At 44.6% G+C, this 72,089-nt stretch overlaps 2 protein-coding genes and 1 pseudogene across 2 annotated transcripts; 1 reads left to right on the top strand and 2 right to left on the bottom strand.

The window, feature by feature from the left end:
• Positions 1-656: 656 nt before the first annotated feature.
• Serpina3j (serine (or cysteine) peptidase inhibitor, clade A (alpha-1 antiproteinase, antitrypsin), member 3J) lies at positions 657-16,372 on the bottom strand. Its single transcript, XM_008764902.3, has 4 exons — positions 15,123-16,372; positions 13,076-13,349; positions 11,985-12,135; positions 657-1,597 (listed from the first exon to the last, which is right to left on the bottom strand). The coding sequence occupies exons 1-4, from the start codon at positions 15,757-15,759 to the stop codon at positions 1,397-1,399; spliced, it is 1,263 nt and encodes a 420-aa protein (XP_008763124.2). The 5' UTR covers positions 15,760-16,372; the 3' UTR covers positions 657-1,396.
• Positions 16,373-28,522: 12,150 nt separating this feature from the next.
• Serpina3bl-ps1 (serine (or cysteine) peptidase inhibitor, clade A, member 3B like, pseudogene 1) lies at positions 28,523-34,335 on the bottom strand (annotated as a pseudogene).
• A 22,801-nt stretch (positions 34,336-57,136) lies between these two features.
• On the top strand, positions 57,137-63,615 carry Serpina3a (serine (or cysteine) peptidase inhibitor, clade A, member 3A). Its single transcript, XM_006240519.5, has 5 exons — positions 57,137-57,287; positions 59,131-59,749; positions 60,414-60,687; positions 61,618-61,768; positions 62,671-63,615. Exons 2-5 carry the CDS (start codon positions 59,143-59,145, stop codon positions 62,869-62,871), a joined length of 1,233 nt encoding a protein of 410 aa, XP_006240581.2. The 5' UTR covers positions 57,137-57,287; positions 59,131-59,142; the 3' UTR covers positions 62,872-63,615.
• Positions 63,616-72,089: the final 8,474 nt, after the last annotated feature.

Below are 72,089 nucleotides of genomic sequence, written 5' to 3' on the forward strand. Positions count from 1 at the left end.
CACTGCCCTCAATGGCAATTACCAACCCCCAGCCCTGCCCCCCTTTCTGCCCTGTAGCTACCTGTGTCTACATTGCCAAGACAGGAGCAGTGATTGACCTTTGACCCCTGCCAAGGTCCCTGTAGCTGTGAGTGACTGGGAGAACACACGGAGCGAGGCTCTTTGCCATCTAGTTTCTGTGATGATCTTTTGCAAAACCAATGTCATCAAGGTTTCAGAGAAATGGGTCCATTTTAATTTGCCTTGAACAAAATTTTCTGCCAGTTCATCAGTCTACCTCTTCCTCTTCTTCCTCCTTCTCCTCTTCCTCCTTCTCCTCCTCTTCCTCCTCATCTGACCTCACCACATAACTCCTCACCTGTTCCTATGTCTCTGTGGGTCCTCTCTGTGAAGCATTCAGAGTCTTGATTCATCATCCACCTTCCAACCACAAGTTTAATACCCAAGGATCAGATACCTTGCTTGGTGTAGTTTGTCTTAGTGTCATCAGAGAACTTAGAAACCACAGTGTCTAGCTGTGTATCATGGGGAAAAGATGAAGCTTCTGTGTTCATCTGTTTCTGCATTTATTAAAGGGAGTAACAATAGCATATAGGTCACATCGTCTGAGAGATTATATGACTATCTTTATTCCCTGTTGTCACCAGAGCCCACTCCCTGCCAACAGGAGATGAATGAACAATGTCTGGACACATTCTGTGCAGGTAGACATTTATTGATCCTTTACTCCTACCCTTCCTTTGCTTTCAAACCGTCCTCTGAGTTTGGTCGGCTGGGAACTTAAGAAAAGTTGACTACTCTGCTGTGATTAGGAATGCTAGCAGGAAAGGAGCTCGTGTGAGCATCAGGCCACTGAGAAGTGAGGGATCCAGTAGTGTGGAGAGGGTCTGCAGGCCCTGCAAGGCTCAGTGGGTAGAACAGGAGTGTAGTAGTGCAAGAATGAGGCAGAAACTGGGCACATGGTTCCAGATGCTGCAAATTGACTCAGGGAAGCAAGTTCCCAACTTGTGCCTTGGCCTGTTGTGCATACGGAATGACCAGTGAGCTTGCATATTCCACCAACATTGCAGAAGCAGAAGAGAGACATGAGCAGATTATATCTGGGCAATGGACCTAATGTTGGGCCCAGGTTTTTGGTAGAGGCAGACAAAGGGGAGCAATCATGGGGAGAGGAAGAAAGGAAGAGTTCAGGCTCAGGAATAGGACCTAGTGTGGCCAAGAGGACTAGGAGCCTGACACAGACCATCCACCAGCTCCTGTGCTGTGAGACTAGTGAAGACAGTCAAAGTCACTGTTTAATTGCAAACATGCCACAGCCTATCAGAGGATGGAAGCCAAAAAGCACATAGAGACTCAATCTGTTAACTTGGAAAGAAGCCCCACATCTTGGGAAGTTCTAGTTTTCTAAAGGGTTGATTACCTTGCGCATAAAAGAGATAAGCTCAGAATTTGGTTCTAAAACCATGTAGAGGAATTTCCTGACAAAGTTAACAAACGTATCATTAAGTTTTGCAGGCCTGAAGTTATATTCGACTCTCGTAGTGGCCTCTGCTTCTGTGCCTGTCTCAGCCATGCCCAGCACAGTGTTGTGGATCATCTGTAGGGAGAGAAAGACATCACTCAATGGAGACCGGGAGGGAGGGAAAGAGGCTTGGAGCAAGCAGTGACAAATGGTTTTATCTGCTAGTGAAATTCTTTGTTCCTTCCACGAGCTGGATTACTCAAGTCTCTGCTCAGGGTGTGAGATGAGGCATGCCCTTGGTCTTCTCAGTGTCTGAACCTGTACTACCATCGAACCACTACAACAGGAGGACAGGAGTAGGCAATGCCAGGCATTTTCCCATAGGCAGCCTCCCAACAGCTATACATTAAACAGCGAGTGCACTGGCAGCCATGCAGGTTTCTGTTGAGTATTGTTATCTATTGTAATGCTAACTGTGGAGGCCACTAGGACCTGGTTGTTTCAGAAGAAGACAGGGTCTGCACTTAGATGGTAAGTGACACTGTCCCCAAGTTATTTCTGGTTGATGAATAAAGCAATCATGATGCCAACAGCCAATGGCTAAGCAAAATAGAGATAATTAGGGTTTAGGTTCCTGGGCTTGGGGTTCAAGAAGAACCACCAGGAAGAAGCAGTGCAGGAAGAGGAAAGAGAAACCACCACCATGGGTTCAGAATCAAGAGAAATATAATGTTTTTACTTTTATATATAGAGGGATATAAGTATATTTATTCACAGAAATATTACTCTCCAAAGAATGGAGAAATACAAAAATTGATATACACGCTCTAGGTAAAGAAGGGAGATATCAGTTGAAATTGATGAATAAATAAATCCAGGCTTTGAGATCAATATATAGTAGACTAAGTCATGAACACAGATAAAAAGAAAACGTGCTGAACAAGCTAATTAGAAAGCGCTTGGTAGGAGACACCGCCGGAACCTGAAAGAAACAGACCTGATAAACAGTTCTCTGCACCCAAATCCCGTGAGAGGGAGAGCTAAACCTTCAGAGAGGCAGACAAGCCTGGGAAACCAGAAGTGACTGCTCCCTGCACACACATCTCGGACGCCAGAGGAAAAAGCCAAAGACCATCTGGAACCCTGGTGCACTGAAGCTCCCGGAAGGGGCGGCACAGGTCTTCCTGGTTGCTGCTGCTGCAGAGAGCCCGTGGGGAGCACCCCACGAGCGAACCTGAGCCTCGGGACCACAGGTAAGACCAAATTTCCTGCTGCAAGAAAGCTGCCTGGTGAGCTTGGGACACAGGAAAGCAGAATTTCTCTAGAACCGGGCACGTTCTGTGTTTACCGGAAGTCCCACACCCGCGGATCCCGGCCCGCAGCAGCTCTCTGCTCCCAGACCCGGTGAGAGAGAGACCCAACCGCCTGGTCAGGTGGGCACTCCTGAGGCTGCAGAGCGGAAGAGACCACCAACACTGCTCACCCCTGCCCACATCCCTGGCCCAAGAGGAAACTGTATAAGGCCTCTGGGCTCCCGTGGGGTAGGGCCCAGGAGCGGCAGGACCCCTGTGCCTGAGACACCGCCGGAACCTGAAAGAAACAGACCTGATAAACAGTTCTCTGCACCCAAATCCCGTGGGAGGGAGAGCTAAACCTTCAGAGAGGCAGACAAGCCTGGGAAACCAGAAGTGACTGCTCCCTGCACACACATCTCGGACGCCAGAGGAAAAAGCCAAAGACCATCTGGAACCCTGGTGCACTGAAGCTCCCGGAAGGGGCGGCACAGGTCTTCCTGGTTGCTGCTGCTGCAGAGAGCCCGTGGGGAGCACCCCACGAGCGAACCTGAGCCTCGGGACCACAGGTAAGACCAAATTTTCTGCTGCAAGAAAGCTGCCTGGTGAACTCAAGACACAGGCCCACAGGAACAGCTGAAGACCTGTAGAGAGGAAAAACTACACACCAGAAAGCAGAACACTCTGTCCCCATAACTGACTGAAAGAGAGGAAAACAGGTCTACAGCACTCCTGTCACACAGGCTTATAGGACAGTCTAGCCACTGTCAGAAATAGCAGAACAAAGTAACACTAGAGATAATCTGATGGCGAGAGGCAAGCGCAGGAACCCAAGCAACAGAAACCAAGACTACATGCCATCATCGGAGCCCAATTCTCCCACCCAAACAAACATGGAATATCCAAACACACCAGAAAAGCAAGATCTAGTTACAAAATCATATTTGATCATGATGCTGGAGGACTTCAAGAAAGACATGAACACACTTAGGGAAGCACAGGAAAACATTAATAAACAAGTAAAAGCCTACAGAGAGGAATCGCAAAAATCCCTGAAAGAATTCCAGGAAAACACAATCAAACAGTTGAAGGAATTAAAAATGGAAATAGAAGCAATCAAGAAAGAACACATGGAAACAACCCTGGATATAGAAAACCAAAAGAAGAGACAAGGAGCTGTAGATACAAGCCTCACCAACAGAATTCAAGAGATGGAAGAGAGAATCTCAGGAGCAGAAGATTCCATAGAAATCATTGACTCAACTGTCAAAGATAATGTAAAGCGGAAAAAGCTACTGGTCCAAAACATACAGGAAATCCAGGACTCAATGAGAAGATCAAACCTAAGGATAATAGGTATAGAAGAGAGTGAAGACTCCCAGCTCAAAGGACCAGTAAATATCTTCAACAAAATCATAGAAGAAAACTTCCCTAACCTAAAAAAAGAGATACCCATAGACATACAAGAAGCCTACAGAACTCCAAATAGATTGGACCAGAAAAGAAACACCTCCCGTCACATAATTGTCAAAACACCAAACGCACAAAATAAAGAAAGAATATTAAAAGCAGTAAGGGAAAAAGGTCAAGTAACATATAAAGGGAGACCTATCAGAATCACACCAGACTTCTCGCCAGAAACTATGAAGGCCAGAAGATCCTGGACTGATGTCATACAGACCCTAAGAGAACACAAATGCCAGCCCAGGTTACTGTATCCAGCAAAACTCTCAATTAACATTGATGGAGAAACCAAGATATTCCGTGACAAAACCAAATTTACACAATATCTTTCTACAAATCCAGCACTACAAAGGATAATAAATGGTAAAGCCCAACATAAGGAGGCAAGCTATACCCTAGAAGAAGCAAGAAACTAATCGTCTTGGCAACAAAACAAAGAGAATGAAAGCACACAAACATAACCTCACATCCAAATATGAATATAAAGGGAAGCAATAATCACTATTCCTTAATATCTCTCAATATCAATGGCCTCAACTCCCCAATAAAAAGACATAGATTAACAAACTGGATACGCAATGAGGACCCTGCATTCTGCTGCCTACAGGAAACACACCTCAGAGACAAAGACAGACACTACCTCAGAGTGAAAGGCTGGAAAACAACTTTCCAAGCAAATGGTCAGAAGAAGCAAGCTGGAGTAGCCATTCTAATATCAAATAAAATCAATTTCCAACTAAAAGTCATCAAAAAAGATAAGGAAGGACACTTCATATTCATCAAAGGAAAAATCCACCAAGATGAACTCTCAATCCTAAATATCTATGCCCCAAATACAAGGGCACCTACATACGTAAAAGAAACCTTACTAAAGCTCAAAACACACATTGCACCTCACACAATAATAGTGGGAGACTTCAACACCCCACTCTCATCAATGGACAGATCATGGAAACAGAAATTAAACAGTGATGTCGACAGACTAAGAGAAGTCATGAGCCAAATGGACTTAACGGATATTTATAGAACATTCTATCCTAAAGCAAAAGGATATACCTTCTTCTCAGCTCCTCATGGTACTTTCTCCAAAATTGACCATATAATTGGTCAAAAAACGGGCCTCAACAGGTACAGAAAGATAGAGATAATCCCATGCATGCTATCGGACCACCACGGCCTAAAACTGGTCTTCAATAACAATAAGGGAAGAATGCCCACATATACGTGGAAATTGAACAATGCTCTACTCAATGATAACCTGGTCAAGGAAGAAATAAAGAAAGAAATTAAAAACTTTTTAGAATTTAATGAAAATGAAGATACAACATACCCAAACTTATGGGACACAATGAAAGCTGTGCTAAGAGGAAAACTCATAGCGCTGAGTGCCTGCAGAAAGAAACAGGAAAGAGCATATGTCAGCAGCTTGACAGCACACCTAAAAGCTCTAGAACAAAAAGAAGCAAATACACCCAGGAGGAGTAGAAGGCAGGAAATAATCAAACTCAGAGCTGAAATCAACCAAGTAGAAACAAAAAGGACCATAGAAAGAATCAACAGAACCAAAAGTTCGTTCTTTGAGAAAATCAACAAGATAGATAAACCCTTAGCCAGACTAACGAGAGGACACAGAGAGTGCGTCCAAATTAACAAAATTAGAAATGAAAAGGGAGACATAACTACAAATTCAGAGGAAATTCAAAAAATCATCAGATCTTACTATAAAAACCTATATTCAACAAAATTTGAAAATCTTCAGGAAATGGACAATTTCCTAGACAGATACCAGGTATCGAAGTTAAATCAGGAACAGATAAACCAGTTAAACAACCCCATAACTCCTAAGGAAATAGAAGCAGTCATTAAAGGTCTTCCAACCAAAAAGAGCCCAGGTCCAGACGGGTTTAGTGCAGAATTCTATCAAACCTTCATAGAAGACCTCATACCAATATTATCCAAACTATTCCACAAAATTGAAACAGATGGAGCACTACCGAATTCCTTCTACGAAGCCACAATTACTCTTATACCTAAACCACACAAAGACACAACAAAGAAAGAGAACTTCAGACCAATTTCCCTTATGAATATCGACGCAAAAATACTCAATAAAATTCTGGCAAACCGAATTCAAGAGCACATCAAAACAATCATCCACCATGATCAAGTAGGCTTCATCCCAGGCATGCAGGGATGGTTTAATATACGGAAAACCATCAACGTGATCCATCATATAAACAAACTGAAAGAACAAAACCACATGATCATTTCATTAGATGCTGAGAAAGCATTTGACAAAATTCAACACCCCTTCATGATAAAAGTCCTGGAAAGAATAGGAATTCAAGGCCCATACCTAAACATAGTAAAAGCCATATACAGCAAACCAGTTGCTAACATTAAACTAAATGGAGAGAAACTCGAAGCAATCCCACTAAAATCAGGGACTAGACAAGGCTGCCCACTCTCTCCCTACTTATTCAATATAGTTCTTGAAGTTCTAGCCAGAGCAATCAGACAACAAAAGGAGATCAAGGGGATACAGATCGGAAAAGAAGAAGTCAAAATATCACTATTTGCAGATGACATGATAGTATATTTAAGTGATCCCAAAAGTTCCACCAGAGAACTACTAAAGCTGATAAACAACTTCAGCAAAGTGGCTGGGTATAAAATTAACTCAAATAAATCAGTTGCCTTCCTCTATACAAAAGAGAAACAAGCCGAGAAAGAAATTAGGGAAACGACACCCTTCATAATAGACCCAAATAATATAAAGTACCTCGGTGTGACTTTAACCAAGCAAGTAAAAGATCTGTACAATAAGAACTTCAAGACACTGAGGAAAGAAATTGAAGAAGACCTCAGAAGATGGAAAGATCTCCCATGCTCATGGATTGGCAGGATTAATATAGTAAAAATGGCCATTTTACCAAAAGCAATCTACAGATTCAATGCAATCCCCATCAAAATTCCAATCCAATTCTTCAAAGAGTTAGACAGAACAATTTGCAAATTCATCTGGAATAACAAAAAACCCAGGATAGCTAAAGCTATCCTCAACAATAAAAGGACTTCAGGGGGAATCACTATCCCTGAACTCAAGCAGTATTACAGAGCAATAGTGATAAAAACTGCATGGTATTGGTACAGAGACAGACAGATAGACCAATGGAATAGAATTGAAGACCCAGAAATGAACCCACACACCTATGGTCACTTGATTTTTGACAAAGGAGCCAAAACCATCCAATGGAAAAAAGATAGCATTTTCAGCAAATGGTGCTGGTTCAACTGGAGGGCAACATGTAGAAGAATGCAGATCGATCCATGCTTATCACCCTGTACAAAGCTTAAGTCCAAGTGGATCAAGGACCTCCACATCAAACCAGACACACTCAAACTAATAGAAGAAAAACTAGGGAAGCATCTGGAACACATGGGCACTGGAAAAAATTTCCTGAACAAAACACCAATGGCTTATGCTCTAAGATCAAGAATCGACAAATGGGATCTCATAAAACTGCAAAGCTTCTGTAAGGCAAAGGACACGGTGGTTAGGACAAAACGGCAACCAACAGATTGGGAAAAGATCTTTACCAATCCTACAACAGATAGAGGCCTTATATCCAAAATATACAAAGAACTCAAGAAGTTAGACCGCAGGGAAACAAATAACCCTATTAAAAAATGGGGTTCAGAGCTAAACAAAGAATTCACAGCTGAGGAATGCCGAATGGCTGAGAAACACCTAAAGAAATGTTCAACATCTTTAGTCATAAGGGAAATGCAAATCAAAACAACCCTGAGATTTCACCTCACACCAGTGAGAATGGCTAAGATCAAAAACTCAGGTGACAGCAGATGCTGGCGAGGATGTGGAGAAAGAGGAACACTCCTCCATTGTTGGTGGGATTGCAGACTGGTAAAACCATTCTGGAAATCAGTCTGGAGGTTCCTCAGAAAATTGGACATTGAACTGCCTGAGGATCCAGCTATACCTCGCTTGGGCATATACCCAAAAGATGCCTCAACATATAAAAGAGACACGTGCTCCACTATGTTCATCGCAGCCTTATTTATAATAGCCAGAAAATGGAAAGAACCCAGATGCCCTTCAACAGAGGAATGGATACAGAAAATGTGGTACATCTACACAATGGAATATTACTCAGCTATCAAAAACAACGAGTCTATGAAATTCGTAGGCAAATGGTTGGAACTGGAAAATATCATCCTGAGTGAGCTAACCCAATCACAGAAAGACATACATGGTATGCACTCATTGATAAGTGGCTATTAGCCCAAATGCTTGAATTACCCTAGATCCCTAGAACAAACGAAACTCAAGACGGATGATCAAAATGTGAATGCTTCACTCCTTCTTTAAATGAGGAAAAAGAATACCCTTGGCTGGGAAGGGAGAGGCAAAGATTAAAACAGAGACTGAAGGAACACCCATTCAGAGCCTGCCCCACAGGTGGCCCATACATATACAGCCACCCAATTGGACAAGATGGATGAAGCAAAGAAGTGCAGACCGACAGGAGCCGGATGTAGATCGCTCCTGAGAGACACAGCCAGAATACAGCAAATACAGAGGCGAATGCCAGCAGCAAACCACTGAGCTGAGAATAGGTCCCCCGTTGAAGGAATCAGAGAAAGAACTGGAAGAGCTTGAAGGGGCTCGAGACCCCAAAAGTACAACAATGCCAAGCAACCAGAGCTTCCAGGGACTAAGCCACTACCTAAAGACTATACATGGACTGACCCTGGACTCTGACCCCATAGGTAGCAATGAATATCCTAGTAAGAGCACCAGTGGAAGGGGAAGCCCTGGGTCCTGCTAAGACTGAACCCCCAGTGAACTAGACTATGGGGGGAGGGCGGCAATGGGGGGAGGGTTGGGAGGGGAACACCCATAAGGAAGGGGAGGGGGGAGGGGGATTTGCCCGGAAACCGGGAAAGGGAACAACACTTGAAATGTATATAAGAAATACTCAAGTTAATAAAAAAAAAAAAGAAAACGTAAGGTAATAATTAGTAATAATTGCTTTAATTATCAAAATTTAGGGTTTTTTATCAGTTCAGTGGTTTTAATGGTATTAAAAATACTCTGTGTGAGAGGTCAAAGTAGATCAGGACTAAATAAAAATGAGCCTGCTAAATTGAGTCAGTTTAACACTTTTGATGATGGTGGGTTGGGGGACTAAGCAGATAGACTGTGTATTTGTTTTAACAGGAAAGAAAAAAGGCTTTGGACTCCTTACAAAATAACAAGGATAAGATTTCATAGAGGAAGAGTCCCTGAATGTCTTGGCTACAGCCTGGAAGCAAAAAAAAAAAAAAAAAAATCAAAAAGACCAAACAGGACAGGTGACACGATTGCTAATCCCTCTACTTGGGAACAGCCCTGAAACTGGCTGAGACTTAAAAATACCTCTAGCCAGAACTTCAGCTATACATAGATGATAAATCCTGTTGGCTATAGAATCCTCAAATTCGTCATGTCATCCTTTCATATGGCATGAATGAAGATTCATTTTGACTTGGTTATTAATCAAACTAATTTATAAGGGGTCATTATTCTTTCTCCTGCTCAAACAATGAGCAAAATTTCATCCTTTTTTTTTTTTTTTTTTTTTGGTTCTTTTTTTCGGAGCTGGGGACCGAAGCAAAATTTCATCCTTAACTCATCTGTTTACCTTGCCCATTCTATCAAATGTCTTCATTGAACGAAATACCAAGAGAGCAGACCTGATCAGCCTCAGGGATGCGGAAGTGACTCTCTGTTCCAGCTCCCTGCCTGATCATGCCTAAGCAGATGCTGTTTCCAGAGACTTCACTAAAGAAAAGCTTCAGAAAGGGCTGCTTATACCGATGACCTCGGTTCATCCAGTCTTTCAGATGGTTTCAGTCAGGACTTCAATTAAGCTCTGAACTTTCTCAACACATAAAGACAACAAATAATGCCAGCTAAATTTATTTTGATTTAATTATTTGCCTCAATTCAGCATGAAGCAGATATAAACTGGCTGTCTTCCAAATCCCATAAGGAATATCGGAGACTGACCACACAGTCACTAACAATTTTTCAAATTTTTGAAGCCACATCTATACATATTCAAATATATATTCCTTCTGAAATCTCTGATGGAATTGGACTAGTAACAGTCTCACAATTGAACTTAAGTTCTTTAGCATTAAAGAAGGTGTTCTAGATTTAAAAGGATAGTTTTCATATGATAATACAAGTTAAAATAAAAAGTGGTTGGCATACAGAATTATAAATTCATTAAGTTAGGATAGTTGGCAAAATAATTAATGTAAATAATGTAATGGACTAGATGGTGTAAGTGTATATCATACCTTATAATTTTCATAATGGCTCTATTGTATCAATTTACACCTGAGTGAAAATAGCTTTTTATTGGATTAAAATGGGAATAGTTGGAGATTGGTGTTTTGCTATCCATTGTAATGCTGTGGAGTAGGGTCCAAAGACCTGGCTGTCCCAGAGACAAGGTACTTAGATGCTACATGCCCCTGTCCCCAAATTGTTTCTGATTGGTAAATAAAGATGCCAATAACCAATAGATGGGCAGCAGAGACATAGGTGGGTTTTAGGCTTCACAGGCATGGATTGTGAGGAGAACCATGAGGAGGAAAAAGTGAAGGAAGAGGAAGGAGAAGTCACTATGTGTTAGGAGTCAAGACAACTTGGCATGGAGGGCTGGCCAATTGTAGTTAAGAGCACCCCAGAAGATACATAGTGAGTAATAACTCAGGGTTTCCATAGGAAAGTAGAAACTAATAGTGTAGAGGCTAGGCCACTGCCCAGTTATTGTTTAAGTTTTATTATAAATATAAATCTTGTGTATGTCTTTCATCCAGGAACTTAAATAGCTAAGGTGGGGTAGAAAACTTTGCTGGGAATAAATAATTTCTACAACAAATTTCAACATTTCTTATGCTCCAACATCGTTGTGATATACACCAGCATTGCACGGGGCATGGCTTCACATTTCCAGACTACCATGGGCTGGTGGTACAAATCTTAGTCCAGGGCTCTGAATGGGCCCTGGACAGCACAATAGACACCAATAGTTTGCACACCTAAGAAATGTGGTATAAGGGTCTAAGGGGATCTTTCCTCCTATTCTCAAGTTTTTCATTAGAATTGCCAGTTGCCAGTGATCCCTCCTTATTACCTTACTGCTACTATTGTGTGTTCTAGTCAGGTCGTAATGGCTGAGCACTGCATCAAAGAATCTCAGGGCCTTCAGTTGATTGTGGGTGGCCATGTAGTGAGTTATGGATGATTCTGCAGTGGATTTTGGGTGGCTCTGCAGTGGACTGTGAGAAGCCCTGCAGCATAGCACAGGATGGTTGATACCCATGTGATCTAAATCCAAGCATAAACACTTGCCCTACATTGTCAACTGCATGAGTTCAACACCTTGGTGTACAGAGTGACTGGTTGCACACTCTTAGAAAAAGTATCTGGGCTATGATTTATCTCTCTTAGGCATGAGGGATCACAGGCATGCAGGTTTTCTCACACATTGAGCATCCTTTTTTTTTTTTTTTTTTTTTTTTTTTTTTTGGAGCTGGGAACCGAACCCAGGGCATTGTGCTTGCTAGGCAAGCGCTCTACCACTGAGCTAAATCCCCAACCCCCACATTGAGCATCCTTACACACCCACATGGTCTTCACTGTCTACATTCAGAATCCAAAGTGAAAGATCCTCTGTTTCATTTCTTACCTGAGAGACTCTTACGTCCTTGGCTCCTGCGATCCCTGAAAGATCAGCCTGTGTGTTGAACACGTCCATGATGCCCAGCTCTGGAAGGATGTTTTCTAGTTTGTAGGTTTTGGACAGGGAAAACTTGGGTAGGTGGAGCTCATCTATTATCCTGATAATAAAAATATTTAAATTAAAGAGCCACAAGAACCTGTGTCCAATCAACACAACATATGTCTGAAGGGTAATCTTTTATAAGAGCCCTGTTGCTGGAGAAGAGTCCTCTATCCACCCATGCTTAGACCTCATGATTTTGGTTTTCCTAAAGCATTAATTATTCATCAGGGCCTGAGAGAATTTGAACTCCTGGCTTGATACTAACTTCCTTGAATGGGAAGATTTTACTTCTAGATCTGTAAAATGCAGCCCTTCCCTGTCATTTTGACCCTAGATATCACCTAATGACCCTTCTATTCACAATAGGAGACTGCATCAGACTCCAGCATTCCTTACCCTTAATTGTCCATCTCAAACTCACCACTGCATCCAACTTCACTTTTAACTTATTAAATAATGAATAGTTCTGTTTTCATTCCCCCAAACCCTGTCATCTTTCTCAATTAGTAGATAGCCCAGAAGGATGAGAGTTTTGTGTCCATTCTTCTTGATACTCTCTCAGAGTCTAAGTCAAGGCTTGGCACATAGTAGGTCTTCAATTTACCATTCCATGAATGTGAAAGAGTGAGTAATAAGGTGTTTTGCAGGTTACAAGTAGCGCAGCTAATTTTCAATGGTGATATCCCAACCACAATTAGTTCTGTCTTCCAAAGACCCACTCAACATTCATTGTCATTTATAGCCTGTTAGAGACAGAGAAAACCTCCCCTCCTGGTTTGAGGTGCTCTCATTTAGTCAACAGCAAAAGCCACAGGAAAATCAGACAATAAATAATAGACAGAGGAAGGAAATTAAATTCAACTCACACATGACTCCTGTTGGCACCTTAACCACTACACTGGATATAAGGGAGACTCTGAGGTACATGGACACTGGGTATCATAAGAAGAGCAGTACAGGGATCAATTATGGTTCTGGGTCCTGAGGATATGCACCTGGGTTTCAGAGAGTCCGTCCACTTCCTGAGGGTCCCTGGATGTAAGCTGGCTTCCACCTGCTCCATCTTGCCCTGGTCAGGGAGGATGAACATGGCCTTGCCATGGCCTTTGTAATTCAGCTCCACCACAGTACATTTCAGTTCCTCATCCCAGAAGTAGGGTGTGGTCAAGTCCTCAGTTTTCATCATGAGCACTTTCACGGGCCTCCTGCTGTCCAATATGAATTTTCCCATGAATGTGTCATCAGGGTCAAAGGGCACACTCCACTGGCCTAAAGGTGAAGCAAATCATCACATTGTAATAGCTTAAAAACACTCCAACTCCTTCCTATCTGTGCTCTGCTTCTGAGTTGTGAGAGCAATTCACCCTTTTTCAGTCACCCAGATTTACCCTCAGGATGGCATATGCTCAACTGGAAAAAAATCTTGGTAGGTAAACAATATGGTAGCAATGAAAATCCAGGCTTAGTTTGAAAAGGGTACCTCAAGACCACAGCTTAACTACATGAGCTCCTCACACAGTCAGGCGTGTGTGGTGGAGTGTGTAATAGAGGCCAGAGTGAACGTTGTGAGACTGGAGACAGGGGAGATGTGAGGGTCCTTTCTTCCTCAGTGGAACCATGTTTAGAAGGCAATAGCTTGTGGGATATGTTTTAGTAGAAATAAACTCCACAGATGGAGTTCTCCCACATCGTGAGCAGTATACAATTTCTTAGACTGTAGGGAAAATATGAGTAATTAGTCCTCCTTGCCCACATGGGAATTGACCACATTGACAATGAGAGATATCAGCTCAAGCTTATTTCAGATTGCTAATCCCTGTACCCAGTAACAACACACATTGTGGGTCTTGATGGTAAAACAATTCCTTGTTCTCAGCATCTCATAGCATGAACATACATCCTACCTCAAATCAAGGAGCACTTGAGACTGTGTCCTGTGTAAGTGAGACAGCCATTCCTACAGTCTAACCCTTCAGGCGGTCACACTGCCTTGACCATCCCCAGCCCACAGCAGCTCTGTCATCTGTCCTCTGCCTTCTATCCTCCTGAGCTCTGACCTCCTGTTTTATATTTCTCTCTACTGTCACCTTGATTTTCCGCCTAGAGCTGAGTCTTTCCCTCCCTATATCCCAGACTAACTTTAATTAGCCCAGATCCACCCAACGTCTGGTCACATCATTACTTCTTTCAGGCAGTGATTTCTGGGATGCCACACTGCTCCCTGGTCTCTATCGGGCAGGGAGTTATGGTTGTGGGTTCCCTGGACTTTCCCCCAACTAATCTTACCTATACTGTCTCCAACTGAGTCTCTGAACATCATGGTGACAAGTCCCAGCAGATTCTTTTCCCCAGGAATATGTCTTAGGAATTCAGATCTTTCATATATTAATTTTATAAAAGTAAAATTCTAAGAAGCAACCAGGCATTAACACAGAACACTGCCTGGTTCACAGTCCCCTTTTCTAATGACTTTTCCCAGTCCCTGATTCTCCATGCTCCTATTCAGCTCATTACACATTAGGGTCAGGGGAGAAGTCCTATGTAGGAACTGCCCTCGGGGCTCTTCACTAGTTTTTAGTTATGATGTTTTTCCATTTAGATTAGGGTAGCTAGCCTCCTTCAGATCAAGAATTCCCAGCCCACCAGGACCCTGCTGGAGACCAACACATGGGCTACCTCATGTGGAAACGTATTAGAAATGACTGATATGGTCAGACTGAGGGATCTGATTTGTTTATGGTAGCCATGGCTTCAGCCTACTCTGGAGGGCAGGCATGTGAAGACAGGGTATTCTGTTAGTAAGTTTAAGTCACGGCCCAATTCAACACTCTTGGATTAACAGTTCACTGCTTCTGTTAGGCATGTTCTAGGAATTACATCAATATCTGAAAAAATCTTACAGGAGAAGTAGGCTTTGTGTAATAAAGAGAGACACACATGACTCTGAGGACCTGGGCACCTTCTTTCCAGTGGTTAGTATAAGGATACAGGTTCCCAGGCAACATCCTCTCCCTTAATTCACCAAACAATGATCATTCTTACCTGTAAAGAGGAGGAAATTCAACATCACTATCGATGTTCTTTCCTCTAGTTCTGTGACCATTTCCTTGATTTTCCCCTGGCTCTGTATCATCACATAGTCATTGATGAACTTTCTTGCCTCACAAGTCTGCTGGAAGTCAGTTGCGAAGACCTCAGTCTGGTACAGAGCCTTTGCCTTCTCCTTAAAACCATTCAGGATCTGCAGGTGCTTTTCAACAAACAGGAGATTAGCTCTGCTTATCTGTCCCTGGCCCCCTGGCTGGCTAAGCCTTTGTAGGAGGTCCCTATAGTTCTGGTGGATGTCTATCTCAGTGGTCTCTGTGAGATTGAACTTGAGACCTTCTAGAATCTCCTGTAAGGTGTTGCCCTTTGCGCCCAGAGACAAAGAGGCCAAGGCAGCTGAGATGCTAAGTGGGGAGAAGGCAATATTTTTATTTGGATTCTTCAAAGCCAACTCTTTGTAGAGACTGAAGGCAAAGTCAGTGTTGATGGAGGCCAGTGTCCCACTGTCCAATTGTTTTTTAGTATCTTGGTCCTTCTGGACTTCAGGGTGCCTTCCTAGTGTGCCATCTCTGCAGCAGAGAGCAGCAGGACAGATCACGGCCGTGATGATCCCCAAAACTACAATGAAGGCCATCTTCTCCGTTCTTTGGGATGAAAAATAAACATCCTTTGAGTCAGGGAGCACCAGCTGATGCTCTGCCCATCTCCTATTTCTCCCACCTGGCAGACATTATGCTCTGCTCTGCTGTGCTACCTGTCTCTTTGACTGCCCATGGGAAGTGTTTTGGAAACTCAATGGCATTGCTATATAATTTGCTCCCGCCTACCACAGAGGAACTGCTGTTGCAGAAGCCTATTTCTCCATTTAAAAGAATAGCATTCAGAAGGGGAGGGTCTTTTCAGCCCCACAAATGAAAAGAGAGAAGAACCTGGAGCTTGACACAATCATTGTGCAGTCTTAATGTATAATACATTCTCCCTTTTGGGATTGGCATAAGGTCACATTAGAGGTCAGGAAACCCTCTTCCTTTGCAAGTGTGCCCTCACCTATCAAGAATCTCTAATCCACACTGAAGAAAGGAACCTTGGATAAACTTTGTATCCCTTAATCTAGTGCATGTTTCTGGGAGTCAGGAGATTAATTGAGAGAAAACATTGGATATATCTGGCTCAGTGCCAAATCCCTGTCATCCCTGAGAATACCTAATAGAAGGACCAATAGGGAGAGGTTTTTACAACCTTACCAGGGTACCACCTGGCCTCAGGCTTGGGAGGCATCCAGACTAGAAAAAACCAAAATGGTTTTCAAGTGTCTGATACCTGTACCAGATTTTAATTTGTCCGACAGTGTGGCTGTGTGGTGGCAAGCAAATATCTAGTTCTCTGTAGGCAGCCTGTTGTGTGCCCCATTGACATGATTGGGAAAAGTGACTGGCTCATTACGGATTTTGGAGAGGATGTGGAGCATGTCTAGAAGGCTAAGTCTTCTATACTCCCCTTCAGTAAAGAACACACTTAACTTTTTGATAATGATAAACGTAGCCTCCCATTCGCAACTTTTGTCCACACTGTACAAGAGTTGAGATGGGAAAGTAGATGAGAGAGAGGAATGGAAAGGCAAGGAAGGATAGAGAAGAAAGGGGACAAAATGAGTTGTGGGAGAAAGAGGAGTGGAAAAGTGCAAGGAAGAGGGGGTAGGGCAATAAAAGAGGGAAGAAGGAGTAGGATGAGAGAGCCAAAAGGAAAATGGAGGGGAGAGGAGACTGAAAAGGTGTAGAATGGCTGAGCTGTTGACTTCGTTTTCTTGCTAGGTGAGAATGTCGACCTTCTTAGCCATGGATTTCCCAGGGAATATTGTGGTCCATGACCCCAAGGTATCTCCTGTCTTAAGTGAGTGTGGCAGTGAGGCCACCTCTCCTAGATGAATTCTCTAATTATCCTGTTCACTCCTGGCCATTATATCAACATCTGAGCTAGGCCTGGTCTCAGTACTTCCTCTGTGGAAGGCCAGAAGGAACAGGCTCCTCTCACTTTCCAGTAGCATAGCCCATGGCACCTGCAACTTCTATAGCCTTGATGATCTAGACGAGAGTGAAGTTTCTATACATTACAGACATGTCCCCTGACTCAACCCCCATTGTCTAAGAATAACTTCTCACCACCCAAACCAAGACTGCAAGTCACAGCCAGTAACACAACCTTGAGAAGACTTCTGTCTCTGTCCCCAGATAGAAGGTTTTCTGAAGATTACCTGCAGACACGATGCCAGCTGCCAGTATCCTTGTTAGGTGAGTCCAGTGCAGCGTTGCTGTCTTTCTGGTGTGCTTTTTCCTCTACCACACCAATGTGCATTCATCTCCAGGGACTCCTCCCTGCTGTTACAAAATGCTAATCAAGACATCCTGGGTTCTGTGCTCATATTTGAGATGGACAGACAGGATGATTTATGGTGAGAGTGACTACAGGCTTTATATTGCAGAACACGACCTGGTGGGAAATCCACTAATAGCATTCTAAACTAGAGGCCAACTTCTGTTTCTGTAATAGCTTAAAGGTCAGTCTGGAACTGGTGAGTAGTCAAAGCCAAAGACAGGGCATCAGCCCTGACCCACTTGTCACAAGGAAGAGAAGAGACGAATCTTCCCAAGTTACTTCACAAAGGATACAACTCTATGTCTGTGCTCCTTGGTCTCATTATGGAAACTCACAGAATAATAAACACATGTCTCAATGTTTACAGGCCTTTGCCTGCATCTATATTACCTTCCTTTCTGCCAGAAAGGCTATTTCTTAAGGGAGGCCGCCTGTGCTTGGCAGTGGAGGAAATCGAAAAGAGCCTGTGTCTGCAGAGAGTACCTGCCTCGTTAGAATTTCTGTTCAATGGAGAGAATGGAGTCTGGAGGATATATCCTGAGGCCTAAGACCTAAGACCTATCTTGCTTGAAGTTCCCTGTAAAGAGAATCTCTTGCCTACTCTATGTACAGAACCATCCCTTTTCAACCAAAACCTGAGGGACTATTAGCTGAGGCAGGAAATAGGAGGTGAGACATTTGGTAGAGAGAGGAACTCTCTGATTGAGTCAGGTTCAGGAAGAGAGTCTGCCTGGACTTTGAGGAGACAGATCAGGAAAAGGAGAGGTAAGCAGCTTCATGGCAGAATTTAGACTAGTTCAAATGAGATAATTGGGTTACAAGGTAGGAGAAGTGATACAAAGCTTGTGACTCAGGCATTTTATTCATAAATAATGTCTCAGAATCATTATTTTGGGAACTGTGGTATATTGGACAGTTCACAGTTACAGTTTTGGTTTGATGTTTTGCTTTCTGTATGTCAGAACCAAAGCCTGTGACAACAGAAACGATTACCTCAGCAGACAACTAGGTGCACCCCAAATGCTAAGAATGGCAGCTCATGATGGTTTGAGCCTTGATGAGCTTCCCCCATCTTGTCGAGGCTGCCTCTCAGGCATCCACCCATGCCCTTTCAACTTGCCTTCATCTGTGACTTTCTTTTTTAAAACTGTAAAGTATCGATGAGACTGCTTCCACATAGGAACAGGGAATTCATGTAATGGAAATCTGTGTTCTCTGACTGCTGTCACCCAAAATGGCTCAGGAATGAAGGTTCTTTTTCCCTTTTGGATGAGAGTTGTAAATTTTGTGTCAACAGTGCTGTTAGATACTCAGTAACACCTTTTTATTCCCAAAGTTGCTGTCCCATATTAGAAGTGCACGTTCTAAGAAGAAGCAATATGGTGGGGAAAATAAGATTTATAGTGGGTCACTTCATGCCAAAAATGTAGATCACCTATGACCATTCCTGTTTTCCAGGAAGCACCCTAACATCCCCACAATTCTGCTACTTCAGGAAGGGACACCTAAGTCTGCTTCAATTTAGATAACCTGAATCGGCTCACACCTGCCTACCTGCTGTCAAAGAAATATCTGTTTGTTCCTCTGATACTTTGCTTGTTCTCCTGCACACTGACACAGACACAGATACAGACACACATACATACACATACACACACACACATACAGCTACACACAGACACATACACTCATACACACACATGCATACACACACAGAGGTGTGTTGGGGAGAGTGGGAGAGAGAGAGAGAGAGAGAGAGAGAGAGAGAGAGAGAGAGAGAGAGGGGTACATTGGCAAATTTCATCTCTAATAAATTTTTTTACCAGGTTATTGTCCATTTTGATGCATCACTGCTTCCTGGCTAATGTTTGACTCTAACTAAAACGAAGTGCCATTTTTATACACTTCCCAGGGAAGATGACTTTGTTTGGCTGCATGCTGTTGCCCACCATATTCGCCCTCCCTGTTTAGAGTTGGCCTTTCTAGCTGGTTTTCTCCTCCTCTGTGCTTACTAGATTTATTTCAAATCAACACAACTAGCCTGAGTTGAGAAAATGTAATCTTAAACGACAAATGCCTATGTAAGGTCTGGTTCCAGGCAAGCACATAGGATATATTTTTAATTATGTTAAATTAGAGAGCTCAGCCAATGAGGGTGCTATCATCTCTGGCTCATGGTCCTGGGCTTTTATAAATAAGGAGGCAGAGCAAGCCATGTGAAGTAAGCCAGTAAGCAGCACCCCTCCATAACTGCTGTAACAGCTTCTGCCTACTGCTTTCTGACCTGTTTGGCTTTCTGTCCTGATTCTCCTTAATGGTAAACACTGTTTAATATACAGAAACCCCTTCCTCCCCAACTTGCTTACTGGTCATGGTGTTTCATGACAGCAATAGAAACTATAACTGAGGCATTCCCTTACTTTGTCCTCTCTTCTCTAGACACCTACATGCTTAAGTGGCATTTTGTAGCTGACTCATCACTGCCTATCTTTCATTGGATTACTGGAGCCTGCTGTCTCTCTGTTTTTCTGGACTCCTGGATCCTATGGAATAAATGCCCGTCAATGCTTCAGACAGCTCCTCGTTGCACTCCTATATTCCCCATCTGAAGTAAAGGGATGCTTGTCCCCTGTGACGCTGAGCTTCTTTCTGACAAGTCTTTCTCTTTGGAACACCCTCAGACTGAGACTCTGTCCCTACAGCACTCAGAGCTTCTTCCCTAGCTGTCTCTCAATTTCTATGCTAATGGACTCCTCTTCATGGTGGCATTCCTTTACACACTTTCTCATGTCTCTCCACCTTCCTTTTTCCTCTTAAGTTCTCTGCTGCCACCTTTTCAAGGTTGCCATTCTTCTGTTTTCTCTGTCTCTGTGACATGCTGAACCCTGAACTCTTCCCATTCCAAACTTAAGTCTTCTACTCCACTTGCTTGTCACCTTAAGTCACTTTCCATCCCCAGAACTGGAACTGTCATTAAGACTCACCACCTTCTCTTTACTCCAATATGCTTCTGCCCCTATACAAGCTTGACATTATCAACAGGCAGGAAATGCCATGTGTGATTATCAGGTTCTCATTTACCTGCACATATTCTGTCAATGTGCCTGTGAGTGGTCTGAGAGGCTAGCTTCAGTCTTCCTTTGCCCTTCATTCCTGGCCTCCAACTCTTCCCCATGCATTTACAAGATTGACCTGACAACAACCTAACATCCTCCCGAAGATGATCAGAACTTAGAGCTTCTGTCTCCCTCTCCCTTCAGCTTTGATCTACAGGACACAGCCCTTCCATGGGTCCTGATGGAGTCTTTAACCTTTCTTCTGAATCATCCCAAAACAATTGCATTGGAGCATGGAGTGTGTTTTATTAAGATCCTCAACTTACCTTTTGCTCCACTCACTGAGCCCTTAGACTCCTTTATAAAGATCCTTGTGGCTCTTCTCTCACTGAGACATATCACAGACCTATCCTGTGCAGGAGAAACATTACACTCTGCACTGCATGATCTGCTCCTGTTCACCTTCTGGAAACATCTGTCCTCTCCTTTCCATTGCTCTAACTTACAAATGTATTCCATCTCAAGACATCGGCCTGGGCACTCAGATCCTGAGCGCCCCAGTACTGTGCCCCATTTCACAGCTCAGTTTCTCATTCCCTTAAATTCTGGCTCATGTGGATCTACCTGATTTCTGCTCTTGCTGTCTCCAGGGTTCATTTTCCTACACCCTTCTGGAATGCTGTGTTATGTTGGTCAAGCTTTCCTAGCAAGAAGGCTAGTTCACAGGGAGGTACTCTCCTGTCTCCTACACTGCTTACATCTTATGGTTGTCATTGACTGGACATACATGCCACAACTGGTTCATGTACCCAACTTTGGGCATAACAACCTAGGGATCCATGATGTTACCACAGATAAGAGTCATTTCCCTGACCTATCTCCATCTCCAAATATTCTAAACTAATTCCCCTGCCTTAGCTCACTCAGTTTGGATCACTTATTTCCAGATCTTATTGTCGTGCCAAGATATTCCCTGATGCCATTCTTCTATTTGACCTTGGGAAGTCTGGACTTTCTGGACTTCAGTTCATATCTGTGTAGGAACAGGCAAAGGAGCTTTCTTTTTTTTTTTCTTTTCAGACCTGGGGACCAAACCCAGGGCCTTGTGTTTGCTAGGCAAGCGCTCTACCACTGAGCTAAATCCCCAACATGCAAAGGAGCTTTCTTTTCAGGTCCCAGGCACTGTGGGATCCACAGTTTACCATGCAGACATGGCCAAGTCCAATAATCACACCACACACAACCAGTCCTGGAAATGATACAGAAATTGCATCAAGAAACCCCATCACGAAGCTTTACATCTCTTAAGGGTGTTGACTCCAAGTTCCTGAGGAACGTGTGCTTTGCCAATAATCACAAGTAAGGCCTGAATAAAATGCAGACCAACAATTCAAAGGCAGTGAATGCATGCACAGAGGCCATCAAGGCCCTTGTGAAGCCTCAGGCCAACAAGTCCAAGATGCCAAAGGGCCCCAGCTATAAACTTAGCCATCTGACTTTATCGCTCACCCCATCCTTTGGAGGAGGATTCGAAGCTACATGGCCAAGGGTCATAGGCTCTGCCAAGCCAAGCCCAAGGTTCACACAAAAGCAGAGGCCAAAGCTCTAGCTAAGGCCTAGGCATCAGGTCCAGCTCAGGCTCCCAAAGGTGCCCAGGCCCCTGTCAAGGCCCCATAGATAAGGTTCCTGTGAAGACAGACAGACTGCTGTCACACACCTACCTACACACTATTTGCAGATGACCTGTATCCTACAGTGTTTTACTAATCAAGTTGAGACAAGAAACAAAAAGGAAGAAGCAAGAGACTCCCAGCCCACCCAGAAGCTTAGCTTCCTGGAAGCCTCTTGTCTTCAGAGCCTCCTCCATGCTGAGGCTCTGTTTTCTTCATTCCTTGGCCATCTGCCTTGGTGAATATCTTGCTTTCATTGTAAGACTGGGGCTTAATTTTTTTATTATATTAGCATTCATAAACTCCCCAAACACCATTCTGAATTCATTCACACATTCTCGCATTCATTCATTCACTGCTGCTCTGCATCAGGATCTGACATTTATGCATGAGATAGGTGAAGGGCCACAGCAGCCGGCCTTGAGGCTTGGGTCTAGGGGTTGGGAGCAGACACCTGGAGATTGTGGTGCTGTGGTACCTGCTGTGTAGTCTGAGTGATGTCAGACCATCTGTAGTTGAGATTCCTATCCAGTTCTTTTTCTCTTTGTGATTTCTTGGTAAGAGTTCATTGTGGACAATGCATTCTCCAAGGTCCACAAATCTCTGAACTTGAGCTGAACCTGTCCTGTCCTGTGATGACTAGTGAAAAGCTGCTCAGTTCTGCAATGAGCCCCTCCTTAAAGGGACCATCCACAGTCAGCCATGTTAGCCTGAATCCTCCTGGCAGCATTTTGACAGACAGTTGCCCTACATCTTGTTCTAGGATTGTAGGTATTACAATCCTATGATGTCAGAAGTTAATGCAAATGCAGGTAACTGGAGGGAAAAGAGCAGAGGCAGAGAGTGAGGAGCTCCAGCAGGCTGCCCTGAGGAGAATCCTCCCTGAAGGGAAGCGAAGAGAAAGGAGAGCAGAGGATGTGGGCTCATTCTGGGTGTTCACAGCAAGGGTGAGCCTGCATCACTCTTCCCTCTTTCCACTCCCTTGGTGTGCTGCTGGGTAGTTTTAGAACAGCATTTTTATGTCTCGTGTGTGTGTGTGTGTGTGTGTGTGTGTGTGTGTGTGTGTGTGTGTGTACATAGGACAATTAGTTGTGGTAGACTGTGTCCTTTTTAGCTGGCTGGGCATCCAAGGATCACATTCTCTTGAAGTGAATATTTTCTATGAACCTTCCAAGGAACTAAAAAGTCTCAAGGGTCAGCATGGACAGGGGTCTGTCCACAGGGAGACAATGGGATGCTGAACTGCTGCATGTACAGAGAGGGTGTGGAGGCTGCACCTGACTCAAGGTCCACAGCACAAATATCCACCCGACAGTAGTCCTACCCTGCCCTTTCAGATGACAACTGGAGAGCAGGGTACTTTTGGAACAGGGTGTGTCAAAACAAACTCCTGTGTGTGTGTGTGTGTGTGTGTGTGTGTGTGTGTGTGTGTGTGTGTGTGTTGTGTGTTTGTGTGTGTGTGTTTATATTTTTTATTTGATATATTTATTTACATTTCAAATGTTATCCTCTTTTCCAGATTCCCATCTGGAAACACCCTATCCCATTGGCCCCTGCCTGCTTTAATGAGGGTGACCCAATCAACTACCTACTCCAACCATATGGCCCTAGCACTCCCCTGCACTGGGCCATCGAGCTTTCACAGGACCAATGTCCTCCCTTCCCATTGATGTCAGATAAGTGCATCTCCTGATACATATGCAGCTGGAGCCATGGGTGCCCCCATGTGTATTCTAGGTATATACCCAAAATATCCTCCAACATGTAACAAGGACACATGTTCCACTATGTTCAGAGCAGCCTTATTTATAATAGCCAGGATCTGGAAAGAACCCAGATGTCCTTCAACAGAGGAAAGGATACAGAAAATATGGTACATTTACACTATGGAATACTAATTAGCTATTAAAACAATGACTTTACGAAATTCTTTGGCAGATGGACGGAATTAAGAATATCATCCTGAGTGAGGCAACCCAGCCACAAAAGAACACACGTGGAATGCACTCACTGATAACTGAGTATAAGCCCACAAGCTTGGAATACCCAAGATATAATTCACAGACCACATGAATTTTAAAAGGAAAGAAGACCAAAATGTGCATGCATCAGTCCTTCTTAGAAGAGGGAACAAAATGCCCATGTGAGGAAAGACAGGGACAATGAGTGGAGCAGAGCCTGAAGAAAGGCCATCCAGAGACGACCCACCTGGGGATCCATCCCATATGGAGCCACCAAACCTAGTCACTATTGCTGATGCCAAGAAGTGCTTGCCTGATATAGCTGTCCCCTGAGAAGCTCTGCCAGAGCCTCAGTGATACAGATGAGGATGCTTGCAGCTAACCAATGGGCTGAGCATGAAGACGTCAATGCAGGAGTTAGAGAAAGGACTTAAGGAGCTGAAGGGATTTGCATTCCCACAGGAAGAACAACAATATCAACCAACCAGACAGTCTAGAGCTCTAGGGCCTAGACTACCAACCAAAACAAACTCTTATTTGCTGATCAATATACTCTTGAGCCTCAGTTTCGACTCCTGCCTCTTCTCTGTTGCTGGATGACATGAAGGTCACATTTAGTGACACATACATCCTCAGTCACTAGAAAATGCAGGAAGCCAACCTCTTCTGATTTCCCTTTCTGCCCAGCACATTGTGGACAAATGCTGCTCATTCCTGAGACTGACAAGACTTATCTCTAGAGAGTTCATGGTTGTTAAACATGTCCTGCCTGCCCATCCCTCTGGTCTTGGGTGCTTTTAACACTGTGATGGCAGGGTGCATATCAATCTAATGATGGAGGATGACAATTGGCAGGACCTGACACTCGGATGCTGAACACTTAGTTTGAACTTTAAGGAAGAGGATGAACCTTAGCAACTGCATCCCTCCTCCTTCCTCAGCTGTCCAGGGGACCAGGGAAGGAGTGACAGTGACCTGGCTGACTAAGGGCAGAGAGGAGTGTGTGAGCCAGGTGTCCTGTTCTTCCTGCTCCTCCTGCCAGCAGCCCTAGGCAGTCTACCTGATCCCCAGCAGCCTCAGCCATTTCTCTGGGAAACATGTGGGTTTGCTACGACAGGCCTATATATGTCTTCTTTTATTTTCTGCTTGTAACACCTCAAATTGTTCAAGTTCAAGGCCAAGTGTTCCTTGTTTGAGTCAAAACTGTGCAAGACTCTAATAATGGATCAACCTGACATCCAACAGCAGATTCGTCCATTTTCAATTTATTAGCAATATATAAATGTGTGTGTATATATATATATATGTGTGTGTGTGTGTGTGTGTGTGTGTGTGTGTGTGTGTGTGTGTGTGTGTAGCCTGAACAAGCTCTACTTGTCCATTCACCTGTTGGTGTACACTGGTGTCACAGCCCTTTTCCAACTATGAAGAAGCATGGGGGATGCTGGCTGCACTGCCTGACACATCCTTGCTGTCCCTGCTTCCTGATGCTCTGAGTACCTGTCTACGGTGTGATTTCTACATCAACCTCTCCAAAGATGCTTCACCATTCTCCATTTCTACTGCAGTACAGGAAGGCTGTTTATTCTGGCCCTGCAACTACACATCACTTGGAAGAACAAGTTCAGGACATATGCCTGCATTTTCAGTCAGTTCCTATGATGTAGCCTTGGGGGTTGCAGTAGTGTGAGGGTGAAAGTGGCAGCCAGGATGCTGATGGTTATTATAGCTCTTTCTCTCTATCCCACATTGTGCACGAGAGACATTCTCTGATCATTGATGTGTAGATATGTGATCTTGGCAATGACCTGTCAGATAGTTGGGGTAAAGCCTCAAGGTGACTATATGTCAGAGTTTCATTAGTCCTGGTGGGTCACGAGACTGAAGCAATTAAAGCAAGGCATATGGTGAGCTTGAGACTCCACCCCTCAGCGGCTTCCCTTTGTTACATTTTAAGAAATGGATGATCAGTGTGTAGAAACCACTGAGCGATGGAGGAAGTTCCCAGGCATTGAACCTCACTGAACAGCACTCTTTGCAGGCACCTATCTTTCCCCTCCATAGTCTGTCACCTCTGTTGCACTCTGGGTCTCTCCACTTCTTCACCAAGACAATATTTGATTGTCATTATGCATGCAAAACATTAGCCCCCAAGGAATGAGAAGTAAACCCTGATATCTGGATTCCAGACTTGGTTAAGAGATGGACTAACACTTTGGCTACAACTTTCAGACCCATTGCATGGGCATCATGAGATTTATTCAACCATAGGCTCCTTAGGTACCTCATTAAAGAGTCAAATGGATGGAAGGATATAGATGGGCCAGGTCAATGCCCATGGAGTACATGTGGTATCCAGTTCAGGGCCTTGACTGACAGTTAGGCACATTGTCATTGTGGTGACACTTGTGTGCTTACAATAGATTTCTCCCTTCTCTTATCCCATGGTCCTGTTTGTGGCCCCTCAGTGATCACTGGGAAGTAATACTGTGTGTGTGATCCTCTGTTCACCACTGTGAGTTTTCAGGAGCCTTGAGGATCAGCTCTCTCAACCTGGAGAGATCCCTTTCCCTCTGCCTACAGGCCTGTGGCTGTGTTTGCAGGCTCACAGGATTCTCCATGGACACCCAGCACTCCACAGGAATGCACTTTGCCCTCTTCTCCTCCTCTATCTAGTTACATGGCTTACCCCTTGAGCTTAATCACCCACTCTTCTCTCCAAATCTATCCTGATGTTTCCTAAGACTTGCCTCAGTAACAATCCTCACTACCATTTCTCTGCACTGTAGCCTTTCATGTTTACATGTTCAAGACAAGAGCAGTGATTGACCCTTTCAACACTCTCATGTCTTTGAGTCACCAGAAGTTATCACAGGGCCAGGGTCTTTGCCCTGTGAGTGATGGTGATGCCCTCTTCCTAAACTGACCTCGCAGATTCTTAGAAATGCCTCCAGTGTCCTTTGCTCTACACAAAATACCCTTCCTGGTCTTTTGACCTCCTTTTCTTCTTCCTCTGACCTCATGACATAACTCCCCTCCTCATTCCAGGTCTTTTTTTTGTTCTCTGTGACATATCAGGAGTCTCCTTTTTTCATCCGCCTGCCTACCACCAGCTCATGATAGCTCATGAGCAGACTCAGGGTTTGGCGAAGTTTGCCTCTGTAGCATCAGGAAACTTGTAGTGTCATAAATTCTAGCTGTGTGTCATAGGGAAATGACTAAGTTCTGTGCCACAGTTACCTCTTCCATAGAAGATACCGATGATATCATGTAGCACAGAGAACCATCACAGGAATCACAGAATGTGAGTGACAATCTCTACTGCCCTGTTGTCACCAGAGGCTACTCTCTGCCAACAGGACTTGAATAAATACTGTCACACTCAGTGCAGTCACATGTTTATTGATCCTTTGCTAGTGCCCTTTTCCTTTTGGGTAATGAAGTTGGAGGTGTCTATCTCTCCTGTGCAGTTGTTTAGCTGGGAACATAGGGAAAGGCTACCACTCTTCCCTGAGGAGGAGCTCTTGTGAGGGAGAAGCTGGTATGACCCACAGGTCCCATGCAGCTGCAAGACACCCAGCACTCCGCACAAATGCACCTTGGTCTCCTCTCCTCCTCTATCTAGGAGCTAACCTACCCCAACCCTTGAGCTGAATCAGCCACTCCTCTGTCCAGATTTGTTTCTGATATTCCCTGAAGCTTCCCCCAATGACATTCCACATGCCTTCTGCATGGTAGCCACACATATTTATTCCTAAGACAGGAGTCATGGTTGACTCCTGCAAAGCTCCTTGTGGCTCTGAAACATTAGAGGATCTCACAGGACCAGGCTCTTTATCATCTAGTGTCTTTTCTGCACTTTTCCTAAATGGACCTCATCTCAGATTCTAAGAAATAGCTTCATTGTTCTTTGTCCTACACAAGATATTCTTTTTGGTTATCTGACTACCATCACTGCCTCCTCTTTCTCCTCCTCCTCTTCCTCACCTCACTACCACCACCACCACCATCATCACCATCACCATCACTATCACCCCAGCTCTTACCTTCTAAACCCAGGTCTCTTTGTGTGCTTTCTGTGAAGCATCCAGAGTCTTGTCACCATTATTGTGATGCCTCAGGACCAGACTCTTGACTTGGTGAAGGTTGTCCCTGTGGCATCAGAGAACTTTGAAATCCATAATGTCTAGCTGTGATTCATGGGGAAATGAGTGAGGTTTTGGGTGCCTCAATTTCCTCATCAATGAAAGTGACTCATAATGGCAGGTGAATCACAGGAGTCACAGAGTGCAAGTGACAATCTCCATGTTCCTGTTGTCAGTAGAGGCCACCCCCTGCCAACAGGAGCTGAGGGAACACTGCCTAGACACGTTCTGTGCAGTTGTATGTTTATTGACCATTTGTTACTATTCTTTCATTTTGGGTGGTGATGATGAAGAAGATTTCAGTCTCGGGAAGATGAGCTAGTGATGCCAACAGGACTGGGATCCTGTCACAGACCATCCACAAGCTCCCGTGAATGTATGACCACTAAAGTTATCAAGGTCACTGAACAATTACAAGCATGTTACAGCCAATCAGAGGATGGAAGTCAAAAAGGACATAGACTTGGAAAGAAGCCCACCACTTGGGCAGTTCTAGTTTTCTAAAGGGTTGACAACCTTAGGCATAAAGTGGACAAGCATAGATCCTGGTTTTAAAACAACGTACAATAATTCCCTGTTAATTTCAAGAATTGTCTGGTTAATTTTTGTAGAGAGGAAGTTGTATTTGACTCTTGTGTTTGCATTGGCTTCTGTGCTTGACTCAGTCATGTCTAGCACAGCCTTTTGGACCATCTGTGGAGAGAGAAACACATTACTCACTGGATACCATGGAGAGCAGGAAAGGGGTCTGGAGCAAGCAGTGAGGGCTGGCCTCATCAACTGGTGATTATCTTTGCTCCTTCCATGAACTTTAACCCTGGTGTTCCAAGCTTCTACTCAGGGTGTGAGATGAGGCATGTCCTGATCTGCTCAGTGTCTAAAACTGTGCTGCCCTCAAACCCACTAAAACAGGAGGACAGGATTAGGTAGTGATTGAAATTTCCCCACAGGCAGCTTCCCAAGAGCCCCACAGGGATCAGGCAGTGTGCTTGCCGACAGCTCAGGTTTCTGCTGAGGTTTGGCCTTTTACTATCTATGTAATGCTAAGAGCAGGCCCCCAGAACTGGGTTGTTCCAGAGAAGAGAGGGTCTCTGAACTTAGAAGCTACATGACCCTGTCTCCAAGTTATTTCTGATTGACAAATAAAGATGACAACAGGCAATAGTTGAGCAGAAAATACGTAATTGGGGTGTAGGTTCTCTGGCGTGGGTGTCCAAGGAGAACCATAGGGAAGAAGAACTGCAGGAGAAAGAAGGGAGTAAATCCCCATGGGTCCATATTCAAGAAAATGTAGCCCTGAGGGCTGTCCAATTGGAGTTAAGAGAAGCCCAGATGCAAGGTAGTAAGTAATAACTCTGGGTTTTGATAGGAAAGTAGATTCTAATTGTGTAGAGGCTAAGCCACTGGCGGCTATTGTGCTATCTAAGGGTTATTGCAAATATAAAGGTTATACAGGTCTTTCATAGAGAAATTTAAATTGCTAAGATGGGACAAAATCCTTGGCCGGGATTATATATTTTCTACAACAAGTTTCATCATCTTTCCTGCTCCAAACTCCTTGTGATGTATACCAGCTTTGCACAGGGCCTGGCTTCACATTTCCAGACTACAATTGCCAGGTGGTACAGATCGTAGCCCAAGGCTCTGTGTGGGCCCTGGACAGAATACTAGGCACCAACAGGTTGCACACCTAAATGTTTTATGAGGGTTTAAGAGCATCCATCGTCTCTCCTATTCTTAGGGATTTTTTTTGTCCATTAGAATTGCCATTGATCCCTTTCTACTACCTTTACAGACATGATTACATGTGCTGGTCAAATAGTATTGGTCTAACACTGCTTTGAAGAAGCTAAGGCCCTGCAGGGGATTGTGGCTGGCCCTGCGGTGGATTATGAGTGTGCTGAAACTGAATTGTGGTTGTCCCTGCATTGGACTGTGGGGAGCTCTTCTGTGTAGCACAGGTTGGGACCCTGCACATGTTTAGATCTAAAACCAAGCACAGTCACTTTCCCTTCTATTGACTTCTGGATGAGTTCCAGTCCTGAGGTTGTAGAGATGCTGGCTGCTCTGAGGAGTACCTCGTCTATTACTTATATCTCCTATGATGAGAGATATCAGGCATGCATGTTTTATCACACAATGAACATCCCCATATGCCCACATGGCCTTCACTGTTTATATTCAGGACCCAAAGTGAATGACTCTGTGATCCTTGTCTTACCTGAGACACTCTTATGTCCTTGGTTCCTGTGATCCCTGACTGGTCAGCCTGTGTGGAGAAGACTTCCCTGATGCCCAGCTCTGGCAGGATGTCCTCCAGTCTGTAGTGTTGGGATAAGGAGAACTTGGGTATGTGGAGCTCATCTGTCTTCCTGAGAATAAAGGAGAAATCGAAGAGCCAGTAGAACCTGTGCCCAATCAACACAACTTATGCCTGAAGGGCAGCATTCAATACAGCCCTCTCGCTGGAGAGGATTCTTCCTTTCACCCATGCCAAACCATGTGATTTTTCTCTTCCTAATGTATGAATCATTCATCAGGGCTTGAGATATTTGCATTAGACAGGCAAACTGTCTTAATACTAGCTGTTTCTTGACTGAGAATGTTTTCCTCCTAGAGCCACAAAATGCAGCCCTTCCCTGTCATGCTGACCCTCAGACATCACCTAATGACCCTATTATTCACAAATGGACACCACATCAGACTCCAGCATTCCTTACCCTTGGTTGTCATTCTCAACCTTACCACTGCATTCAACCTGACGTTTAATGTATTAAAAAATGATGGGTTCTATTAGCATTCTCCACTGTCTCTTCTTCAATTACAAGATAACTCACAAGGATGAGAATTTTTGCCCATTCATCTGTGATACTCTTTCAAAGTCTAAGTCATAGCTTGGCCCATAGTAGGTCTTCTAGACAATTCAATGGATGGTGAATGAATGGCTGATAAGTGGATGAAACTGCTACACAGGGCACAGCTGATTCTCAGAGTTGATATCTCACCACAATTCCCTCTGCCTTCCAAAGACACATTTAAGTTTTCTTGTCATTTCTAGCCTGTTAGAGACAAAGGAAACCTCAGCTCCTTGGTCAATCTCATCTCGTTTTGTAAACAAACAAACAAACAAAAACACAGTAAAATCAGCCCACCAAGCAACTCAGACAAGCAGAGGTGAATTCAATTCATCTCCACCTGAACCGTGCTGACACTTTAACCATTATACTGGGAATAGGTGAGACTCTGAGGTACAGGGACACTGGCTCTCGGGACAACTGCAGGACAGGGATCAATAACAGCTCTGGACCTGGGCCTCAGAGACACCTTCCCCTTCCTCAAGGTCTCTGGTTGTAAGATGGCTTCCACCTGCTCCATCTTGCCCTGCTCAGGGGGGATGAACATGGCCTTGCCATCATCTTCATAATTCAGCTCCACCACAGTACATTTCAGCTCCTCATCTGGGAAGCAGGATATTCTCAGATTCTCAATTTTCTCCATGGGCTCCTTCACAGGCCTCCTTTTGTCCGATATGAGTTTTCCCATGAATGTGTCATCAGGGTCAAATGACACGTTCCATTTGCCTAAAGATGAGGCAAATCACCAGAATGTAACAGCCACAGAAACACTTCTCTCCCTGCCCATCTGTGCTCAGCTTTTGAGCTGTGACAGCAATCTATCCATCTTAAGTCACTCAGAATGTCCCTAAGGGTGGCATAGACGAAACTGGAACAGTCTTGGCAGTTGTACAACTTGTTTATAATGGGGATCCAGGCTTAGGATGGAAAGGGAACCCCAAAACCAAAGCTTAGCTACATGACCTCCTGACACAGTCAGGGATCTATGGTGGAGTGTGTAAGGGAGACAAGAGTGAATGTGATGAGATTGGAGACAGGAAAGAGTAGAGGGTCCTGGCTTCCTCAGAGGAACCATGTCTAGAAGGCAATGGCTTATGGGACAGGTGATGGGGGAACAGCATGGACTGGGTTCTCCCATATCACAATCAGTTCAATATTCCATAGATTGTGGCTAAAATACGGGTATGAGTCCTTATCCTACACACGGGCTATGGCCTACACCAACAATCATAGGTTCAGCTCAGTCTTATCCCATATTTCTAGTTCATGTCTGCTGAACAAATGTACACACTAGGACTTGGTGATGAAAGAATTTCTTACTCTTGGCTTCTCACAGCCTGAACATACATCCCAGCTAACACCAAGCAGGACTTGAGTTTGTGTCCTGGGGAGAGTTGAGAAAGGCATGCCCTGTAGTCTAACCCTTCAGCTGTCACATGGCTTCCACCATTCCCAGGCCATAGCAGCTCTGAGGCCATCATGTCCTGCTGTTCTCTTGTGCTTCTGTGCTTTGACCTGCTGTCCTACATTTATGTCCATTGCCACCTTGATTTTCTGACTGGAAACCAGGTTTGATCTCCCTCTATCCTAGACTAACTTTAATTAGCACCAAATCCACCCATGGTCTGGTTACATCATGACTTCTATCAGGCAGCAATTTCTGGGATGTCACCTTGCTCCCTGATCTCTATCAGGCAGGGAGTAGTGTGTATGGAATCCTTGGATTTTCTCCAACTACACTTACCCATAATGTCTCCAGTTGAGTCACTAACTTTCATGGACCCAAGTCCTAGCAGATTCCCTAGTCCAGAAATGTGTCTTGGAAATTCTGGTCCTTTCATATATCAATTTTATATAAAAATCAAATTCCAAGAAGTAGCCAGACATTAACACAGAACACTGTCTGATGACATTTCCCTTTTCTAATGAATTTTCCCCAGTCCCTGCTTCTCCATGCACAAAAGTAGCTCATTACACTATAGGCTCAGGAGAGAAGTCATATGTAGGAGCTGCCCTGAGGGCTCTTCATTAGTTTTGGGTACTTTTTGATTACTTTCTCCTTAATATTAGTGTAGCTGGATCCTTTAAGTCAAGAATTCCACAGAGACTCTGTTGGAGACCTAGGCTCTCCAGATGGACGGATACCTCATATAAGCACATACTAGAAATGAATGCTGTGGCCAGACTGAGGGATCCCATTAGTGTAGGAGTAGCCAGGGCTTCGACCTACACAGGAGGTCTGTAGAAGATATGGCATTGTGCTAGTCACTAAGTTTAGGTCACAGCCCAGATAAAGCTTCTTAGATTGACAGTTCAGTGTTTCTGTTGGGCATGTCTCAGGAATTACATCAATATTTGAAATAATTCTCAGGAGAAGTAAGGGCTTAGTGTAAGAAGTAGTTAAACACAATATCTCTGAGACCCTGGGCTCCTCCTCTCCAGTGGTCACTGCAAGGGCATGGGTTCTCAGGAAACTTCCTCTTTCTCCACTTGCCAACCAGTGTTGACTCTCACCTCTAAAAAGGAGGTAATTCACCAACACCATGGATGTCCTCTCCTCCAGGTCTCAGACCAGTTCGTTGATCCTCCTCTGGATCTGAGTGCTCACATAGTCATTGATGAGCTTTTCAGCCTCACTGGGCTGCTGGAAGTCAGTCATGAAGGCCTCAAACTGGTACAGAGCCCTTGCCTTCTCCTTGAACTCAGTCAGGATCTGCAGGTGCTTTTCAACAAACAGGGCATTGCCTATGCTGATCTGTACCTGGTCATCTGGCCAGTTGATCCTCTGTAGGAGGTGACCAAAGCCCTAGTGGATGTCTGCTTCAGGGTTCTCTATGAGATTGAACTTGAGACCTTCTAGAATCTCTTGCAAGGTGTTGCCCTTTGCTCCTTGACATAAGGAGGCCAAGGAAGTTGTGGTGCCAAGTGGGGAGAAGACAATATTTTTATGTGGGTTCTTAAAGCCAGCTTCTTGTAGAGGCTGAAGGCAAAGTCAGTGTTGAAGGAATCCAGTGTTAGACTGTCCAGTTGTTTTCGGGTGTCTTGGTCTTTCTGGACTTCAGTATGCCTTCCTAGTGTGACATCTGAGCAGCAGAGGACAGCAGGGCAGATCCCAGCCATCAGGAGGCACAGAGCTGCAATGAAGGCCATCTTCTCTGTCCTCTGGGCTCAAAAGAAAACATGAGTTTGTGTTTTGGAAAACCAGTTTGGTTTGTGCTCTCACCATCTCCTCCATCTTCTATGGTCTGCTATGTGTTCTGGTCTGCTGTCCTTCCTGCCTCTGGGAGTTCCCACACGAGGTTTTCTGGAGACTTAGACAGAATTACTACATCATGAGCTCCCTCCTACCATGGATGAAATGTGGGTGCAGAAGTCAATTTTTTTCTATTTAAGATAACTAGCATCCAGAAGGGAAAGGGTCATTCCAAGCTCAAAGAGTTAGGAAGCAAAAACCATAGAGCTGGGCACAAGCCATGTGTACTCTTAATGTCTCTTCTCCCTTTCTGGATTGGCATAAGGCCACAGAATGCAGGGAGTCCTTTTCCTTTGACCTTGTTCCCCTTCCTATCAAGAAGCTCTAATACCAGTCTTTAGGTATCTTAGAAGAAATTTGTAACACTAACTCTAGAGCATGTTTCTGGGAGTTGGGAGATTAATTGAGAGAAAACACTGGAGACTTCTTGCTCAATGCCAAGGTCCTGTCACACCCAAGAACCACTATTAGAAAGAACAACTGGGGGAGGTCCTTTCAATCCTGCCAGGATTCCACATGGCCTCAGGTTTGGAAGGCCTCCTGACTGGAAGAAATAGAAATTTCTTTCATGTCTCTGATACCTGAACCAGACTTCAATTTGTCTGACAGAAGGCTGTGTGACAGCAAGCAAATATCTGGACCTTTATGGGGAGCTGTTGTATGGACCAGTGACATAATTAGAGAAAGGGTCTGGATCACCACAGATATGGGAATGAATGTGGAGCATATCCAGAGGTCTAATTTGTCCATTCTCCCCTTCATTAGTGAACACAGTTGAATCCTAGGATTGTGTGAACATGACTGCTCATCTGTAGCCTTTGTCCACCCTATACTGGAGTTTAGAAGGGGAAGTAGATAAGAGAGGAATGGAAAGGCAGGAAAGATAGGGAAGAGAAGGGACAGATGGGTTATGGGAGGAGGAGAAATGAGAAAAAGCAAGGAAGAAGGGGCTAAGCAATGGGAGGGGGAGGGGGTAGGATGAAGGAGTCAAAGGGAAGATGGAGTGGAGAGGAGACTGGAATAGTGTAGGAGAATGGGGAGTAGGGGAGGAAGGGGGCGGAGCTTTGCCTGAGGTTCCCAGGGCAGGTGACATGCTTGCAGAAGAGCCTGGGTCTTCACAAACCTTCATTCTCTGCAACCATTTTCTGAAAGAGCATTCAACAATATTTTATTTTGCAAAAGATTTCCACAGAAAGCATGCTATTCTGTTTGGGTAGGAGAGTACCTGGATTTGTGGCTGGGTTGTTGTCTACTTTTTCTTGCTAAGAGAGAATGTAGCGATTCTTTTTGGCCATGGATTTACTAGGAAATTGTGGTCCCTGTCCCTAAGGCATCTCCTGCCTGTTGTGAGAATGGTAGTGATGCCACCTTACTCAGAGGGACTCTGTAAGAGTTCTGACCCGTCCTGCCTCCTCTATCAACATCTGTACTAGTACTTCCTCTCTGTGGAGAGTCAGAAAGAGCAGGCTCCAGTCACCTTCCAGGATCCTAGCCCATGGCCCCCGCGTCTTCTATAGGCTTAAATATCCAGACAAGAGAGACATTTTTACACATTATAGCGATGTCCCCTAATTCAACCCCCATTGCCTAAGAATAGGTTCTCACCTCCCCCAAAACAAGACTGTAGGTCATAGCCAGTAACACAACCCTGAGAAGACGTCTGCCTCTGTCCTGGTAGATAAAGTTTCTTGGACATCATCTGCAGACCCGAAGCCAGCTGCCAGTATCCTTGTTAGGTGAGTCCTGTGCAGGGTTATTGTCTTTCTGATGTGCCATTTCCTCTACCACAGTAATGTTCATTTATCCCAAGGGACTCCTCCCTGACATGACAAAATGCTGATCAAGACATCTTGTGCTCTGTGCTCACACTTGAGATGGACAGATACAATAGTCTATGGTGAATATGACTTACAGACTACAGATTGCAGAACACCTCCTGATGGGAAAACCACTGTAGAGTTCTAAAGAGGAGACCCAATTGTCCTCACTGTGGCTTCTGTTTCTGTAACAATTCAAAGGTCAGTCTGGAACAGGTGAGCAGTCAAGGCAAAAGACAGGGCACCAGCCCTGACCCACTTGTCACCAGGAAGAGCTGTAGCTAACCTTTCTTCTGGCATTCCCAAGTCACGTCACAGCAACTCTATGTCTGTGATCCTTGCTCACATTATGGAAACTCACAGAAAAATAAACACGTCTCAACGTTTACAGGCCTTTGCCTGCATCTATATTACCCTCCTTTCTGCCAGAAAGGCTGTTTCTGACGGGAAGACATCTGTGCTTAGCAGTGGAGGAAGTCAAAAAAGAGGCTGTGTCTGCAGAGAGTGGCTGGCTGTTGAGAATTTCTGTGCAGTGGAGAGATTGGAGACTTGACTGTCCATCCTGAGGCCTGTGACCTTATCATGCTCTAAGTTCCCTGTAAAGAGAATCTCTTGTCTGTTGTATATATGGAGGCATCACCTGTCAACAAAAACCTGAGGGACTATTAGCTGAGGCAGGAAATAGGAAGGGAGCCTTTAGGTGTGGAGAGGAACTCTGTGGTAGTCAGGTGGGGGAAGAGATTCACCCTGGACTTTAAAGAGACTGATCAGGGAAAGAGGAGGTAACCATCCTCAAGGCTGAAGTTAGACTAGTTTAAATGAGATAGTTGAGTTACAAGCTAGCAGAAATGATCTGAAATGCCTTGTGATCTAGGCATTTCATCCATAAATAATATCTGAGAGTCATTATTTTAGGAATTGTGGCAGGGTGGACTATTTCAGTTACAGTTTTGGCTCTATGGAACATTCATGTTTCGCCTCCCTGTGTGTCAGAACCAATGCCTGGGACAATAGAAACTGTTACCTCAGCAGATAACTAGGTGCCTCCCAAATTCTGAGAACAGTAGCTGATAGATTTTTGTGCCTAGAGAGAAGCTTCCCCCATCCTGATGCAACTGCCTCTCAGGTGTCCACTCATGCCCTTTCAATTTTCCTTCATCTTTGACTTTCTTTTTTAAAGTTGTAAAGTGTTTGTGAGACGGCTTCCATGTTGGAACGGGGAATTCGTGTAGTGGAAATCTGTGTTCTCTCACTGTTGACGCCCAAAATGGCTCCAGAATGAAGGGTCTTATTCCTTTATGGATGAAATTTGTGGGTTTTGTGTCAACAGTGTTAGGTCCAAAGTCGCTGTCCCACATTGGAAGTGCATGTTCTAACAAGAAGCAATAGAGTGGGGAAAAAAGATTTATGGAGGGTCCCTTCATACCAAAAAGAGAGATCACCTCTGACATTTTGCTTGTTCACCTGCACAGTGAAATATGCACAGTGAAATAGACACACAGGCACATGCACACGCATGCGCGTGCGCATGTGCACGCACACACACACACACACACACACACACACACACACACACACACATATATATATATATATATATATATATATATATATAGAGAGAGAGAGAGAGAGAGAGAGAGAGAGAGAGAGAGAGAGAGAACATTGGCAATATCATCCCAAATAAATCTTTCTTAATTGAGGATACCTCTGCTTCCTGACTGATGTTTGACTCTAACTCAACTGAAGTGCCATTTTTGTAGCCTTCTTCGGGTAGATCAATTTTTTTTAAAGCTGCCTGCCATTGCCTACCATATTTTAGAGTTGTTTTTCTAGCTGGTTCTTCTCCACTATGCTGACTAATTTTATGTCAACTCAACACAAATATAGCCAACTTGAGAGGAAGGATATTTAATTGACAAATGCCTTCATAAGATCTGATTGTAGGCAAGCCCAAATGAAAAGTTCTTAATTATATTAGATTAGAGGGCTCAGCGCACTGTAGGTGGTATGATCTCTGGGCTGGTGGTCCTGGGGCTTTATAAATAAGCAAGCTGAGCAAGCCACATGAAGAAGCCAGTAAACGTCACATGTCCATGTCTGAGGCATCAGATTTTGCCTACTGGTTTATGCCATGTTTCGTTTTAATGGTGTACATAATGTAAGACACAGAAATTCCTTCCTCCCCAACCTGCTTATTGATCATGCAATAGAAACCATACCTAAAGCATGTCCCTACTTTGTCCTTTCTTCTCTAGGCACCTACATGCTTAAATGGTATTTTGTAGCTGACTCATCACTGTCTATCTTTCATTGGATTACTGGAGCCTGCTGTCTCTCTGTTTTTCTGGACTCCTGGAGTCTATGGAATAAATGCCCATTGAATGCTTCAGACAGCTCTCTGTTGCACTCCTATATGCCCCATCTGAAGTAAAGGGATGCTTGTCTGCTGTGAGGCTGAACCTCTTTCTGACACGTCTTTCTCTTTGGAACACCCTCAGACTGAGACTCTGTCCCTACAGCACTCAGAGCTTCCCTCCCTGTCTCTCAATTTCTGTGATAATGGACTCCTCCTCACGGCAGCATTCCTGTGGACACTTTCCCAAGGCACTCCCACTTCCATTTTTTTCTGGTTTTCTACTTTCACCTTCTCAAGGTTGCCTTTCTTTTGTTTGCTCTGTCTCTGTGACTTGCTTAATCCTGGACTCTTCCCATTCCAAACTAACTCTTCTATTCACCTTGCTTGTTTCCTTAAGATGCTTTCCCACCTCAGAACTAGAACTGTCATTAAGACGCACCACCTTCCTTTTATTCCAATATGCCTCAGCTTGACATTGACATACAAGCTTGACATTATCAACTGGCAGGAAATGCAATATGTGATTATCAGGTTCTCATTGACCTGCAGACATATTGTCAATGTGCCTGTAAGAGGTCTGAGAGGCTAAGTTCAGGTTTTCTTTGCCCCTCATTCCTGGCCTCCAACTCTGCCCCCATGCATTTACTAGATTGACCTGGCAACAACCTAACATCCTTCCAAAGATGATCAGAACCTAGAGCTTCTGGCTCTGTCTCCTTTCAGCTTTGATCTATAGGACACGGCCCTTCCATGGGTCCTGATGGAGTCTTTATCCTTTCCTCTGAATCATCCCAAAAAAGCTACATTGGAGAATAGAGTGTGTTTTATTAAGATCCTCAAATTATCTTTGGCTTTACTCATTGAGCCTTTACACTCCTTTATAAATTTCCCTGTGATTCATCTATTCTCCCTGAGACATGTCATGGCCCTATCCTGTGCAGGAGAAACATTACACTCTGCATTGCATGATCTGCTTCTGGTTCACCTTCTGGAAACATCTGTCCTCACCATCACATTGTTTTAACTTACCAAGTGTATCCTGCCTCAAACCTTGGCCCTTGCTCTTAGCTCCTGAGAGCCCAGGTACTGTGTTCCTTTTCACAGCTCAGTTTGTCATTCCCTTAAATTCTGGCTCATGTGGATCTTCCTGACTTCTGCTCTTGCTGTCTCCGGGGTTCATTTTCCTACATCTTCCTGGAATGCTGTGTTGTGTTGGTCAAACTTTCCCAGCAAGAAGGCTAGTTCACAGGCAGGTATTCTCCTGCCTCCTGCACCACTTACATATTATGCTTGTCATTGACTGGATGTACATGCCACAACTGGTTGACATACCCAACTTTGGGGATCCCATCCTAAGGTTCCATGATGTTACCACAGATCAGAATCACTTCCCTGACCCATCTCCATCTCCCAATATTCTAAACTAATTCCCCTGCCTTAGCTCACTCTGTTTGGATCACTTATTTCCGGATCTTATTGTCATGCCAAGATATTCCCTGATGCCATTCTTCTATTTGACCTTGGGAAGTCTGGACTTTCTGGACTTCAGTTCATATCTGTGTAGGAAGAGGAAAAAGAGCTTTCTCTTTAGGTCCCAGGCACTTCAGGATCCACAGTTTACCATGCAGACATGGCCAAGTCCAAGAACCACACCACACACAACCAGTCCTGCAAATGACAACAGAAATTGCATCAAGAAACCCGTCACAAAGATACAAATCTCTTAAGGGCGTTGATTCCAAGTTCCTGAGGTACATGCGCTTTGCCAAGAAACACAAGAAAGGCCTGAATAAGATGCCTGCCAACAGTGCAAAGGCAGTGAATGCATGATCAGAGGCCATCAAGGCCCTTGTGAATCCTCAGGCTAACAAGCCCAAGATGCCAATGGGCCCCAGCCATGCATCTGACTTTCATCATTCACCCCAAGCTTGGGAAGAGGAGTCAAAGCTACATGGCCAAGGGTCATAGCCTCTGCCAAGCTAAGCCCAAGGTTCAAACCAAGGCAGAGGCCAAAGCTCTAACTAACTCCCAAGCTTCAGTACCAGCTCAGGCTCCCAAAGGTGCCCAGGACCCTGTCAAGGCCCCATAGAAAAGATTCTTGTCAATGTGAAGACAGACAGACTGCTGTCACACACCTACCTACACTCTATTTGCGGGTAACCAGTGTCCTACAGTGTTTTTACAAATAAAGTTGAGACAAGAAACAAAAAGGAAGAAGCAAGAGAAGCCCAGCCCACCCAGAAGCTTAGCTTCCTGGAAGTCTCTTGTCATCAGAGCCTCCTCCATGCTGAGGCTCTGTTTTCTTTATTCCATGGCCCATCTGCCTTGGTGAATATCTTGGCTTGCTCGTAAGACTGAGGCTTCATTTTTTACTATATTAGCATTAATAAATGCCCCAAACACCATTCTGAATTCATTCACACATTCATGCATTCATTCATTCACTGCTGCTCTGCATCTGGATCTGACATTTATGCATGAGATAGGTGATGGGCCACAGCAGCTGGCCTTGAGTCTTGGGTCTAAGGGGTGGGGACAGACAAGGAGTTTGTGGTGCTGTGGTACCTGCTGTGCAGCCAGGGTAGTGGTAGACTGAAGTCAAGATTCCTACACAGTCCTTTTTCTCTCATTTCATTGTGAGTTGTTGGTTAGGGTTCATTGTGCATTCTCCAAGGTCCACAATTCTCTGAACTTGAGTTGAACTTGCCCTGTCCTGTGATGACTAGTGAAAAGCTGCTCAGTTCTGCACTGAGCCCCTCCTTAAAGGGATCATCAACAGTCAGGACAGAAGCTGTGTTAGCCTGAATCCTCCTGGCAGCATCTTGACAGAGAGTTGCCCTACATCTGTTCTAGTATTACAGGTTTTACACAGCTGATGTTAGAGGTTAATGCAAATTCAGGTCACTGGAGAGAAGAGAGCAGAGGCACAGAGAGTAAGGAGCTCTAGCAGGCTATTCTGAGGAGAATTCTCCCTGGTTGTAAGTGAAGACGAAGGGGAACAGGGTGGGCTTCAGAGGATGTGGGTTCATTCTGGGTGTTCACAGCAGGGATGAGCCTGAATCATTGTTCCCTCTATCTACTACCTTGGTGTGCTGCTGAATAAAATGGGTAGTTTAGGAACAATGTGTGTATGTCTCCAATGTGTGTGTGTGTGTGTCTGTGTCTGTGTGTGTGTGTCTGTGTGTCTGTGTGTCTGTGTGTACAGGAGAGGTAGTTGTGGTAGACTGTGTCATGATCATCTAGTTGGGAATCAAAGAATCACATTCCCTTGAAGTGAATGTTTTCTATGAACCATCCAAGGAACTAAAAATTCTCAATCATGTCTCATCATGTCGGCATGGCCCTGATGCACACATTTTCCCACAAAGAAGCCATAAGAAACTGGATTTCTGAATGTAAGGAACTTGAGTGGAGGCTGCACATGATTTAGAGTCCACAGCAGAAATATTCACATGACAGTAGCCCTTCCCTTCCCTTTTACATGTCAGCTGGGGAACAGTACTTTTGGAATAGGGTTAGTGTTCAGGATGAGTATCATAGCAAATTCTTTTGTGTGTATGAGTGTGTTTCATTTTTTATTGGATATTTTATATATTTACATTTAAAATGTTATTCACTTTTCCAGTTTCCCCTCTGGAAACATCATATGCCATTGCCTCTCCTGCTACCACTACAAGGATGCTTCCCCTTCCACCCACCTACTCCCTCCTCAACACCCTGGTATCCTGCATAAAAAGGGCTTCTCCTCCTATTCATGCCAGGCAATGCCATCCTCTGGTACATATGCAGTTGGAGCCATGGCTCTGTTCATGTGTACTCTGGGCATATACCCAAAAGACGCTTTAACATGTAATGAGACATGGTCCACTATGTTCATAGCAGCCTTATTTAGAATAGCTAGAAGATCAAAAGAACCCAGATATCTTTCAACAGAATATGTGGTACACTTACATAATAGAGTATAATTCAGCTATAAACCAACCAACCAACCAACCAACCAACCAACCAACAGACAAATAAAAAGAAACAATGACTTCATGAAATTGTTAGGCAAATGGATGGAACTAGAAAATATCATCCTGACTGAGATAACAGTCACAAAAGGAGACACATGGTATGCATTCACTGATAAGTGGATATCAGCCCAAAAGCTTGGAACACCCAAAAATGCGATTCACAAACTATAAGAAGCCCAACAAGAAGGAAGACCAAAATGTAGGTACATCAGTATTTCTTAGAGGGGAAACAAAATATTCACAGGAAGGAGTAAGGTGACATTGTGTGGAGCAGAGACTGAAAGAAAGGCCAGCCAGAGACTGCCCCACCTGGGGATCCATCCCATATGCAGCCACCAAACCCAATCTCTATTGCTGATGCAAAAAAGTGCTTGCTGACAGGAGGCTGCTATGGATGTCTCTTGAGAGGCTCTGCCAGAGCCTTACTGATACAGATGAGAATGCTTCCAGCTAACCATCAGATAGAGCACGGGAACCCCAATGGAGGAGTTAGAGAAAGGACTGAAGGAGCTGAAGGGGTTTGCAATCCCATAGAAAAACAACAATACCAACCAACCAGACACCCTGGAGCTCCCATGGGCTGAACCATCAACCAAAACAAACTCTTATTTGCTGATTAATACACTCGTGAGTCTCAGTTTCTTCTCTGCTCTGGAATGACGTGAAGGTCATAGTGACACACACATCCTGAGTCACTAGAAAATGCAGGAAGCCAACCTCTTCTGGTTTCCCTTTCTGCCCAGCACATTGTGGATGAATGCTGCTCATTCCTGGGACTGACAAGCCTTGTCTCTAGAGAGTTCACAGCTGTAAACATGTCCTGCCTGCCCATCCCTGTGGGCTCAGGTGCTTTGAACACTGTGAAGGCAGAGTGCATATCAGTCTAATGATGGCGGATGACAGTCAGCTGGACCTGACACTTGGACAGAGGACCAGGGAAGGAGTGACAGTGACCTGGCTGACTAAGGGCAGAGAGGAGTGTGTGAGCCAGGTGTCCTGTTCTTCCTGCTCCTCCTGCCAGCCGCCCTAGGCAGTCTACCTGATCCCCAGCAGCCTCAGCCATTTCTCTGGGAAACATGTGGGTTTGCTAAGACAGGCCTATATATGTGTCTTCTTTTATGTTCTGCTTCTAGCAATTCAATTTGCTCAAGTTCAAGGCCAAGTGTCCCTTGTTCAAATCAAAACTGTGCAAGGCTGTAAGAACATGAATACCCTTACACCCATCAGCAGACTCATCCATTTCCAACATATTGGAGATACACATATACATGTACAAAATAAAAATTTGTGGAAAATGTATGTATATATAAACAAGCACATATGTTGTTTGTGTATATATGTACATTCATATACACATATTCACACTAGTATATTTATGTGTATAAATACATACATACATACACACACACACACACACACACACACACACACACACACACACACATGATTGTACTTAGAGCCTGACATACACTTAGAAAACTCCCTACCACTGACTCATCATTGGGCAGATTGATGTTTTTCTTTGTGTTTGTGAATGTGTAGGTGAGTTTCCATGTGCATAGCCATCTTCTTTCATTTTTGTTTTGGCACAGCGCCTCATTAGGTTGTCCTGCTGACCTTGAAGTCACTCTTAGATATTTCCTCCTTGGCCGAAAAGAATGAGTGGATAATAAGACACTAAACACACTTCAATTTCTCCTCACAGTGAAAGGACAAAACCATGGAACTGGCAAGGAGGGACTGCAGCTTGTCAAGTCCTCCTCAGCAGGCCTGGGAGTGTCACACAGGAGCTCTGCCCCCCACTCCCACAGGCTCTTGTGAAGCCTGCCGTCCTCACCCCTCTTCTCCATACTTCACAAAAGTTATCCCTGCAGCAGGGTCTTTCCTCTGCTCCCCAACACCCCCCTCAGAGAACCTCCCTCAGGTTTCACACATTATTCCTGCCAGGGCCTTGTGTAGTCACTCCATTAGACACCTACAATGAGATCTTTTCAGTGTCTTGCTGCAAACTGCCTTGTCACTTTTGAAGTGATTCCGTTCCGATTGATGAGTCATCCCACACTCTCTTCTCCACAGTTCCTGACAAACATTAGAACACCCCATATGAATATGAATTCCCATGGTCTAGATATAGCATGCTGAGTGGCCACACCACAGAAGTCTTACTATTTCTGGCCCTTTCCCTGTGAGCATGTTGTCAGGATCACACACAGGGCAGCTGGAAATGGCATCTCTCTAGTTTGTCTAATGAAGTAATAGTGTGTGGTTTGAGTAAGCTCTGCTCATCCATTCATCTGTTGGTGGACATTTGGGTCACAGCCCTTTGCAACTATGAAGAGCCATGATGGACGCTGGCTAAAGTGCCTGCGTGTCCTTGCTTCCTGTTCCTCTGCGTACCTGTCTACAGTGCGATCGCTGCATCAACCTTTCCAAAGATGTTGCACCAGTCTCCATTTCTACTTCTGTACAGGAAGTTCTTGGATTCTAGCCCTTGGGTAAACCACATGTCACCTGGAAAGACAATGCTCTGCATCTGCTTGAATTTTTCATTTGTATTCTGATGTGGCTGAAGAGCAGGTGGAAGGATGAGGATGGAAAAAAGCCAGGAACTCAATGGTTCTTATTATCACTGTCATTACTACTCCTATGGCTCCCATTGTGCTCCATGGTAGATATTCGCTGACTATTGATGTGTGGGTGCAAACACATGAAAGCATCTCTCTCATGTAGTTTGCTCAACATCACAAGATGATCAGTTGTCAGACTATGATTATACCTGGTGAGCCCTCTGACAAAGCAAGTAAGAAAGCACGATACACATGGTGTTATTGAGAACCTCATATCACCCCATTTCAGAGTTACTTCCTGTTGTTAACTTTGTCCAAAATGGATGTTCAGCATGCGGAAACCCCTAAGCCAAACATGAAGTCCTCAAGTGTTGAGACTTAGGGAACTGCGGTTTCTATGGATGTATCTTCCACTCAAATGTCTGCCACCTCTGTTGCACACTGGGTCTCTCCCTTTAGAGGGTTCCTCACCTAGACAATATTTGATTGCTATGAAGCTGGGGACCCTAGTCCTCAGGGAATGAGAAGAAATAAACTCTGATACCTGGATCCTAGGCTATTGTAATAGGTGAACTGAGACTTTGGAAAAAAGTTCCAAAACAAGCTCACAGGCAGCATTAAACACCAGGCTCCTTAGATAGTTGGATTGAAATCAGAATGAATGGCGAATACAGTTTGAACATGTCAATACCAATGAAGTGCATGTGGTGTCCAGCTCTCGACCTTGAATCAGTTAGACACATTGTCATTGTGGGCACACTTGTGTGCTTTCAAAAGATTCCTCCCTTCTTCTCTAGCACTATGGTCATATGTGTGGTGTGTCAGTCAGTGTACACTAGGAAGAAATCCTGGGTGAGCAATTCTCTGCTGACCACAGGTCCACCTGTCACTGTTCTCAGGTGCCTTGAGGCTCAGTTTTGTCTCAACTTGGATGTACAGTTTTCCCTCTGCCTGCAGGCCTCTGTGTTTCCAGGCTCACAAGATTCTCCATGGACACACAGCAGTCCACATAAATGCACCATGGCCTCCTCTTCTTCTCCATTCAGGCACTAAACTGGCTCAGCCCCTGAGCTGAACCGCCAACTCTTCTCTCCAGATGTGCCTTGATATTCCCTGGCACTGCCCTCAATGGCAATTCCCATCACCCAGTCCTGCCCCTTTCTCTGCCCTGTGGCTACCCATGGCTACACTTCCAAGACAGGACCAGTGATTGAACCTTGACCCCAGCAAAGATCCCTGTTGCTCTGAGTGATTTGGAGATCACATGGGGCAAGGCTCTGTGCCATCTAGTGTCTGTGGTGCTCTTTTGTGATACCAGTGTCATTAAGGTTTCATAGAAATGGATCCATTTTACTTTGCCCTGAACAAAATTTTCTACATGTTCATCAGTCTACATCCTTCTCCTCCTCCTTTTTCTTCTCTTCCTCATTGCCCTTCTTTTCCTTCTCCTCCTCTACTGGCCTCACATTTTAACTCCCCACCTGTTCCCGGGTCTCTTTGGGTCCTCTCTGTGAAGCATCCAGAGTCGTCTTCATCATCCACCTGCCAACCACAAGTGTGATGCCCAAGGATTGGATACCCCGCTTGGTTTAATTTGCCTCTGTGGCATCAGAAAACATGGAAAGCACAGGGTCCAGCTTTGTGTCATGGGGAAAAGACAAAGTTTCTGTGTTCATCAGTTTCTTCATTCATTAAAGGAAATAATAATAGCATGTTAGGTCACAGAATCAGAGAGTATGTATGACAATCTCTATTTCCTGCTGTCACCAGAACCCATTCCTTGCCAACAGGGGATGAGTGAACACTGTCTGGGCATGTTCTGTCAGGTAGACATTTATTGATCACTTGCTCCTACCCTTTCAGTTTGGGTGGTGAAGGTGGAAGTTTCCAACTGTCCTGTGAGGTTGGTCAGCTAGGAACTGAGAGAAAGGTGACTACTCTGCTCTGATTAGGAATGCTAGCAGGAAAGGCACTTCAGAAGTGAGGGCTCCAACAGTTTGGAGAGCGTCAGCAGACCCTCCGAGGGTCAGTGCCTAGGACAGACTGTAGTAGGGCAAGAGTGAGGCAGAAACTGGTAACTAAGGGTTCTAGATGCTGCAAATAGACAGAGGGCAACAAGTTCCTATCTTGTGCCTTGGCCTGTTGTGCACATGGGTTGGCCTGTAAGCTTTCATAGTTCCACCAAGGTTGCAGAAGTGAAAGGCAGACATGAGCAGAGCATATCTGCTCAATGGGCCTACCTCCTGGGCCCAGGCTTTTGGTACAGGCAGACAAATTGCAGTAAACTTGAGGAGAGAAGAAATGCAAAGTTCAGGCTCAGGAATATGACAGAGTGTTGCCAAGAGAACTGGGAACATGACACGGACAATCCACAGGCTCCTGTGATGTGAGACTAGTGATGTCAGTCAAGGTCACTGTTTAATTCCAAACATGCCACACCCTATCTGAGGATAGGAGCCACAAAGCACATAGAGACTCAATGTTAACTTGGAAAGAAGCCTCACCACTTGGGAAGTTCTAGTTTTCTAAAGGATTCATAACCTTGCCCATAAAGGAGATAAACTCAAAATTTGATTCTAAAACCATGTATAGGAGTTTCCTGACAATATTATCAAATGTAGCATTAATTTTTGCAGACATGAAGTCATACTTTTCTCATGTAGTGGCATCTGCTTCTGTGCCTGTCTCAGCTATGTCCAGCACAGCATTTTGGATCATCTGTAGGGAGAGAAAGGCATCACTCACTGGAGTCCAAGGAGGATAGGAGAGAGGCCTGGAGCAAGCAATGACAACTGGCTTCATCTGCCGGTGAAATTTTTTGTTCAGTGGAGAGATTGGAGCCTTGATATTTCATCCTGAGTCCTATGACCTTATCATGGGCTACATTCCCTGTAAAGAGAATCTCTTGTCTACTGTATGTATGGAAACATTACCTGTCAACAAAAACCTGAGGGACTATTAGATGAGGCAAGAAATAGGAGGAGAGCCTTTTGGTAGAGAGAGGCACTTTCAGATAGGGTCAAGTGCAGGAAGAGATTCACCTAGGACCTTGAGGAGATAGATCAGGAAAGGAAAGGAAACCAGGCTCGTGGCAGAATGTAGACTAGTTTAAATGGCATAGTTGAGCTCCAAGCTGGCAGGAATGACCCAAAGTTTGTGACCTTGGAATTTTAATCATAAATAATTTCTCAGAATCATTATTTTTGAAACTGTGGCATGGTGGAACAGATCATAGTTACAGTTTTGGCTCTATGGAACAGCTTCCCTGTGTGTGAGAAATAATGCCTCAGACAATAGAAACAATTACCTTATCAGATAACTAGGTGTGCCCCCAAATCTAAGAGCAGCTGGTGACACTTTGAGTCTGGTGATGTTGATGTGTCTGCCTCACAGGCATCCTTCCATGCCCTTTCCACTTGCCTTCATCTGTGACTTTTTTTCTTTATAAAGGTGTAAAGTGTTTGTGAAACTGCTTTCATGTTGAAACAGGGAATTTATGTAATGGAAATCTGTATTCTCCGACCATTGCTATCCAAAATGGTTGCAGAATGAAGTATATCTTATTCCCTTTAGGATGACTATTGTGAACTTTTGGTCAGCAGTGGTGTGAGAGACTCAGTAAACCTGTGTTAGGTCCAAAGTCCCTGTCCCCTAGGCCTAAGTGTAGGTTCTAACAAGAAGGAATAGGACTGGAGGAAAAAAATCACTTAAGGTGGCTCTCTTTACTAGGTCACCTATGGTCATTACTGTTTTCCAAGAGGCACCCTAACATTCCTACAAAATCTGCTACTTTAATCCAGGTTGCCTGTATCAACATATGCCTCCCTACCTGCTGTCACATAATATCTGGTTTCTTCTTGTGACATTTTGCTTCTTCTCCAGCACACTGATATACACTCCACTCCCCTCTGCCCCCCTACAGAGAGAGAGAGAGAGAGAGAGAGAGAGAGAGAGAGAGAGCTCGCCTTGACCATTTCATCCCCAATAAATCTCTTTACCTATGAGGTTGTCTAGTTTTATGTCATCATTACTTCCTGGCTGATGCTTGGATCTAAATGAACTAAAGTGCCATTTTTGTACCCTTCTTGGGTTAGATCACTTGGTTCAACTGCCTGCTATTGGTCACCATATTTAACTCCAAATTTCAGAGTTGGCCTTTCCAGCTGGTTTTCTCCTGTACTGTGCTGGCTAGATTTATGTTAACTCAACACAAACTATGGCCATTTTGAGAGGAAGGAATCTTAAAAGACAAATGCCTCAGAAGAACTGGTTGTAGGCAAAGCTATAGGATATATTCTTAATTATATTAGAGGGCTCAGCCAATAGTGGCTACTGTCATCTGTGGCTCATGGTCCTGATTTCTATAGGAAGCAAGCTGAGCAAACCATGTGAGGCAAGCTTGTAAGCAGTACCCCTCTATGACTGCTGTATCAGCTCCTGCCTCTAGGTTTCTGCTCTGTTTGGGTTCTTATGCTTATCCTCTTTAATGGTGAACATTGTATCATCCACAGAAACCCCTTCCTCCCAACTTGCTTACTGGTCATGGTGTTTCCTGACAGCAATAGAAACCATAACTGAGGTATCCCACTACTCCTCTGTCCACTCATCTCTAGACATCCACTTGTTTAAGTGACATTTTGTGGCTGACTCATAGTGTCTGTCTTCCTCATTGGATTACTGGTGCCTCACACTCTCTGTGTTTCTGGACTCTTGAATCCTACTGAATAAAAGCCCAGTGGGTGCATCAGACACTGTGCCTTCCTGGATACCTCATCCTGAGTAAGGGGATGCTTGTCCCCTGTGATGCTGAGCGTATTTCTGACAAGTTGTTCTCTTTGGAATAAACTTAAGATTTAGACTCTGCCTACCGCACTTGCTGCATCTATTTCTGTGTCTCAATTCCTATGCTATTGGAACCTTACTTTTGGTTGGGTTCCTCCAGACTCTTTCCAAAGTCTGTCCCCTTCCTCTTCTGAAGCTCTCTACTGATACCCTTTCATGGTGATCTTCTTCTGCTTGCTCCATCTCTCTCACTTGCTTAGTCCTGAGCTCTTCCCACTCCACACTGGAATCTTCTACTCCACTTGCTTGTCTCCTTAAGTCTCTTCCCCACCTCTGAAACTGAACTGTCACTAACACTCTCCTCCTTCCTTTCGACTGTGATATTTTTGGCCACTATATAAGCTTGACAAACATTCTCAACAAGTAGTAAATGACGCATTTGACTCTCAGATTCTCACTGATTTTGACTAATTCTTCCAAGGTTGCAGCAATTGGTCTTAGAACTCCCTGAATTCAGACTTTCTTCGGCCATTATTCTTGGCTTCCCCACTGTGAGGCATGCCACACTCAGCAGATTCTCCTGGAAGAAGTCAAACCTCCTCCAAAACTGATCATAACCTATACCTTCAGGCACCCTCTCCTTTCAGCTTTGATATAAAGGACACAGATCATCCATGGACACTGGTGGAGTCTTTAACCTTCCCACTGAATCATCACCATCAAGGATGCAGTGGATCCTGAGCCTGTCGTTGGCTCCACTCATTGAGCCTTTACACTCCTTTTGAAAGATTCATCTAATATCTCCACTCTCACTGAGACATGTTGTGGCCCTATCATGTGCAGGATGAAACCTATGCTCTGCATTGCACGATGTGCTCCTTATCAACATTCTGGAATCATCTATTCCCTCCTATTTATTGCTCTAATTTACCAAGTGTATCCTGTTTCAGGACCTTCGCTCTTGCTCTCAGCTCAGGAGAGCCCAGGTCTGTGACCATTTGCACAGCTCAGTTTCCCATTCCCTTGAAATCTGCCTCATGAGGAGCTGCCTCACTTCCACTTTGGCTGACTTGATGGTTCTTTTTCCTATGTGCTTCTGGAATGCTGTGTTGTGTTGGTCAAGCCTTTCCAGGGAGAAGGTAAGTGTACTCTCCTGCCTCATGCACTGCTTATGTCCCAAGATTGGCATGGAGTAGAAGTAGAGGTCTGCCTGGAAACTCCAGTCTCAGAGATGGTAGTTGCCGGGACACAGATTTGGGCTTTTGTGTGACATTAAAGTCTGAGGGTCTCTAACTGTACTTCGATGCTAATGATAATGTCTAAAAATCCTAAAACCTTTCTTGGTCTTTCTGAGGTTAAAAGGCTGCTTGCTTAAGAGATTCACACCTGTACCTAACCTTGGAGGATTAAGTAATGTGGCCTTTGTTCTATCTCAGCAAGAACTGAGGGGCTCTAACCTTCAGCCTGCTAATCAGAAGTCTCAGGAAGAAAAAGAGACACTTTGAAAAGTGATTATAACATTTATTACTAAGTTGTAAAAAGTTTCCTATTAAAGCTATCTAAATAAAAGGGGGAAAGCAGAAAGATCCTCAGTGCGGCAAGAGAAAAATTCAACTGTAAGCAGGAAAAGGGAGAAAATTTCTTCTCTCCTTTCTCATGTCTTTGTCCTCCGTACTTATACATCTTTCAGAATGTGTGATTACATGTTAAAAAGTTCATCACAAGTTCACACAAAAAAGTCAAATCATAAATTGAAATAGAAGTTTACAACAGAAAATGTTTACATGCCTATCCATTAGAGTAATTATCTGGCTAAACATGTGTCACCTGTCACAGCTCCACAGCTCCACTGAAGGTCTAAAACCATACCTAAGTTATTATTGAAGGTTTGTATAGATAAACCCAGTCAATATTTTATCTTCTTCCCAGGACCTATAATAAATCATTAGTTCCCTTTTTATGACCTTTGTTAATTATTTTACAACCTCTTGGAATGTACTTTGAGTAGGAGAAAGTCTGGTTACTATCTAAGAGCAAGTACTGGTGACACATGTGAGACTAATAGAGCTCTTATTGCACTTTGACTACCAGAAAAGGATCTAATAGTAGTCTACTATAAAAGAGCTTAATAATCAGTAACATAATTTTAGGAATTCTAATACAATCATCATTGAGACTTAAGAAGTCATCTCATTGTCTATATAGCATCACTACAAGGCAGTATATCTTCAGAGATCTGCAGAGATCTGCTCAGAATGTGTGGGCTGACACATAGTGATATATATGAGATATATATATATACATATATATATATATATATCCTAAAATAAATTTTCTTAGGTCTTGCTTTTATGAGCAAATATGTTGCAGATTAATCTGAAGCAGACTATCTCAGGAAGATCACCTGCTAGTTAATAGCTTGTCCTATTATGGCTCCTGACAAGAAGGGGCTGTGAGGTAACATGGTATGCAGGTCTCAAAAACACCATACACCTTGCCCTTCCTTGCTTGCTTCTGCCATATAGCCTACATTATCTACTCTTCATCTGACACATAGAGATCTTGTGACTTTGGCCAAATTATCTGACACAAGTAATTGTCAAGATCTCATGTCTACACATCAATGTTCAGAGAATATTTGCCACAGAGCACTATGGGATAGGTAGGTATAATGGAGACAATGACCATAATAACTATCAAAGGACCTGGCTATCATTTTCATTCTCATCCTTCCTCCCACCCCTACAGCCACATTAGAAACCTAATCCAGAATGCGGGCAATGAAGAATCATTTTCCCTCTGGGTGATGTGTGCTGGGCACAGCCCAGGAGTGCACAAAAGCAGCTGCCACCAGTAATGGAGATTGACCTTCCTGGAAAGGACACTGATAGCCATTGTGTAGTTCATGAGTCCTCCATAGTTTCTATTCTCTCCCCAAATGGCTGCAGCATCCTCTCTCAGACAATAATTATCACTCCTAGGAAGGCTTCCAAGTTGTCATTTGCAAAGCAGGCTGTAGTAGGATGAATACAACAAATCCCTCATACCCAGCCTAATTCATGTAACATGTACTAAGTCTGCAGCCTGTTGACAGCAGTGTGCTCAGATGCATTTGTTCCAAACTAAGGCCAGGACAAATTATCTAAGGGCAACTCCACACAGATGTGTGGATCTCCAAGGGGCAACCAATATAAACTGCCTAGTCTGCAAATCCCCACTGTGCTTTCTGCCCCCTCAAATCATCATAGTCTGACTCCAGAACCTTTGGAGAGAATGCTCAAGTGCCATCCAGATGGTTGCCTCTGTTTGTCTTCTATTGATGTTGCTTTGGACCAAGCAGACACAATATTTACAGGGTGTTTTCCTTAGCCTCTGGTCACTGTGACAGCACATCCGGGATAACCCACTGATTGATGCAAAGGTTCAGGTGAATAACAGTTTTGGATAGTTCTGTCCAGGGTCTGCTGGCTCTTTTAGGGAGGACAAGAGGTGTTTCAACAGGTCAAGCTCTGTGCATCGAAGGCCACTATGAAGAGAATGAGGTCCCTGGACATGGCAGGCGAATAAAATGTTGGGTCGTCATATATTAGTTTTGAATTTTATTTCCTAAAATGGAAGTCAAAAAACCCAAGTGTAGTAGCAGGAACCTGTGATCCCAACTCTAAGGAGTTTCAAACAGTTGGGTCTGTGGTAATCACTGGCCAGTCTTCCTAGCCAATTCAGTGACTTCAGGTCTATGAAGAGACCCCCCCTCCCACAAACAAGGTGATGAGGAATGACAGCTGAGGTTGATCTCTGACCTCAATATATAATAGGTACATGGATATACACATACATATTCTCACAACCACACAGTATTGCATACATTAAATGTTTAAGAAGGAACAAGAGGGCTGAGGAGCCAGCTTAGTGGTGGTATGCTGGCTTGACTTAAAGTTTTGAGTTCCCTGCACTGTGAGACTGAGGTGACAACCCTCAGAATGGGATGAACTGTCTGAAGCCCAGGCATCTTGTCGTATTCAATGTTCTATTGCTATGGAGAAACACCATGGCCATGGAAACTCTTACAAAGAAAAATACTTAACTGGTACTGGCTTAAAGTTCATAGGTTGAGCCATTGTCATCACAGCAGGAAACATGGCTGTGTGTAGACAGACATGGTGTCAGAGTAGGAACTGAGAGTTCTACATCAGCATGCATGGGCAGCAGAAGTAAAGCCACATTAGGCCTAGCTTCATCATATGAAACCTCAAAGTCTGTGCCACAGTGACACACTTCCCACTTCAAGACAATACTTACTTCAAGAAAGACACTCCTCCTAATGATGCCACTTGCTATGAGACTATGGCCATTTTCATTCAAACCATGACATGTCTGGACCTACAATTCTGAAGAAATCTAACAATGTGAAGACAAAAGTCACTGTTCATACCAGCAGAAAGGCTTGTCCTTTCTTCAGCTATTATGTTACTATGTCCCCCAGTCAGGTTAGCTCAGGTTCAGCAACGACCAAAGCTGTGTTCATGGAGAGAATGGACATCATGTGGCTGGTATGGTTCAGATTTCTGGCTTGATTCAGCATTAGCCAGAGAGAAGTGTGTGGTCTTAGCATCTTTCAGAGAAGATAGTCAACAATTGGGGGGACCTCAAGAGGTGCTGGTGAGGATGCAGCAGCGGGATCTTTGGCAGGAAGGTTGGGGGCAACTGAGATGTTAATCATGGTCTCTGTGAGGTGAAATAAAAAAGGGCAAGGAGGCATAATGCCTGCCTAGGAAGGAATGCACTGTGAGACACTGTGTGGTGTTGAAAATTCCACCTGAGACAGTCACTGACAAAGATGCTATTAAAAGGCATATAAAGTTTTAAGGGCTTTTCTTGGCCAGATCCAGAGTGCAATCCTGTCTCTGAAAATTTTTAAGTGTGATTTCTCCAGAGCTTAGTCTTTATTTCAGTCATAACATGACAATTAAGACTTATAATCCTGTTTTGAAAAATGTATTTTATATCACTTTACATTCAGATTGCAGCTCTCACTCCCTCCTTTCATCCCATTCCTACCCTTATGAGTTCATCCACCCACTGCTTTCTCACCTTCTCCTCAGAGAAGGGGAAACCCTCACTTGGGTACCACACCACTAGAGGACATCTAGTCCCAGCAGGACTAAGACCTTCCTCTCTAACAGAGGCTCAACCAGACAGTCCAGGTAGGAGAAGGGGATCCAATGGCAGGCAATAGAGTCAGAGGTAGACCCCACCCTTGCTCCCATTGTTAGAGAATCTAGAAGAAGACCAAGCTGTACATTTGCTACAAATGTGTACTGGTTCTAGTTCAGCCCCTGCGTGCTCTTTGGTTTGTGGTTTAGGCTTTCTGATCCCTCATGGGCACAGGTTCGTTGGCTCTATAGGTTTTCTTGTATCCTTGATCCCTTCTGGCTAGCTTACTTCTATGTCACATTTTCCACAGGACACCCAGAGCTCTGTCTGATGTTTGTCTACATCTGTTTCTAACCACTGATAGATGAAACTCCTAAGGAGACAATTATGCCAGGTTCTGGTCTGCAAGCATAGCTGAGTATCATTGATAGTGTCAAGGGTTGGCTCTCTCCCATGGAATTGGATCAAGTTGGGGCAGTCATTGGTTGGCCAATCCCCCATTCTCTTCTCTATCTTTATGCCTGAACATCTTGGAGGCAAGACTAATTTGGAGTTGATGGCCTTGTGGGTGTGTTGATTTGCCACTCCTTTCACTGGAAATTATGCCTTGCTAATTTACTTCAGTCTCCTTATCCCCAGATGCTAAAGTTTGCTCCATATCCCCAGAAGCAAAATGCTAGAAAAGCAAACAAACTTTGTGTAATAACAGAACAGGAAGCTTTGAGCTGATTCAGGTTTTCTTCATGGGAGGGGTGCTAGGACCCTTGTCTGAGGGAGCTGACATTCATGAGAATATTAGGGCACTTTCTGGCCAACAAGAATGTGACACACATGTTTTTCTGATTTGGAACTCACAGACTACTATCAGACTTTGTTTACCCATGCAAAATCCTTCTTGTTAGAACTTGCACTTCAGTTTTGAAGACAGCAACTTTGGATCTAATACCTGATTGCTAAGTCTCTCACTCTACTGTTGACACATAAACCATGGCTCTCAGGGAAGCTACAAAGAATAAGATAAACTTCATTCCAGAGCCACTATTGGTGACAAGACCAGAGAAAGCAGATTTCTGTTACACCAATTCCACATTCCAAAGGGGAAGCAGTTACACACACACACACACACACACACACACACACACACACACACACACACACACAAACTAAAGCATTACAAAAGAAAGAAATTACAACTCACAGCAAGTTGAAGGCATGGGTGGATACCTGAGAGGCAGCCACATCAACACAGGGTAAGATTCTCTCTAGACTCAAGATGTCATCTCTTGTCATGCTTAGCTCTTAGGTTGCAGCTAATTGCCTGTTAGGTTAATAGACCCTATTGTCACAGGCATCAGTTCTGACACACGGGCAGACTATACATGGGTGTTCCATAGAGGTCAAACTTAACACAAGATAAGGTAATGAGCCTGTGTAGAGCCTGCAATGGTCCAATCTCTACAGAAATGAAATTAGCTTCAGCCAGTCAGTCTCTGCAGACACAAACTCCTTTCAGATTACCTCTACTGTTAGACAGACACAGCTAGCTTCACTTCAGAAGTCAGAGAGCCACAGAGTGGAAACAAATCTCTGTTTCAATATGTACATTCTTGAAGGACAGGAGAGTAATATAGAGGCAGACAAAGGCCTGTCAACATTGAGGAATATGTCAGCATCCCTATAGAAACCTCAGAGCATGGACATAGAGTTGTATTGTCTTTGAAGTGACTTAGAAAGTCCAGGGCCAATGTTGACTTCAACCTTCCTGGTGACTCATGGTCAGGGTTTGTGCCCTGTCTTTTTGCCTTGACTACACCATCTCTGTTCCACACTATTCTTTGAACAAATAGAGAAGCAGAAGCCACAGCAGAACATCCAGTGGGTGTGTTATGTAGAACACAGGGGTTTTCCCAGCAGGGAATGGTTCTGCAAGCTAAAGCCTGTAAGTCCTTGTTTCTGGAAACCATCTATGTGTCAGTTTCCAGTCTGAGCACAGAGCACAGCTTGTCTGGACCAGCATTTCCTAAGAAGGGGAGGAGGCTTTGGTGGGGATAAATAGACATCAGCATGCACTGGGGAGAACAACAGACCAAGAAGCAGCCATCCTGAACACCTGGAGTCGGCTATCACAGAAGCTGGCAGCTGCCTTCAGCTCTGCAGGTAATGCCCTGATGTCTTTCTCTGGGGACACAAGAAGGAGACTTCCCAGGACTTCTGGTATTGTCTATGACCAGACCTTTTGGTTTGGGTGCAGTGAGGAGTTATATCTGCGCACTAGTTTAGAATCCAGAGACATTTCTGCAGCATGAAAATCCTCCCCCTTATCTGGGTTTTCGTGGCTATGGAAGTTGCAGTTGCCATGGGCTATGATCTTGGAAAGTGAGTGGAGCCTGTTCCTTCTGACCCTCCATAGGTCCATACTGAGACCTTGCAAATTCAGGTACTAATGTAGGAACCAGGTGGGGGGCAGGACTTTTGCAGAGTCCCTCTGGGAGAGGTGGCATCACTGTCATGCTCACATCAGACTGACGAAGCCTTAGGCTCAGGAACCCCACTGCCCCTGTAAATCCCACAGAGGGGGAAGAAGAGTTACAATCTCTCCTAGGCAGGAGGATAAGACAATTTCTCAGCCTCTGAGGAATTTCTACTACTCCACAAACAGACTGGCCTATTTCCTGTGGAAATCATCTTGAAATAAAATATTATTCCATGCTATTATTCCATACTTTTCCCAAGAAATTGTTGCATCAGTCTGACAGAGGGTGAAGGTGGCAGAAGCCTCTGGCCCCTCCGGAGAAATGTCACTGCCCTGGGGACTGGAGGCAAAGCTCTAACACCTGCCTCCCCTGCGCAACACAATACTATACTTTTCCAGTCTCCTTTCTCTCCATCTTCCCTTTGGCTTCGTCATCCTATTCCCTCCTTGTCGCATCCTCCTGCCTCATTTCCTCTGATCCCACCTACAATGTAGACAGAGGCTGAGGGGAGCGCCTGTGTTTAGGAAGATCACAAGCTATCAGATGTACCGTGTTAGGGACCGTGTGGCTCCCACTCCAGGTGTGTATGGAGAAGATGCCACTTTGGACAGTTTCCATGTCCACTCCCATATTGATGATAAGAATGCTAATTATGCTAATTGTGCTAATTAATAAGATGCTAATTATGTAATTGGGGCTGCTCTACAGCTTGCCCAGAGATGTCTACCCCTCTGCTTGCTGGTTGGGGCAACACCACGCAAACAAACACACTGCCAGTATAAAATATGGTCCAGGTATGAGAGATTCAGACTCCACTTAGTTTTCTTCCCACAAAATATCTATTCAGACCTGAGGTACAAACCACCATGTTGTACCTTGGTTTGAGTGAAAAAAACCTTCCACCACTGGTCCTTTTAATTAGTCCCTGTTCTCAGAGGTCCCAAGGGTCTGGCACTGAGCCAGATGTCTACAGTGCTTCCTCTCAATTGACTCCCTCACTCCCAGAAACATTCTCTGAATTTAGCATAGTGCCATGAGATATCTAAGACAAGTCAGCTGGAAGTTGATATGGGCCCTGTTCTACCAATCTGGCCCAAGATTCCTTCCCTGGGTCCAAACTAAAGGATGGTGATGATGTGTTGTTGCTCAGCTGCAAAGGTAAGATGGTTCCTGTCTCCTAGTGAGTCCTTATGCAGATCTAAAAAAAGGAAAGGAGATACTTAGATAACATAGTCTTGTGCTCAACACCACATTCTTTTCTTCTTTTGACTGTGACCCTGGCAAGTCTCTTTATTTCTCTGGATAATGATTCTCTATTAGGAAAATGGCTACAGCAACAGCAGTTTCTCCATTGGTCAAGGAAACAGGCCACATGTTACTGGCATTAGAGAAGCCAGAGCATCTCCCATGATGGTCACAAAGGCAACAAGTACAGCACAGCATGGATACAGTACAGGCCAGATGGGAGAACTAGGAGATGGCCAGGCCTGGCTGTAACAGATTAAAGGATCTTTTCTTTCGCACAGGAGAAAAAGGTAATGGCTGGAATCTCCCCTGCTGACCTTGGCTGCCCAGATGGCAAGTTGGGAAGGGACACTGCAGTCCAGAAAGGCCAAGACAACAAGATACAAGTGGACAGTTCAACATTGTCCTCCTGCAACACTGACTTTGCCTTCAGCCTCTACAAGGAGCTGGTTTTGAAGAATCCAGATAAAAATATTGTCTTCTCCTCTTTCAGCATCTCCACTGCCTTAGTCCTCCTGTCCCTAGGAGCAAAGAACAACACCCTGAAGGAAATTCTAGAAGGTCTCAAGTTCAATCTCACAGAGACCCCTGAGGCAGAGATCCACCAGGGCTATGAGCACCTCCTACAGAGGCTCAATCTGCCAGGGGACCAGGTACAGATCAGCACAGGCAGTGCCCTGTTTATTAAAAAACACCTGCAGATCCTGGCAGAATTCCAGGAGAAGGCAAGGGCTCTGTATCAGGCTGAGGCCTTCTCCACTGACTTCCAGCAGCCTCATGAGGCCAAAAAGCTCATCAATGACTATGTGAGGAAACAGACCCAGGGGAAGATCAAGGAACTGATCTCAGTCCTAGACAAGAAGACATCTATGGTGCTTGTGAATTACATTTACTTTAAAGGTGAGGGTGGTCACTGCCTGGGAAGTGGAGGGAGAGGATAACTGGCATCCTTTATACTGGCCATTGTAAAGCAGCTGTTTTACACCTTGGAGATAGATGTGCCTAATCTATTACACATACAACTTACCTCTCTAAAAATCTTGATAGTGATTAGTAGTTACCCATGTCTTATTTAACCTACTGTCAATGTATTCCTGGTAATCCAAGTCTGAATGCAGTACTAGTAGCTTCACCCTAAGCTCACACTTGGCTCAGTTCTGCCTTCCATTAAAGTTGTTAATACCGAGGAGCACCATCAACAGATCTCAGTGAGGGAGGACTCAGTCTCTTCCTGTTTTCCAATGCCTTCTAGACATTCTTCCCCCTGAGGACAACAGGATCGCAAACTCTCTCCAGACTCCAGTTTCACCATTTTCACTCTCATCTCTTTCTCACACACCTGTTTTTCAGAAGCTGAATTCACCAGGCTGAGATTTAGAGGTTGTCCTTTCAAACCAAACCTGTGGATCACTTCTCAACATAGTTCTGTATCTCCCAAAGTTTTTCCAGTCCTGATTATGAAAACAAAAAGGGGAAATAGTGCTGTTAAAGGTGCACTATTATCCGGGTTGCAGGTGTGGTCTCTGTGGTGCTGTGACAGTCTTACGATTTGCTTCACATTTAGGCAAATGGAAGATGCCCTTTGACCCCCATGACACATTTCAGTCTGAGTTCTACTTGGATGAGAAGAAGTCTGTGAAGGTGCCCATGATGAAAATTGAGAAGTTGACCACACCCTACTTCCGGGATGAGGAGCTCTCCTGCTCTGTGCTGGAGCTGAAGTACACAGGAAATGCCAGCGCCCTGTTTATCCTCCCTGACCAGGGCAGAATGCAGCAGGTTGAAGCCAGCTTGCAACCAGAGACCCTGAGGAGGTGGAAGGACACTCTGAGGCCCAGGTGCATGTCCTTAAGGCCCAGAAATGTCATTAATCTCTGTACTGCACTGTCCCTGTACCTCAGAGCCTCCTTTATACCCAGTGTAATGGTTAACATGTCAGCAGGGGACAGGTGGAAATGACTTGAATTCCCCTCTGGTTGCTCAGTTGTTTCAGGTTTGATGTCATTGTGGTTTCTGTATGTGACAATATGAGAACCAGATGAAACAAGGAGCTGAGGTTTCCTCCCTCTCTAACAGTCTGAAAATTACATGTAGTCTTGAGTGAGTCAAGATTTGTAAGACAGGGAATTATGACTGACAGGAGAGGAGCTCTGAGAATCAGTTGTGCCCAGTGAAGTCATCTCATCCTCTAATCACTCATTCATTCCACATTGAGGAAATGGTGACTTGAAGACAAACTATGTGCCAACCTTGGATTAGATTCTCAGACTCTAACAGAGATTAAAGCCCCAGAATTTTTATCCTTCTGGGCTTTGTTGTAATTGAGGAAGGGAAAGTATGAGAATGCAAATACAATGAATCATTACTTGATTACTTACAGGGAAGGAGTGGTGAGGCAAGAGGGGGATTGTCAGAAGATTAGAAACTCTGGAGCCCGATGCAGTGTGCTGTGTCAAATAGAACGCTCATTAGGTGATGTCTGAGGGTCAGCATGACAGGATAGAAGCACATTTGTGGAACTAGGAGGAAATCATTCTTAGTCAAGGAACAGCTAGGACTAAGTCAGGTTGCCTGTCTACTGTTCAAATTCTCAGTCACTGATGGATAGTTAATGCCCTAGGAAGAGCAAAGTCATGTGGTCTAGGCATGGGTGGAAGAGACCTTCAACCCAGGGACCGGACTGTCTGTGGAGAGAAACCCCAGGGACATGATGAATTTACAGGTACGTGGAGTCCTGGGACTCTTACATTGCTATTTTCTATTCTCAGGAGGATAGATGAGCTGCGCATGCCCAAATTCTCCATCTCCACTGACATGAGGCTGGGGGATATCCTTCCAGAGCTGGGCATTAGGGAAGTCTTCTCCCAGCAAGCTGATCTGAGTAGGATTACAGGGGCCAAGGACCTGAGTGTCTCTCAGGTAAGACAAGAAACACAAGGTGCTTTGCCTTGTGTCTTAAATGTGGATGTCAAAAATCATGTGGGCATGTGGGGATGGTCTATGTGTGAGAACAGTAACATTTCTGTTTCCATCATGGTGAGGAGATCTTAAACATACCCTTGATATCCTGCTGAGTTCATGCAGCAAGTCCCTACTTTACCCCTTGGACTGAAACTCACCAAGGAGCCCATGGTTTGGAAGTACCTAGGCTTGGTGTGAGATCAGCATGAGTGCCAACCTGTGCCGCACTGCTGGTGACACCCACAATCCACTACAGGGGCAAGGCACATCCAGCCTCAGCTTCTTCATTGCAGTATTAGGACAATACTTCTCTAGGACATAGAATAGCATCAATAAAGATAATAGCAAGGGATCTATGACAGTTGTGCTGAAAGCCCTAGGAATAGGAAAGAAGATGCCTTAGACTCTCACTGTATACTTCTAGGTATACAGCATGGCAGTGCCTAATGTTCTATCTAGGGCCAAGTCAGAGCTGTGAGTTCACATGTGTTCCAGCAGGACATGGCAGTCTGGGAATGTGCAGCCATGTCCTCTGCATTGCTGATGTATATCCCAAGAAGGTTGGAGCAGGAGGATGCTGAATCCTGCACTGTCTGCAGCTCCCTGGCCATTCCCCATGGGGCTGCTGGGAGGCTGCCTGTGGGGAAATGCTTGTCATTGCCTACTTGTTTCCTCCTATTGTAGTGACTGGAGGGCAACACTGTTTCTGACCCTGAGCAGAGACTTGGGAAGTCTAGGGTTAGAACTCATGGTAGAAATGAGGAAACCCACCAGCAGATGAGGCAAGCACCCCCATCTTCTCCAGACTACCCTCCTGCCCTCCCTGATCTCCAGTGAGCAATGTGTTTCTCTCCCCACAGGTAGTCCACAAGGCTGTGCTGGATGTGACTGAGACAGGCACAGAAGCAGCTGCTGCTACTGGAGTCAAAATAATCCCAATGTGTGCAAAATTCTACTATGTGACAATGTATTTCAACAGGCCATTCTTAATGATTATTTCTGACACAAATACTCATATTGCCCTCTTTATGGCTAAAGTTACAAATCCCAAGGAAGACTAGAACTTCCCATATGGGGGTTGAGTGTGGGGTCTTCTTCCCAAGAGAAGGGAACTGAGTCTGTATGTAGGTCTCTGTGTTCATTTTGACTTCCATGCTCTGCTTGGCTCTGGCATGACTGGACTTGAGAGTAACACTAAGTATGTGGCCCCCTCATGCAGAGAAGCCTGTGCCTGCTCGATATCACACTCCCTTTCCTCTTGGCTGCACTAGCTCAGTTTCCTGGACCTGGAATCTGTTGTTTTTTCCATCTCCCTGCTCTCTCCCTTGAATCCGCCTCTATCCAAATGCCTGGGAGCTGGCCTGTAGGCTCCGTCTCAATTTAGGGTCCAGTTATGCTTGCCTTCAGCTTCTGCAACATTCCTCTGACTATACAAGCTAACAGTCAAAACCATGTGGACCAAACAGGAAAGCTGCTGCCCTGTGACTAGTTGTAACATCTGGGACCACTTGGTGCCCTGTTCTGCCTCACCCTTTCTTGTCCTCAGGGCATTGCTGTCCACTGTCCCTTGCAGATTCTACAGTCTTGGCCCACGTCTTGCACAGTTGGAGCCCTCTCTCGAAGCTGTATGGGGCATGTGGGTCTGACTAGCTCCTCCCTTCCTAGATCTCCTACTCAGGGAAGGGTGGTAGCCTTTCCCTATGTTCCCGGCTGACCAACTGCACAGGACAGATGTACACCTGCAACTTCATCACCCAAAAGGAAAGGGCACTAGCAAAGGATCAATAAACATGTGACTGTGCTGAGTGTGGCAGAATTCATTCAAGTCCTGTTGGCAGAGGGTAGCCTCTGGTAACAACAGGGCAGTAGAGATTGTCACTCACATTCTGTGATTCCTATGATGATCCTCTGTGGTACATGCTATCATTGGTAGCATGGAAGAGGTAACTGTGGCCCAGAGCTTAGTCATTTCCCTATGACACACAGCTAGAATTTATGATATTCCAAGTTTCCTGATGCTACCTACAGAGACAAACATCTCCAAACCATAAGTCTGATCATGAGATGTCCCAGTGGTCATAGGCCGGTGGAGGAAAAAAAGAAAACTTCAGATACCTCACAGAGAACACAGAAAAAGACATGGAATGAGGAGAGGCGTTCTGTCCTGAGGCCAGAGGAGGAAGAAATGGAGATCAGAAGACCAGAAGGGTGTTCTGTGTGGAGCAAAGGGCACTGGAGGCATTTCTAAGACTCTGCGAGGTCAGTTTAGGAAAAGGGCATCACCATCACTCACAGCACAAAAGAACCTGACCCTGTGATAACTTCCTGTGACTCAAAGACATGGGGACCTTTGCAAGAGTCAATCACTGCTCCTGTCTAGAACACGTAACCATGAGAGGCTACAGTGTAGAGAAATGGTGGTGAGAATTGTCATTGAGGCAAGCCTTAGGAAACATCAGGACACATCTGGAGAGAAGAGTGGGTGATTCAGCTCAAGGGGTAAGCCAGATAACTAGATAGAGGAGGAGAAGAGGGCAGAGTGCATTTGTGTGAACTGCTGGGTATCCGTGGAGAATCCTGGGAGCCTGCAAACATAGCCATAGTCTGGCAGGCAGAGGGAAAGGTGTCTCTCCAGGTTGAGAAAGCTGATCCTCAAGGCTCCTGAGAGCTCACAGTGACAGATGGACCTGTGTCAGCAGAGAATTGCACACACAGGATTATGACCCAGTAAGCACTGAAGGACCACACATAGGACCATGGGATGAGAGAAGAAGGGAGAAATCTATTGTTAGCATACAAGTGCCACCACAGTGACAATGTGCCTAACTGTCAGTCAAGACCCTGAGCTGGACACCACATGCACTCCATGAGTTTGACTTGATTCACCTATATCCCTGCATCCATTTGGGCCTCTAATGGGGTATCTAAGGAGCCCATGGTTGAATAAATCTCATGATGCCCATGCAATGGGTCTGAAAATTGTAGCCAAAGTCTTAGTCTATCTCTTAACAAAGTCTGGAACCCAGATATCAGGGTTTACTCCTCCTCATTCCTTGGGGGCTAACGTTTTGCATGCATAATGACAATCAAATATTGTCCTGGTGAAGAAGTTGAGAGACCCAGTGTGCAATAGAGGTGACAGACTGTGGAGGGGAAAGATAGGTGCCTGCAAAGAGTGCTGTTCAGTGAGGTTCAATGCCTGGGAACTTCCTCCATCGCTCAGTGGTTTCTACATGCTGATCATCCATTTCTTAAAATTTAAAAAAGGGAAGCCGCTGAGGGGTGGGGTGTCAAGCATACCATATGCCTTGCTTTAATTGCTTCAGTCTTATGACCCACCAGGACTAATGAAACCCTGACATATAGTCACCTTTAGGCTTTACCCCAACTATCTGACAGGTCATTGCCAATGTCACCTATCTATACATCAATGACCAGAGAATGTCTGTCATGTGCAGTATGGGACAGGGAGAAAGGGTTATAATAACCATCAGCATCCTGGCTGCCACTTTCACCCTCACACTACCGCAACCCCCACAGCTACATCATAGGAACTGATTCAAAATGCAGGCATATGTCCTGAACTTGTCCTTCCAAGTGGTGTGTAGTTGCAGGACTAGAATCCAAAGCTTTGGTGTACCGCAGTAGAAGTGGAGGAGAATGGTAAAGCATCTTTGGAGAGGTTGATGCAGCAATCGCACTGTAGACAGGTATTCAGAGCATCAGGAAGCAGGGACAGCAAGGCAGTGAAGCCAGCATCCCCCGTGTTTCTTCATAGTTGGCAAAGGGCTGTGACTCAAGTGTCCACAGACAGGTGAATGGATGAGCAGAGTTTGTTCAGGCCACACACTATTACTACATTAGACAAACGAGAGAGATGCCAACCAGTGTGTGAGCCTGCCAACCTGCTTACAGTGAAATAGCCGCACATAATAGGGTCCGTGCGATGTGACACATAGACATACAATACCCAGTACACAGGGATTCATGAATATAAAGGGTGTTCTAACGATAATCAAGAGCTATGTGGGAAGGAGGGTGACTAATTAATGGGCAGGTAGTCTGTTGAGCAGTGATTAACATAGCTTGAAAGTAGACACTGGATAAAGGGCCCAGACAGGAAATATGTATGAGCCCTGCAGGAGGCTCTCTGCGCTTAAGGATGTGAAGGGACTGTGCAGCAGAGGAAAGACCCAGGTGCTGGATATGAAGTTTGTGTGTGTGTTATTGGGATATGGGAACATAGCATGATATGGGGACAAAAGACCAGGCTCCACCAGAGCCTTGGGAGTGGGGAGCAGAGCTCCTCTGATTCACTCCCAGGCCTCCTAGGGAGGACTTGGCCAGCTGCAGTCCCTCCTTGCCAGTTCCCTGGCTTTGCCTTTTCACTGTGAGGAAAAATTAAAGTGTGATTAGATTCATCTCATCCCCTCCTCCTTTGGGGGCAAGGAGAAAATGTCTGAGAGTGAGTTTAAGGTCAGTAGGGCAACCTAGTGAGGTGCAGTGTCAAAACAAAACAGAAAACGAAGGCAGGGCATATGGAAGCACACATACACATTCATAAACACACAAAGACACATTATATACCTGATCAAGGATGACTCAGTAGTAGGGTGTTTTCTGAGTATGTCAGGCTCTGAGTTCAATCTCGTGAATGCGCATGTGTGTGTGTACACATATATATTATATGTATATGTATGTGTTGTAGGTATGTATATATATTTGCAAATGCACACACATAAACTTGTGTAAATATGTGTATTTGAATGTATTATACATACACACAAATGTATTTGTGTGTGTAAATACATACTTTTTCAACAAATTTTCATTTTGAACATATTTATACATACATACATATATTTATACATTTATTTTTATATATCTCCAATAAATTGGAAATGGACAAATCAGGTTGTTCTGTTCTTATAGTCTTGCACAGGTTTGGCTTGAGCAAGGGACACTTGGCCTTGAACTTGAGCAATTTGAGTTGCTACAAGCAGAACATAAAAGAAAAGACATATGTAGTCCTGTTATAGAAAACCCACATGTTTCCCAGAGAAATAACTGAAGCTGCTGGGACTCAGGTCAACTGCCTAGGGCTGCTGGCAGGAGGAGCAGGAAGAACAGGACACCTGATTCACAGACTCCTCTCTGCCCTTAGTCAGCCAGGTCACTTTCACTCCTTCCCTGATCCCCTGGACAGCTGAGGAAGGAGCAGGGATGCAGTTGTTAAGGTTCATCCTCTTCCTTAAAGTTCAAACTAAGTGTTCAGCATCTGAGTGTGATGGTCATCCTCCATCATTAGACTGATATGCACCCTGACATCACAGTGTTAAAAGCACCTGAGCCCACAGGGATGGGCAGGCAGGACATGTTTAACAGCCATGAACTCTCTAGCGATAAAATCTTGTCAGTCCCAGGAATGAGCAGCATTCGTCCACAATGTGCTGGGCAGAAAGGGAAATCAGAAGAGGTTGGCTTCCTGCATTTTCTAGTGACTGAGGATGTATGCGTCCCTAAATGTGACCTTCATGTCATCCCGCAGCAGAGAAGAGGCAGGCAGTGAAATTGAGGCTCAAGAGTATATTGATCAGCAAATAAGAGTTTGTTTTGGTTGGTTGTTTAGGCCCTGAGAGCTCTAGTCTGTCTGGTTTGTTGATATTTTTGTTCTTCCTATTGGGTGCAGACCCCTTCATCTCCTTAAGTCCTTTCTCTAACTTCTGCATTGACGTCTTCGTGCTCAGCCCATTGGTTATCTACAAGCATCCTCATCTGTATCACTGAGGCTCTGGCAGAGCTTCTCAGGGGACAGCTATATCAGGCAAGCACATCTTGGCATCAGGTATAGTGACTAGGGTTGGTGGCTACATATGGGATGGATCCTCAGGTAGGGCAGTCTCTGGATGGCCTTTCCTTCAGGATCTGATCCACTCATTGTACCTGGATTCCCTCCCAGGGCAGAGTATTTTGTTTCCAGTTCTAAAAAGGACTTATGTATGTACATTTTGGTCTTCTTTCTTTTTAAGCTTCATGTGATCTATGAATTATATCTTGGGTATTCCAAGCTTTTGGCCTAATATCCACTTATCAGTGAGTATATACCATGTGTGTTCTTTTGTGCCTAGGTTGCCTCACTCAGGATGATATACTCTAGTTCCATCCATTTGCCTAAGAATTTCATAAAGTCATTGCTTTAACAGCAGATTAATATTCCATAGTGTAAATGTATCATATTTGCTGTATCCTTTTCTCTGTTGAAGGACGTCTGGGTTCTTTCCAGGTCTGGCTATTATAAATAAGGCTGCTATAAACATAATGGAACATGTGTCCTTGTTATATGTTGGTGGATATTTTGGGTATATACCTAGAATACACATGCGGGTACCCATGGCTCCAGCTGCATATGTATCAGGAGATGTCCTTATCTGACATCAGTGGGAAGTAAGGACTTTGGTCATGTGAAGGCTCAATTCCCCAGTGTAGGGGAATGCTAGGGCCATGTGGTTGGAGTGGGTATGTGATTGAGGGATCACCCTCACTGAAGCAGGCAGGAGGAAATGGGATAGGGTGTTTCCAATCGCAAACTGGAAAAGAGGATAACATTTGAAGTGTAAATAAATATAATACCAAATTAAAAATAGAAACACACACACACACACACATATACACAAAGGAGTTCGTTTTGACACACATCCTGTACACTAAGCATGTTCCAAAAGTACCAAGAAAGGGCAAGGCAGGACTACTGTCATGTGGATATTTGTGCTGTGTAAACTGAGTCAGGTGTAGCCTCCGCTCACCCTCTGTATATGTAGCAGTCTAGCATCCCATTGTCTCCCTGTGGATAAACCTCAGTATCAGGGCCATGCTGACCCTTGAGACTTTTTAGTTCCTTGGAAGGTTCATAGAAAAGATTCACTTCAAGCACTTCAAGGGAATGTGACCCTTGGATGCCCAGCCAGCTGATCAGGACACAGCCTACAGCAACTAATTCTCCTGTACATACATACATACATACATACATACATACATACATACATACATATGCATACACACACACACACACACACACACACACACACACACACAGGAGACATACACATACTGTTTCAAAACTACCGTGCTCTCCAGCAGCACACAAAGGAGGAAGGAACAGGGTTGCAGGCTCACCCCAGCTGTGAACACCCAGAGTGAGCTCCCATCCTCTGAAGCACCCCTGCTCTCCTTCCTCTTCACTACCCAGCTGGGAGGATCTTCCTCTGGGCAGCCTGCTAGAGCTGCTCCTGCTCTGTGCCTCTGCTCTCTTCTCTCCAGTTACCTGCATTTGCATTAACCTCTAACATCAGCTCTGTAACACCTACAACCCTAGAACAGATGTAGGGCAAGCGTCTGTCAAGATACTGCCAAGAGGATGCAGGCTAACATGGCTAGCTGTGAATGGTCCCTTTAAGGGGGGCTCAATGCAGAACTGAGCAGCTTTTCACTAGACATCGTGGTACAGGGCAGGTTTAACTCAAGTTCAGAGAGATTTGTGGACCTTTGAGGAAGCATAGTCCACAGTGAACTCTTACCAACAAGTCACAAAGAGAAAAAGGACTGGATAAGAATCTTGACATCAGATGGTTTGCCACCACTCTGGCTACACAGCAGGTACCACAACACCACGATCTCCAGGTGTCTACCCCCAACCCCTAGACCCAAGACTCAGGGCCAGCTTCTGTGGCCCATCACCTACCTCATGCATAAAGATCAGATCTAGATGCAGAGCATCAGTGAATGAATGAATGCATGAATGTGTGAATGAATTCAGAATCGTGTTTGGGGTGTTTATGAATGCTAATATAGTAAAAGATGAGGTCTCAGTTTTATGAACAAACCAAGATATTCACCAAGGCAGATGGGCCATGGAATGAAGAAAACAGAGCCTCAGCATGGAGGAGGCTCTGATGACAAGAGGCTTCCAGGAAGCTAAGCTTCTGGGTGGGCTGGGAGTCTCTTGCTTCTTCCTTTTTGTTTCTTGTCTCAACTTTATTTGTAAAAACACTGTAGGACACTGGTCATCTGCAAATAGTGTGTAGGTAGGTGTGTGACAGCAGTCTGTCTGTCTTCAAAGGAACCTTTTCTATGGTGCCTTGACAGGGTCCTGGGCACCTTTGGGAGCCTGAGCTGGACCTGATGCCTGGGCCTTAGCTGGAGCTTTGGCCTCTGCTTTTGTGTGAACCTTGGGCTTGGCTTGGCAGAGCCTATGACCCTTGGCCATTTAGCTTCGAATCCTCCTCCAAAGCATGGGGTGAGCGATAAAGTCAGATGGCTGAGTTTATAGCTGGGGCCCTTTGGCATCTTGGACTTGTTGGCCTGAGGCTTCACAAGGGCCTTGAAGACCTCTGTGCATACACTCACTGCCTTTTAATTGTTGGCCTGCATCTTATTCAGGCCTTTCTTTTGCTTCTTGGCAAAGCACATGTTCCTCAGGAACTTGGAGTCAACCCCCTTAAGAGATTTCTATCTTTGTGACAGGGTTTCTTAATGCAATTTCTGTGTCACTTGTAGGACAGGTTGTGTGTGGTATGGTTCTTGGACTTGGCCATGTCTGCATGGTAAACTTAGGATCCTGAAGTGGCTGGGACCTGAAGAGAAAGCTCTTTTGTGTCTTCCTACACAGATATAAACTGAAGTCCAGAGAGTCCATACCTCTCAAGATCAAATAGAAGAATGGCATCGGAGAAGAATGTTGGCATGATGACAAGTTCTGGAAATAAGTGATCCAAACAGAGTAAGCTAAGGCAAGCAGTTTAGGAAAGTTAGTTTAGGAAAGTGGGAGATGGAGATTGGTAAGGGAAGTGCCTCTGATCTGTGGAAAGAGCATGAACCCTAGGATGAGATCCCCAAAGTTGGGTACATGAACATCCAGTCAGTGCCAACCATAAGACATAAGCAGTGCATGAGTTAGGAGAGTACCTCCCTGTGAACTAACTTTCATGTAGGAAACCATGACTCGTGCAACACAGCATTCGAGAAACATGTAGGAAAAACAACCATGGAGACAGCAAGAGCAGAAGTGAGGCAGCTTCTCATACACTGAGAATTCAAGGGGATAAGAAACTGGGCTGTGAAAAGGAACACAGTACTGGGGCTCTCAGGAACTGAGAGCAAGGGCCAAGGTCCTGAGGCAGAATACACATGGTAAGTTAGAGCAATGGAAAGGAGAGGACAGATTGTTCACAAGGTGAACAGGAGTAGATCATGCAGTGCAGAGTGTAATGTTTCTCCTTCACAGGATAAGTCTGTGATATGTCTCAGTGAGAGTAGAGGAGTCACGGGGATCTTTATAAAGGAGTCGAAAGGCTCAGTGAGTGGAGCAAAAGGTAAGTTCAGGATCTTAATAAAAACACACTCCATGTTCCAATGAAGCTGTTTTGGGGTGATTCAGAGGGAAGGTTAAAGACTCCATCAGGACCCATGGAAGGGCTGTGTCCTGTAGATCAAAGCTTAAAGGAGAGGGAGACAGAAGCTCTAAGTTCTGATCATCTTCAGGAGGATGTTAGGTTGTTGCATGGAGCAGAGTTGGAGACCAGGAATGAAGGGCAAAGAAAGACTGAAGGAAGCCTCTCAGACCATTTGCAGGCACAGTGACATGTGTGAGGTCAATGAGAACCTGATAATCACATATTGCATTTCCTTTCTGTTGATAAAGTCAAGATTGTATAGGGCTGAATCATATTGCAGTAAAAAGAAGGCAGTGAGTCTTAATGACCGTTCCAGTTTTGGGGATGGAAAGTGACTTAAGGTGACAAGCAAGTGGAGTAGAAGACTTAAGTTTGGAATGGGAAGAGTTCAGGGTTCAGCATGCCACAGAGACAGCAAACAGAAGAATGCCAACCTTGAAAAGGTGGCAGCAGAGGCATTAAGAAGAAAAAGGAAGGTGGAGAGACATGAGAAAGTGTGTAAAGGAATGCCACCATGAGGAGGAGTCCATTAGCATAGGAATTGAGAGACAGCTAGGGAAGAAGCTCTGAGTGCTGTAGGGACAGAGTCTCAGTCTGAGGGTGTTCCAAAGAGAAAGACTTGTCAGAAAGAGGTTCAGCGTCACAGGGTACAAGCATCCCTTTACTTCAGATGGGGCATATAGGAGTGCAACAGGGAGCTGCCTGAAGCATTTGATGGGCATTTATTCCATAGGATCTAGGAGTCCAGAAAAACAGAGAGACAGCAGGCTCCAGAAATCCAATGAAAGATAGACAGTGATGAGTCAGCTACAAAATGCCACTTAAGCATG

Source organism: Rattus norvegicus, chromosome 6, assembly GCF_036323735.1.
Source record: "Rattus norvegicus strain BN/NHsdMcwi chromosome 6, GRCr8, whole genome shotgun sequence".
In the NCBI taxonomy this organism is placed as follows: Eukaryota; Metazoa; Chordata; class Mammalia; order Rodentia; family Muridae; genus Rattus; species Rattus norvegicus.

Coding starts and splice junctions, on each gene's coding strand:
- Serpina3j (XM_008764902.3), bottom strand. CDS start 15,759: ATGGCCTTCATTGTAGTTTTGGGGATCATCACGGCCGTGATCTGTCCT. Junction 13,350..15,122: donor GAATTTCCTCCTCTTTACAG/GTAAGAATGATC, acceptor CTTCACCTTTAG/GCCAGTGGAGTGTGCCCTTT. Junction 12,136..13,075: donor ACGGACTCTCTGAAACCCAG/GTGCATATCCTC, acceptor TTTTATTATCAG/GATAATAGATGAGCTCCACC.
- Serpina3a (XM_006240519.5), top strand. CDS start 59,143: ATGGCTGGAATCTCCCCTGCTGACCTTGGCTGCCCAGATGGCAAGTTG. Junction 59,750..60,413: donor GAATTACATTTACTTTAAAG/GTGAGGGTGGTC, acceptor CTTCACATTTAG/GCAAATGGAAGATGCCCTTT. Junction 61,769..62,670: donor AGGACCTGAGTGTCTCTCAG/GTAAGACAAGAA, acceptor CTCTCCCCACAG/GTAGTCCACAAGGCTGTGCT.